The sequence below is a fragment of the Pelophylax lessonae genome (assembly GCF_965119305.1).
Source record: "Pelophylax lessonae genome assembly, contig: HAP1_SCAFFOLD_551, whole genome shotgun sequence".
Classification (NCBI taxonomy): domain Eukaryota; kingdom Metazoa; phylum Chordata; class Amphibia; order Anura; family Ranidae; genus Pelophylax; species Pelophylax lessonae.
The window spans coordinates 396-72,484 of NW_028119794.1; the positions used below are offsets into that span (position 1 = coordinate 396).

Consider the following 72,089-nt stretch of genomic DNA (forward strand, 5'->3'; position numbering starts at 1 on the left):
CGGTACAAACAAAAAATGGCGGAAATGTTACCACCATCACAGAGGGCGGTCAGAATGCAGCACTTCCAGGCCTTGCTGCGAGAAATGCTGCATTCTGCTTTTCCGTGCGCTGGCAGAGGAATTTCCAGTCACAGAGAGACAGTTGCGGGTAGCAATCCAACAGCGCCTGCAAGAAGAGGGCGGTTTGAAGATGTCTTGGTCACTTCAGATATGAGATCCTTCTTTCAGCCGACCCATCGACAGCTGTACTCCGGATCCAGCATCAGGGAACGCCTAGACCGACAGGTGTCCGACTACATCGGGTTAACGGCCGATGTGGACACTATGAGGAGTGATGAACCCCTGGACTACTGGATGGGCAGACTTGACCTCTGGCAAGAGCTTGCACAATTTGCAATGAAACTGTTGGCTTGCCCCCGTCCAGTGTCCTGTCTGAAAGGACGCTCAGCGCAGCAGGGGGGATCGTGACCGATAAGCGCACTCGCCTAGCTCATGACAGTGTAGACTACCTCACATTTATAAAAATGAATGAGGCATGGATCTCAGAGGAATTCAAACACATGTGACCAGTAGACCATGTTTCATTGAAATTCCTCATGACAGGCCACAAATATCCGCCAGACCAGACATTATGGAATGGATGCGGACCCATTTTACAGATGTGTGAATGGACCCTATACCGTATGTATTTGACATGTATTTACTGGCTGCTGTCAGTTCTGGCTGATTTATGAATTTATGAAAAAAAACAAAACATTTTTTTTGCTGTAAAAAAAAAATAACATTTAGGGCAACTTTTCCAATTGCAATACTGCTGTTATGACATTGTCCATGTGCAGCTAGTAAGTCTTTTGTGGCTGCAAATATGACCTAAAGGTTTTTAAAGTTCGCCTCCCATTAAAGTCAATGGGGCCTGCTGCGAACTTGCGGTTCACGGACATTTGAGAAAATTTGCGGCTGAGGTTCGCGAACCGCCCCGGCCAATGTTCGTCCATCCCTACCCTCTACCCACCTCTGAGCACCATTTCTTGGTTCCACCTCCTACCTACCTCCAAGCACCTATCACGTACCTGATCAGAGGCCGAGGTGCTGAGAGGGCTTCCCTTGTGGCTAAGTGCAAGGCACCCCTGGAAGTGGAGACAGGGAATGCTGTGCCCAAAGGAACAGGGGTCGCCAGCTGCGGCAAGCACCGGTGAAGGGGTGACTGCGGTGGTTGTAGACACGTAGTGCGTGCTGAAATGCAGGATGCCTTGAAGGTGACTGGAGAAGGTAGCCAGGCGTGCGACAAGAGCGAGGTCAAGATCAAGCCAAGGGGTCAAACACAGTTCATCAAGCAGTAGAGGAGTCCGTAGGAGCAAGCCGGGGGTCATACACGGGAACAGCAGACTGAAGCGGAGTGGGTAAAAAAGCCGATGGTCGGAGCCAGGAGGAGAGACAAGACAGGTGAGACAAGCCGGGTCGGTAACAGGTAATCCAAGTAAACAGGAACAGGAACTCAGGAAACAGGAAGCTGAAGATCATCCAGCAACTAATGGCTGGAGCAGGCTGGTTTAAATAGGCCACTGGGCGTCGCTGCATTAGTGTGGGCGGAAGATCCAGCTCTCTTGTGGGAAGTTCCCTGACAGCACCATTGCTTGGTTCCAACCTCTACCCACCTCTGAGCACTGATTCCTTGGTCCTCGGAGGAATGGGTGGCACAATCTGAAAAAGACCAGTAAGCAATCTCTCCCCCAGAATTCAAGCTCTTTCCTGCCTTTTTGGATGAGGACTCTCTTTCTCTCTTCAATACTTTCTGGACTCTGAGTCAGAACTGCAGGAGCAAACCTCTTTGGAATTAGACACTGACTTTAGAACTGCAGTTTTCTTTTATTCGGCAGACATTTACTCTAAAGCAGGAGGCTGGAATAAATGCAGATCATTGCTATCAAAGGAGGCTAGCCCTTAAAGGATACAGTTTAAACTCTTGCAATGCAGACAAGAATGTCCAACTTGTATAATTATTCTTTAGGATAGAATCAATATTCTTCATCCCAACTTCCATTGCATTGGAAGAGAGGCAAGGGTTAAGGCAGGTTGACAGGCTACAACTGCAGACAGATATACCCCTTAGGGACAAGTCCAACACAAAGTTACCACCAGAAGACCCTAAACCCCCCAAAGGACCAACCTAATCATCATTAATGAGTATACCCCTGAAGGACACAGCATCCCCCAATGGCAACTCCATGTATATGGCTAAGCTCATGAAGGCCACGTTAACCAAATAGGTGACTCATTATGCTGGAAAACCTATTCAAGTGCCTAATCTGACATCCTGCAGTACAGGTAGAAGTGTTCTGGTTTGGGTTTGAACTGAGCAACCCAGTGCTGCAAGGTGATGACCACTAAGACATTCTGGTGCACTGTCCTTCTGTTCAATTTGCACCACTCTTCTAGCATGAGCTTCTAGCTTAAACATCATAGGGAAAAAGACAACTCACTCCTTTTCAAGTGCTAAAAGTACTTGCATTGCAGGTTCCTCTGCAGGAAGGGAGGTACACAAATCTGCTTATAGACCATCCTCATCTTCCTTTTAGGAATTGTTTGAAGAGGATTAAATTGGTCAGTTGACTGGTCCTGCAAGGGAAAAGCTTGCCATGGTCAGAGTTGAGACTCCTTGCACAGGGAGAGATGTAACAGACTCCTTTACAGTGTCTTGACTACCTGTGGCAACCTGTTGGTAGGGGTCATCTTCCTCCCTGGATGTCTGAACAAAGCAGGAAATTTATACAGGGTTTTGCCTGTCAAGCACCAAAGGCCCAGTCTACGGTGTGCCTAATACATGCAGATCTGGAGAGGCTTAATAGAAAGTGTCCATTAGTCAGCTTCCCATACACCAGCTTTATGAGGCCTGCAGAAGGGCTGACAATCCAGGAACAGTATCAGTAAGGAAGACGCTGCCCCCCTCCAGCTATAACCTGTATAGAGCAGCCACAGCATAGAGGGATTAGGCTGCAGTGGCACAAGGACCTGTCACAGTAAGAAATAAATCCATGATAAACAGACACGGTGCAAAGGAGAACTCCATATTGTTAGGAAAAAAAATATTATACCATATATAATTGCTACTCAATTCAAACTACGGCTGCTAAAGTCTCCTAAGCGGTCATAAAAGACAGTGTAACAGTTGTTTGTTTGCTAGGTGAGAAAAACCCATAAGGGGTTAATTACTGCTAAAGGAATACTGACACTGCAGCTTCTCACATCAGAGCACCGTCCCAGCAGGTGAATAATCAAACAGACCCTGCCATACAGATGTAGTGTCCTCCTAGGTAGGTGCTAGAATGAGTGGATATAGTTTTTGGTTTCTCTGCCTAACAGGGACACAGCTCATGCTGTCTTGATTCACACTGATCCAATAGCCATGGAGTATATTGGACAGGTGGATGGAAGCCTGGCAGATGAGAGCATGGATGTCTGTACAGCCCTGGCCAATTAGAAGGGGATGTGCCCCAAGGCCTGCTGGGTACCTGCGTTTATATCTGAAGAGCACATGGGCTCGTAGTCCAGTCCAGTCTACCTCTAGGAAGAGAGGTCTAGGTGGGGAGGGGGCTGCTGCCTCTCCCTTGAAGAGGCTGCCATGCGGCCTTGGGTGGGCAACCTGAGGGCCTAAAACATTGAATTTGCAACCCCATTGGTCCTTACGAGAGCTGACTGAGGCAGGATGTCTGCGGATCCTGTCTGGTACTTCTGAGGAAGGCTGCTATGTGTGCTCCTAGAGCCTTGTGAGTATAGACCCCCCACAGGGGATCCTTGGGACTTGTGCTGTTGGATCCTCCTCTGGGTGCTAGAAGTCAGTTACTGGGTGCAAGCTAAAGGAGACACTGGCTAGTGTCTTGAAGAGGCAAGGTTCACTGAGTTCCTTCAGCTACAAAGGGACTTGTTCATCCCATACAGGTGCTTTATGGTCCTGGAGATGATCTGCGCTACAGTTCTATTGAGAGAGTTGTCCTCACCTGTGAACAGTTATTTGGAGTATCCTACTAAATCCCTTCTCTTATCCAAAAAAAATGCAAAACTACAGATGTTCACAAGGAACCATTGTCATATGTGTGGACCTTAAGGGCACAGCATGAGACAGATAACAACTACATGGATTTATCCTAAAATAACATTTATTGATTTATCTAAAACCACATCTCAATAAAATGAGGAAACTGGCCCCAAACTGAGCTCAGCTCGTACACAGGAGATCAATGTCTCCTACTAATTTCACTCATGTACATCATACATATATAAGGATAAGTTGGTATATATCATAAGGTTCGTGTAGGTATAGATATTTCCTCTGTTCATTGGTCAATGCGTTTCGTACAAGGCTTCTTCAGGACCATGAAGATGTACAGACAGTTTTCTCTTATAAACAGACTCGATATTAGTGTTTCATAAACATAGAACATAATCTGTATTTATGTACATCATAATGAATACAAACATGACTTACTAGCACACGGCCTTCCTTCCAACCCCCAACAAGTTAACCCGACCTGGGGCAGACACAGGGGGGAAAATCAGACCAAAATGTAAAATGTGTTGTATATATATATATATATATATATATATATATATATGTATCTGTCCTGATGATCCTAGGTACAAGATAGAATATATATGTGTAGTAGTGTGAGGAGTAATTACATTCTCTATTCTATATATATTGTGCCCGGAAGTCAGGTAAATCTATGGATGTTGTCACAGACAGGAGATACATGTCTGCTTGGTTTAGACCAGGGGTCTGCAACCTTTAAGACATAAAGAGCCACTTGGACCCGTTTCCGAAGGAAAAAAAAAACTGGGAGCCGCAAAACCTACAAAAACCTACTGGGGGGTCGAAAACAGGGACGTAATTAGAAATCACAGGGCCCCATAGCAAAATTTGCTATGCCCAATGATCATACCCCAATGCAGAGACCAGCATTCATGCCCCCTTTCAATGCAGTGACCAGCATACATGCCCCCTTTCAATGCAGTGACCAGCGTACATGCCCCTTTCAATGTAGTGACCAGCATACATGCCCCCTTACAATGCAGTGACCAGCATACATGCCCTCTTTCAATGCAGAGACCAGCGTGCGTGCCCCCTTCAAAGCAGTGTGTGGGTCCCCCCCCCCCGAGGCATCACTTCACTTGCCTCACACTGGTGCCTGGCGTGCTGCTGCTGACGTCTTCTTCGTCCTGCATGCGCGCCGCTGCCCTCCTCTCCGACAGCAGACGGGAAGGTGACGTCGGGACAGTGCGTGACTAACGCACGCACCGCCCCCCACGCGATGTCACAGCCAGGACAGCACCACAGTGGGGAGTGTTGGGGGAGTGTCGGGGCGCACAGTGCGCCTCCTCCCCTCGCTATCATCCGCCCCAGAGCCGCGGCAAAGGTTCAAAAGAGCCGCATGCGGCTCCGGAGCCGTGGGTTGCAGACCTATGGTTTAGACAATTCACCAATTACTATAGGGTGTCGGCTGCAAAGGCAGCAGGAAGGTGTAAAGAAGTTGAAAGCCATTCAGCTATTCAGAATGAGGAAATTAAGGCCTCTATAATTTGTCCAAAGGAAGTCTATTGATTGCTGCCTCCTGACGCTGTGTGAGCTGGGGAGAGGAGGACAGTCAGATGTGTGCCTCCCGACGCTGTGTGAGCATGGGAGAAGGAATGCCCCCTGAAGCTGTGTGAGCATGGGGAAGACCTCCTGGAGCGATGTGCGCTGAGGAGGGTAAAAAGTGTGAAGACTTCTCAAAGTGAGAAATTGAACTATTTCTATGTGAAGAGAAAAACCAATGTATGTATGAAAGTCCAATGAACATGTGCTGTGTGAAGAGAAAAGGGACATTCTCTATGTGAAGAGATAATAAATGGACTATTGATAGTCTGCTGTATGATCAGCCAAGTCTGCCTAACAGTAGGTTGGAGACAGACTCCGTAGGTAGGTTCCAGTGTGTGAAGGTAGCTGCCCACAGTGGCAAGGATTTATTTTGTCTTTTATTTTATTTTGGATGTTTTTGACGCTTGCACTTGTGTGAAGAAAAATTGCATGAATAAACCAAACTGTTGTTTGCAACCACTTCTCGGCTATCTCCCTGTGTAACTAACCCCCCAAAGGGGTCATCCACACCCGCCACCGAGTTAATCCCCTCACACTATTCATACAGAAAGGAGGAAGGATAATCACCTTATGAGGATAGCAGGTTGGTATACACCGGATGGAGTTTATACTCCCATAATATGTGGGTGTCTCTCTCTATAGTGGTCACCTAGGTATATGATCAAAGCCCATCTTGTTTATGACTCATAGTTAGTGTACTCTTATCTTTAATAATGTAGGTTTCAGCCTACCTGTAGGTTAGGTATTTCTCTTGGATATACTTACCGCCCCTTACCTATGTAAGAAATGTCAAATGGAGGAGGAGCCTGCAGTAGTTATCTTTTAATAAAGGATTTTTCAAAAATGGTGTGTGTGTTATTACTTTTTGACACTTTTTTGTTGAATAGGTACGGGTAATATGTCCCAGATACTCATTCACATGGGGGGGGGGGAGGGATCTGGGGGCCCCCTTGGTAAAAGGGGCTTTCAGATTACGACAAGTCCCCTGCCTGCAGACCCCCACAAGCACAGGCCGCGGTTGTGGGGAAGAGGCCCTTGTCTCCATCAACATGAGGACAAGGTGCTTTAGGGTGGGGAGGGCCGAGCTTCCCCAAAGCACCCACCCACCTATGATGGAGGACATGTGGCCTGGTATGGTTAAGGAGGGGGGGGCCCTCACTCGTCCCTCCCACTTTCCTGACCTGTCAGGCTGCATGCCGGGATAAAGGGTCTGGTATGGATTTTAGGGTAGAAGCCATGCTGGTTTTTATTTTTTTACATTTTGGCCACCGAAGGGCCTGGTATGGACTGGGGGGGGAGGGGGACCACGCCGTTTTCTTCTATTGCCGGGCAATGCCGGCATTCTTTTCTTTCCATTCATCTGTCAGTGTGGAAGCCCGCTGACAGCTGATGAGTCATGGTTGGTAAGGATGTGGACGGCCGGCTTCCTGGCTTGCTGCTTAACAACCAGCTATTTCTTCACCCAGAATTTGCATCGGTCGATCGTTTTTTTGACTGATCCGAATTCGAATCGTTCTGAAAAGTTGGAATTCGTTAGAAATTGAATAAACGAAACAAATTTTAACAGATTTCAACAAAATTTATTACAATTTGATTTGGAGATTTGGATACATCCGAATCTAGGAATAACCAAAAATTTGACGGAATTTGTATTCGCACTGAAACAAATTTTACGTGTCTAACACTTAATGGCCACCCGCTAACAGCTGGGCTCCCAGCCAATACAAATGGCCACCGATGGCAGGGCCCACTCTCCAGGCATGGATCCTCTACATATGTGTGCCATAACACCACCCCGCTGATAGCTGGGGACTCAATGACCACTCGGGACATCCTGGAAGACTTCTGAATACCAAAGGAAGCTCCTGACATCCCGCACAGCTGCCCAGCACCAGACCCGCCCACCAATACTTCCAATAGGTAGGAAAACTTCATACAAAAATGGTCCTATAAGTGGGTAAAAAAAAAGGAACGCAGCCATTGGCTTATCCCGAACATTTATTGGGGTGGGGTCTTATGGGGGAAGGAACGAGGGCGGGGCTACCCAAACGTATGCTGCCATGGACATCTGTCAGGAAAGCACATTATGGCCACTAGATGGAGCTGACCATTACAGGAAATCCCAATTCACCATGACTGGGGGAATGCGGGTCACATTTCATCAACACATTTATAACAACCAGACCTGTAAGTGTTTGTGAAATCTTCCCGCACAAAATGTACTCAGACAATGAAAAGTAAGGACTCCATTTTTATTTTTCTCCTGCTATCAATGGCCAACATGGGACAACACTTCATCCATGTCTTTGGTGATCTCTGATCTCCTTATGAAGTGTTTCTTACATGATGAAGATCAGCCATGGAGTATATCTGAGGTGTATATCAGGGTGTGCTTCTTCCCCACATGTCCACCAACATTCATATAGAAGATATTTCCCGCACTCAAGACACTAATACACCTCCAGGGTTGTGTGGGACCCCTGATGTACAGGAAGACAGGACTTCAGTGAGGAACAATTTCCTCACTCAGACCAGCAAAGTTCATTCTCCTCCGTGTCCAATCTCAGATGACTGTAAACAGAGGACTTCTGTGACTGACAATTCCCGTACTTCTCACCCGTGTGCAATCTCTGATGCGCGGAAAGAGTGGACTTCAGTGTAAAACATTTCCCGCACTCAGGACAGGAATACGGCTTCTCACCTGTGTGAAATTTCTGATGTGTGGAAAGAGTGGACTTGAATGAAAACCATTTCTCACACTCAGGACAGGGATATGGCTTCTCACCCGTGTGCAATCTCTGATGCGCAGAAAGAGTGGACTTCAGTGTAAAACATTTCCCGCACTCAGGACAGGAATACGGCTTCTCACCTGTGTGAAATTTCTGATGTGTGGAAAGAGCGGACTTGCATGAAAACCATTTCCCGCACTCAGGACAGGAATACGGCTTCTCCCCTGTGTGCAATCTCTGATGTGTGGAAAGATAGGACTTCTTTGAAAAAGATTTCCCGCACTCAGAACAGGAATGCAACTTCTCACCAGTGTGCGTTCTTTTATGCACATTAAGATTGCCTTTCAAACTGAAACTCTTCCCGCACTCAGAACAGGAGAACCTCTTATCTGTTGTAAGGACGGCACTGTCCCTCACAGTCTGAGGTTCCTCAGGATAAGAGGAATACGATGGTCCGGCACTGTCCCTCACAGTCTGAGGTTCCTCAGGATAAGAGGAATACGATGGTCCATCTATACTGTGTGGTGCCGGATGGACATTTGAGGTAGCCGGGTTTTCTCCTGGACTATTCTGTGTGATGTCCTCATCTTCTACTTTACAGTCTGGAGACAAAGTGAGACAATGCTCTGAGGTTTTCCTCATCTCCCGTCCATCTACTAAAATAGAAATACAAAGATTATTACTAGACATCAGCAGATTGGTTCCCCTAAACCAGGACCCACCCACATCAGGCAGCTTTGTCTCTGAGGATCTTACAATTCCCCCCTCAAGGTAACTAGTAAATGGGTCCTCTGATCTCCTACCAGTTCATTTCTTTATTCATGGACCTTAGTCAGAGAGTGAGGAAACAACGAGAACTGTCTTTTATAGGAGTGACAGTGATGAGGGGATTATAGGACGAGCGTCCCCTCCCCCTCCCCCTCTATCACTCATTGCCATCTTCCCAACACAAAAAGTACCGCACTTCCTTATTTAGTCCATGATTTAGTCATGAATAACAGTGGGGCTGAGCTCCACCAGAGGTCAGAGAGTGAGGATGGGGGGAGAACAACCAAGATGAAGACTGGACTGATCCTGAAGACAATATATATATATCTCTGGGGAAGTCCAATCAGGATGCAACGCATCAGATGGGAGTGGCTTGAGGACATCATCACGTTGGGCGGAGTCCCCTCATGTTACACTGAGACTGATGCTTGGGGAATCTGCAGTGATTGTGTGTATTCAATGCTGGATTGCTTTTTTAACCTTGTGAGTGCTTTTCTTATCCATGTAATAAATATAACAGTGAGCACTATGGAGTCTCTTTATCTCTAGTAGCAGGAGCTGGCTACCTAAAGAGGAGGCTCCGCCTACATGTACCTGAAGGTGTGTGATTTCATGCTGGGTGTGTCCTCTTGGTATGGAGCAATGGGGTCCATCTGAAGAGGTGAGAGTACACCTGGAATTGCAGAGTGGCGCACTGTCAGCTTATTCTCCGTGACACCAGAAGGGTGGATTTGTGGCTCATTCATGTTTACTGTGGATTGTAAAACTGTTTGCGACTGTTCACCAGTGTACGTGTCTTTTCATGTCTTTTCTTCAAGTTTTTGTGTGTTTGTGTGTAACAGTGTGTGCATTGTATAGATAGAATATACACGGCTCAATAAAATGAAAGGAACTCAGTGACTTGGGTGTGAGACTATACTGACATATCCCTCCACCCGGCACAGCCAGCAAATAACAGAGCAAGTAACCCCGGGAGAATTGTTCTGTCAGAGATCTTGCTAGACCCGGGCATGGGGCAGAAGACCCAAGGTACATACCCCAGGGGTCTAGGCTGAGCAATGTCTATGGTGAACATCAAAATTTTACTGCCAGCTGAACCCCAGAATCTCCATAAACCCAGTCTAGAGACATAAATTGTGTCTGCAGCACAGAGAAGGAAGATTATCCGAGAGAAATACAGGACGGGGACACAGCTCAGGAAAGTAACCAGGGGATTACAGGCTGATATCACCCAGTCCCCGCCCTACTCTGGGCCAATCAGTGAGCAGTATGGGTGCAGGAATGGATTTAGTGTTAAAAGGCCGACCTGTGCTGATCTCTGTAGGAGTGTCCTCCTCTATAAATGTCCCCGTTATTCCATCCTCCTCCATAGACTGCTGATCATCCCTCACAAACGTCTCTTCTTCTGCTTTAACCTCAAATTCTATATCGATTGGATCTCCACTCTAAACCAAGAAAATAAGAGAGAATATCATCTGGAAGATATAAGCTTACATAAAAAACACACACATCCCCTCCACAAGTCCATGTTCTAGATACTCCATCCCACCAACCTTGTAACAGTGAGGGATGGTGTGACCTTCCTGTGTGGAATCCCGGGAATACAGAGGACGGGGACATCTCTCTGGTGGGTTCCTGGTATTAGGTGTCTCCATCATATCCTTGTGTCCTTCTGAAACCTCCTCCATCACTCCATACTCCTCATCCTCCTTTTTATACTCTTCTTTTACGACAATATTATCCTTGGGGTTTTCATTCTGAAAAATATAATAAAATATTAATTGTAAAAAAACACGATTGCTTATAAATCATAACTACCAATAATTATCAGACATCTACCTGATGATGGTGAGGGATGGTGTGACCTTCCTGTGTGGAATCCCGGGAATACAGAGGACGGGGACATCTCTCTGGTGGGTTTCTGTAGCTGGATGACTCCACCATGGTGTCCTGGTACAGATCTTTGTGTGCTTCCTCTATGACCCCATCCTCATCATCCTCCTCTTTTATCTCTTCTTTAACCTCAACTTTAGAATTTCTCAGGTTTCCACTCTGAATATATAATAAAAATGACATCAATGGTAACAATGCAGATAATGTACAGATCCTAATGATACTATCAGTGATTGTTGCTGTTGTGGAATTTTTCCTCAGGTACAAAATACCTGTTACCTGTTAGTCAGTGATACCAAATCAGACAATATATAGCTATATATATAATGAGATCAGACAAGACTCAAGATGGCTGAATCATAGTGACCTGATTTATTACAACATTGCTGGAGTTTAAATATACTCAAATATGGGTTTGTCATTACAATCTGACGTACAAGAAATGGGTTGTTATTAACATCTTTTATCCAATCAAAGTTAACAACTAATTATAGTAAGCATTATGTCAATCTAGATCGTGATTCTCTGTCATAAAGGGAAATTTCTTGGTGACACACAATAAAAGTTCCAAAGGGGCTTTTTAGAAGATATTATTGGCTTTGTGGTCAGCTGTCCAGACAGAGTTGATATTCTGAGAGATAAGGAATTTCCACTGTTTTGGTCATCTGATATATTCTTAGCCTTTGCAAGCTCAGTGACACATGTAAAGAAATCAAAGTAAAATGAGATTAACTCAAAAGACATTTTGTTTAAGATAACCATTCCAGATGCCAGTCAATGCATCCTGTAAAGGCCAATAAGGTATCCAGAAAATGCGAGATAGGTATGCCACGACATTCCTCATCTACCTGATGATGGTGAGGGATGGTGTGACCTTCCTGTGTGGAATCCCGGGAATACAGAGGACGGGGACATCTCTCTGGTGGGTTCCCATTACTGGAACCATCTGTAGGAAACACACACACACTGTCGGGGACCATAAACCAGGTGAAGACAGAAAATACAGTTAAAAAAAAAATCACACCTTTAATGAAATAGAAAAAAATAACAGTTCAGGAATGTAGTCAAAAACAGAAGCCGGGATTTGGATTCCAGAGCAGGTAATCAGAGGAGCCGGGGTCAAGAAACCAGAAGTCTGCATAGTCTGAAGCAAAAATCAGGAACAGGAATAGGAAGAGAAGTCAGCCAGGGCAAGTAATACACAGGAACACACTGGAGATCATAGACCAAGCAAGGGCAAGGAGGAAATTAGCTCAGCTGCTTCAAAAGCAAAAAAGGGGCTGGCTGTAGGCTGGACTAATGGGGCAGGAAATGGTAAACAGGTGAGTCATTGTGGTAACAAGTGGCTGGTAGTTACCCGACAGCTAAGCAGCTTCTGAACACTGAAAGAATAGAGCAGCTCGCTAACTATCAGGAGCCAAGCCCTGACAGTACCCTCTTCCCCAACAATCCCTCCCCCTTGGGGGAGCACCAGACTTGAAGGAAAAACGTATATGGAAAGCCTGGAGCAGGGCAGGAGCATTTACGTCCGAGGATGAAACCCAAGAGCGTTCCCCTGGACCGTAACCCCTCTGTGAACTGGATATCCTATGTGTCCACTAAACCTGCGGGAGTCAATGATACATTGTATCTCATCACGTAGTTGGCAACCTTAATCAGGCGAAGGCGTGGTACTGAGGTGGTATAGCAATAACACGTAAGGAAACATGGAATACGTTGTAAATACGAACGTTGGAAGGAAGATCTAATGCGTAGGCCACCATGTTAACCTTATAGAGTATGCGGAAAAGCCCAATATACAGAGGTGCCAGTTTTAGTGAGGGAACACAGAATCAGAGGTAATGGGAAGACAGCCAGACCCTCTCCCCCACTTGGTAGGAGGGTGAAAGTAGGCATAGGCGGTCAGCATGGTTTGTACCTCTCTCTGGAGTGTTGCAAGGATTCTTGGACCTGCACCCAAGTGGAACAGAGTTCCTGAAGATGTTGCTCTAACGCAGAAATGCCTTGGGGAACAGATGTATCAGGCAACATGGATGGCTGGAACTCATAGTTCACCATAAACTGAGATAATCAGGAGGCGGCATTGATTGTGCTATTGTGAGCAAACTCCACCCAAGGTAATAGGTCCCACCAGATGTTATGGTGTTCAGAAATATAGCAACGTAAGAATTGCTCCCAGGCTTGGTCGGCCCATTCTGCGACCCCATTGGACTGTGGGTGATATGCAGAGGAGAAGGAAAGCGGAACTCCCAACTGTGTACAAAAGGCTCACCAAAACTTGCATGACACCATCTGGCTACCCCTGTCCGAGATGATAACTTTAGGTAACCCATGTAACTGAAAGAACTCTCCAGTGAAAATGGATGCCAGTTCCTTGGACACAGGCAACTTCTTTAGCGGAATGCAATGTGACATTTTGAAAAACGGTCAACTGCCATAAGAATAACTGTGTTGCTATGCGAGTTGCGTAAATCCATAATAAAATCAATAGACAAGTGGATCCAAGGCCTCTCTGCACTGCGTATGGGTTGAAGGAGGCCCACTGGAAGGTGTCGTGGTGTTTTATTCTGAGCACACACAGGACAAGCGGCTACAAAGCTGATTTCATGAGCACGGAGACTAGGCCACCAGCATTGTTGAGACATAGGCCTTAGGTCTCAACAATATGTCCATACGCCATTGATTTTTTCCTGGGTGCCCAGCTGTCTTAGGTGAATGGTAGGTCTGGAGGAAAATCGTGCGGAGATTCTCGGGGACAAAGCAGCAGTCATGAGGTTTTCCAGGAGGAAAATGGATCTGAGAGGGCATCATTCTCTCACCCAAAGGTGAAGTGAGACTAGAAAAAAAAAGACAAAATGCAGTCCGAAGGTATCACAGGAGTGGGAACAGACTCCATTTTGGAAGAGGAGGAAAACTGTGGCAATAAGGCATCTGCTCTTATATTCTTTGTATCAGGTAAGAATGAGACTATGTAATTGAAGCTTCACATAAAAAGGTCCCACTGAGCCCTTCCAGGAGATAAACGTCTAGCCTCAGACAAGAATGAAAGATTCTTATGGTCAGTCAAAACTGGGATCAGTCATCATATTGGGGGATTTCAATTATCCCGACATTGACTGGGAAGAGGGGACTACACACTCACAGAAGGCCCGTCTATTCATGGAAACCTTACAGGACAACTACATGTCACAGTTGGTGGATTCTCCGACTAGGGAAAACGCAGTCCTGGATCAATTGATTACTAATGATCCAGATCTAATCTCGGAGGTAGGAGTCCAGGACAACCTGGGCTCTAGCGATCACAGGATGATCACATTTAGTATAAATAACAATATAACAAGACAAGTGGGGAACATAAGAACCCTAAACTTCAGAAGGGCAGACTTTCCAAAATTGTACTCATTGATGGAAAGGGTAAACTGGGACCAAACCCTGGGATCCCTGACCACAGAGGAAAAATGGGAATGCTTTAGGAACATATTAAACAAATGCATCCTGCAGTGCATTCCTGTGGGAAATAAATTTAGAAGAGACAAAGCCATACTTGGTTGGCTAAACCGTAGCGTTAAAAAACTTATTAGGGGAAAAAAATGGCCTTCAAGAAATATAAATCAGAGGGCACAGTATCGGATTTCGAGCAATACAAGAGGGCAAATAAGAAAAGTAAATACGAAATCAAAATGGCTAAAATCAACTTTGAGAGACAAATAGCGGAGGATAGTAAAAAGAACCCAAAGAAATTCTTTAAATATATCAACAGCAAAAAAACTAAGGCAGAGCATATTGCACACATAATTAACGAAGATGGGAGGATGGTTACAGAGGACACTGAAAAAGCAACCGTGTTGAATGCTTTTTTCTCATCAGTTTTTACACATAAAAAGGAGGGGTACACTGACCATGACGGTATGGGGTACACTGACCATGACTGTATGGGGTACACTGACCATGACTGTATGGTTAGTAGTAATACACAGGACTTGCCGCTATGGCTAACAGAGGGTGAAATCAGGGAAAGGCTGGATAAACTGAACACAAACAAATCACCAGGCCCGGATGGTGTACATCCGAGAGTACTCAAGGAACTCAGTAAGGTTATATCTAGACCACTGTTCCTGATCTTTGCTGATAGTATTAGGACAGGAGATGTACCAGGGGATTGGAGGAAAGCTAACGTGATACCGATATTCAAAAAGGGCAGAGGCATGTCCCAGGTAATTATAGGCCTGTCAGTCTGACATCGATAGTATGTAAACTTCTGGAGGGGATGATAAGGGACTATATCGTAGAGTTTGCTAAAGACAACAACATCATCAGCAGTAATCAGCACGGGTTTACAAATGGGCGTTCTTGTCAAACCAATCTCTTAACATTCTACGAGGAGGTGAGCTGTGAGCTAGATAGGGGCAGACCAGTGGATGTGGTGTACTTGGATTTTGCTAAGGCGTTTGATACAGTTCCCCACAAGCGCCTAATTTATAAAATAAGGTCTGCAGGTATCGACCGCAGGGTTTGCTCTTGGATACGGAATTGGCTAAAAGGGCGTGTCCAAAGGGTGGTAATAAATAGCGCATCCTCAGACTGTACTTAGACTGGTCTGAGGTGGTAAGTGGGGTCTCCCAAGGCTCAGTCCTGGGACCAACCTTGTTCAATTTATTCATAAACAGCATTGAGGTCGGGATCAGTAGTTCTATATTAGTTTTTCCAGATGACACAAAATTGGGCAGGGCAATAACTGCACAGCATGAAGCAGATATCCTACAAAATGACCTGGACAAAATAACAGAGTGGGCAACGACATGGCAAATGAGGTTTAATGTGGAGAAGTGTAAGGTTTTGCACTTGGGGACTAAAAACATAAAAGCACAATACACGCTAGGGGGGGAACCCTTGGGGGAATCAAAAATGGAGAAAGATCTGGGAGTCTTGGTAGAGGATAGACTAGGCAATAGCATGCAATATCAAGCGGCAGCTGCCAAAGCCAGCAGAATATTAGCATGCATAAAGAAAGGTATGTATTCCAGAGATAAAACTATAATCCTTCCACTTTATAAAACTCTGGTCCGACCTCATCTGGAGTATTCTGTCCAGTTCTGGTCGCCAGTCCTCAGGAGGGATGTGTTGGAGCTGGAGAGGATCCAGAGAAGGGCAACTAAACTGATTAGGGGATTGGAGGACCTTAATTATGAAGAGCGTCTGCAATCGCTTGATTTATTCTCCCTGGAGAAGAGACGCCTGAAAGGGGGCCATGATAGCCATTTATAAATATCTCAATGGTGATCTCAGCATAGAAAAAAAGCTATTCAGTAGTAGAGTGTGCATGAGGACTCGAGGACATACATTGCAATTAGAGGAGAAGCGTTTTAACCTCAGGCAACGAGGGGGGTTCTTTACTGTTAGAGCTACAAGATTGTGGAATTCTCTACCACAAGAGGTGGTTTCTGCGGGAAGTATGGTGGCTTTCAAAAGACTCTTAGACGTACATCTCAAGGATCAGAACATTCAGGGGAATGTGAGATGATTACGGCCACACACACCTACACAGGTTGAACTGGATGGACTATTGTCTTTATTCAACCTCAACTACTATGTAACTATGTAAAATGAGGACCAGCACAGTAGTACCCTTGATGAGATGCCTCCCTTCTTTAAGAGTTAAAATTATGGCTAAGAATTCTCTATCCCCAGTTTCAGAATTTCATTCTGCTAGAGACAATTTTTTAAGAAAAGTAGCCACAAGGATGGATAGAACTCTCAGGGGTAGGAGGTTGAGACAGGAAAGCGCCTACTCCAGTCTCAGATTCATCAAATTCAAGAATGAAGGGTAACATGGGATTGGGATGTTCCAACACTGGAACTGCAGCAAAAGTGGCCTTGAGGGATTCAAAGGTTTTAATGGATTCCGGGGACCAATTCTGTGGGTTTCCCTCTTTTCTGGTCATACAGTATCAGTCTGGGGTTTGACCAGAAAAGAGAAGTTTCTCATAAATTTCTGATAATAATTGGCAAAGCCAAGAAAATGTTGTAGCGCACGTAGACCTATGGGCCGAAGCCACTTTAAGACTGCAGATGGCTTCTCTGGGTCCATCGAAAACCTGGCAGCACAAATGACATAACCCAAAAATTGAACCTGTTCATGGAACTCGCACTTTTCCAACTTACAATAGAGGTTGCTTTCTCTCAACCTCTGTAGCACACGGGAGAGACATCTGTGTGGAGGTTCTCTAGGGATTTAGAATATATGAGAATATCACCCAGGTAAACCACCACACATTATGGCAGCATATCTCAGGGGACATTGTTAATAAAGTCCTGGAAAACTGCAGGAGCGTTGCAGAGACCAAAAAGGCATTACGAGGTATTCGTAGTGTCCGGTCCTAGTATTAAATTTCCATTCGTGGCCCTCATTAATCCTCACAAGATTGTATGCCCCTCGCAAATCAAGCTTAGTGAAGACCATTGTTCCCTTGAGGCAGTCAAATAATTCCGTTATCAATGGGATCGGATAAGTATTTTTAACAGTAATGCGAATGAGACCTCTATAATCGATACAGAGACTCAGTTCACCACTCTTTTTTTTCCCACAAAGAAAAAGTCGGCACTGGAAGGAGAAGAGGATTTGAGGTGAACCCCTGGGATAGTTAAATCGCAGCATACTTCTCCATTGCCTTCTCCTCTGAGACAGACAGCAGGTAAACCCGGCCACGGGGAGGAATGGCACCGGGGTTGAAGGTCAACTGTGCACTCAAAAGGCCGATGTGCCAAAATAGCGGCCTGACCTTTGTCAAAGACATCACAGAATTCATGGTACTCTTCTGGCAATAAAGAGACTGAAGACGTGCACATGATCTTAATCACTTTCTAAAAAGATGTATTAGTGCATTGTGGGGACCATGACAAAACCTCAGCATTACAGCAATTAAAAGAGGGATTGGGCCTCTGTAACCAAGGATAACCAATAACAACTGGGTAATGAGGTAAGGAAATGACTAGGAATTTGAAATATTTCATGGTGAAGAGCCCCTAACAGCCATGGTCAAGGGAGTGGTTTCATGGGTCACATGGGCAGGCTGTAGAGGTCTCCCATCAAAAGCCTCAATGGTAAGTGGGGAGGCACGAGGCTGCAGTGGTATTGAGTGCTTCAACAGAAAGTGCAGTTAAAATCACACCTTTAAGTAAATAGCAAAAATAACAGTTCAGGAACGTAGTAAAAAACAGAAGCTGGGGTTTGAATGCCAGAACAGGTAATCAGAGGAGCAAGGATCAGGAAACCATAAGTCAGCGTAGTCAGGCGAAACAAATCAGGAACAGGTATCGGAAGAGAAGTCAGCCACGGCAAGTCATACACAGGAACACACTGGAGAGCATAGACCACGCAAGGGCAAGGAGGAAATGAGCTAAGCTACTTAAATAGCAAAATGGGGTTGGCTGTTGCCTGGACTAATGAGGCAGATAATGGTAACCAGGTGAGTCACTGTGGTAACGAGCGGCTGGTAATTAAATCGACAGCTAAGCAAGTTCTGAGCTCTGAAAGAAAAGAGCTGCAGGAGCCCAGCCCTGACACACACTGACTGAATACATTGTTTCTATGTGTTTATCAGATGATGGGGGATCTAGGTGGAGCCTCCGTACTGCTCTCTCCTTTACAATAAAGTCTCCTCTTACCCGGTGATGTGAGGGGCGGCTGATTCTCCATCATGACGTCCTTGTAGAGATCCTTGTGTCCTTCTAAATACTCCCACTCCTCCATGGAGAAATAGACAGTGACATCCTGACACCTTATAGGAACCTGACACACACAATGATACAGTCACCATCCAGACACATCCCTTGTCTGTTACTGGATAATGTCCCAGAATTCCCAGCACCGCTCACCTCTCCTGTCAGCAGCTCCATCATCTTCTTGGTGACTTCTAGAATCTTCTCCATGTTGTGTCTCTCAGGTTTTAGGGAGTCACATGGAGGCACTGTGATAGTCATATGATCACCTGACTTCAGAAGAGGAAATCTCTGTATTGGAGAACCAATAGGAATGTGATGTTAGAATCCCAGAATCCTCCTCACCTCTTCGGTCAGGTCTGTGTTTTATCAATAGAGATAAGAGTGATGTCATGTGACCTCCCAGAATCCTCCTCACCTCTCCGGTCAGCAGGTAGATGATCTCCAGGGTGAGGTTTAGTATCTTCTCAGTCATGTGACTCCGGACCTCCTTCATCCTCAATCGTTCTGTCACTCGATCTATACAGGTTTCTGTCTAGACAGGTAAGGATAAAAATATATATGTAAGAGGAGGAATTTTCTGACCCTGAAGGGGTTAATCTAGGTTTCCACACTATATATGTGTGTATCATCATCTGCTGGAGATAAAAGAGGTCACAGTGACTATGGAGGAAGAGGTTGGACATGACGGGGGGGGGGGGGGGTTACTGGATGTAAATAGAGAATAAGATCTTATTACCTCATCTTCTGCCTCTTCCGGCAACGTCTCCTCTCTATTTCCTCCTTACTCATCTTTCACCCGGAACTTCCTATTAATACCTGACATCACTTCCTGTCTGGGTAGAAGTGAGATCACCATCTTGTGGAGCTCAGAGGAACTGCAGTCCCGAGAAACGTCTCATAGTGTGAACACGGCCTTGTGCTGTGTGTGTATGTACTGTATATCTTTATAGATGGGGTCATCTCCACTCCCACCAGGGGGGGGGGGGAAGCGGTGGAGTATATTACTGCCTAATGCCATCACACGCTCATCCCCCCCTCAGATTAACAGTTTGGTTTTTATTTCCCGGTTGACCTCACACATGCTCCAATGACAACTCATATGGCTAAGCTCATGAAGACCACAACAAGCAAATAGGTGGCCCATTATCAGGGCTTGTTTTCTCAGAGAATAGGTACAGAAACTCACCTTTTCTCTCCCTCTACCCACCTCTGAGCACCATTCCTTGGTTCCACCCCCCTACCCACCTCCGAGCACCATTCCTTGGTTCCACCTCCAAGCACCATTCCTTGGTTCCACCCTCTACCCACCTCCGAGCACCATTCCTTGTTTCCACTCTTTACCCACCTCCCACCACCATTCCTTGGTTCCACCCTCTACCCACCTCCGAGAACCATTGCTTGGTTCCACTCTTCACCCACCTCCCAGTACCATTCCTTGGTTCCACCCTCTACTAGGGATGGCCCTGCGGTTCACCCGGCGGTCGGTTTGCGGCTAATTTTTCTTTTTCGCAGTCCGCCAATTTTGTGAACACATGGCGTTGTTCTCAGCGGCCATATTAGTTTACATTGGGGAGAACTTTGACCCATGACACAGCCGTCAGGTGGAATGGGACAGCCAATTGAAACATTTCAGCACATGGACATGCACCCTACTATATAAATAGATCAGAGCTGGTGGCCATTTCACATTCTGCTTTTTGTCAGCGTAGGGAGAGGTTGGCGAGTGCATCAGGGACAGATTGCCAGTGACACAAATAGCTCTGTTAAGATCCACAAAAGTCCTTTTCAGGGCTGGTATTTGGTATAGGTGTACAGTCTTTTTTCAGCGTAGCGAGAGGTTTGCTGTGTGCACCAGGGACAGATCGTCAGTAACACAAATCGCTCTGTTAAGGTCCACAAAAGTCATTTTAAGGGCTGTTATTTGGTATAGGTGTACAGTGCACTATATAGGGGTGTAATCCACGTATAATATACTTTGTAATATAGAAAGCATATTATAGTGGATTTGTATTGTGCACTGTGCAGCATTGTGACTGGTGTGGTGACTGAGCGTTGCTGCAGCAATACTACAAACAGTGACAAAAGCACTTTTAATGTATTATAACTGCTGTGATATTTTTATCATTATTATTTATTATTATTTTTGAGTTTCTTATGTATTTTTACTACAATTTATATGGGTGTGATCTTGTAGTATTTTTATATATGTGTGCTGTTTCTGTATATGTTAGATATGGGCTATTCCATGTATACATATATTGATTTATTTTTTTATATGTTATTCATGATTTCTGATGTCATGTGCTATGTGCTCAATTGCTGATATTGTATTATGTGGTATATGCGGTTGGTAACGCTCTGCAGACCTAATATCGGCATAGGGGAGACCCTTAAAATAATGCTTCAATTATGGTAATTGCTACTATTGAGCTGGATTTTTATATGAGCATCTGTGTGTCCGCTGTATGTCAGGCTGGGCATTTCCGGCGCTGTTCAATTCTTTTACAGTGTCACGGCCTCTGTCCTCATGCAGAGGATATACGTAATCTGGATGTGTTTGTTTACTTCCGCCTTTGGAAGTGTTGGTTGTCTTCCGGCCGGCTTACCGCTATTCCGATTGGTCGCGGTGCGTTCCAGCGGAGGTATTTAGATGGTGGATGGCGACGTCTGGTCGCGCCCCCAGTTGAAGTCGGAAATTACGAAACGTGTTGGGGCGTGACCAGACGACGCATCCGACATCACGTGGTACGGTAGAGGACCCACCCGGAAGTATCGGGGTTGGCGTGGAGTCAACCCAGGAGACTACACGAGTGAGGATCCTTGCCTGGCCGCTTTGTGTTACTACATAGAAGCCTGACTTTTTCCTACCAATGTGAGTGCAATTCTTTTTTAATAAAGCTGAGTTTTATAGTACTTCACTATTGGAGTCATTTTGCCTTACATGTGATCATTATGCTGAGTGGAGTCTGTGGAAAGGAGGTCTGATTTAGTGTGTACAGCGGGGATACATCAAGGTCGTTTGTTTACACCCATCATCAATATCTTTGATACCTGCTCATTGTGCTCTTGTGTGAGAACACCTGAGCCACTCTATCTGGTGAGTTGCCACTTCTACTGACCCCTTGGTGTGACACTTGGTGGTGGTTGAAAAGGTGATCCATTAGTAACATCACTCATTCCTGGACGGTCTATGGACTTTTAAAGGACTTTCTTACCCTCATTAGAGTGTTTTAGCAACACCCTTTATTTATGGTTGTATTGTTTTATGCATTTCTTAAGTCATATCTGAGTGACTTTTTGCGCTACTATTCTTTTTATTTATGGTGTGATAGACCAGTGGCCCCCCAATACCACATATTGAAGTGGGGTGTTATTGAACAGTATACTTTTCTAAGAGTGTATTGTAGTCCTGCAAAAATGTGGCCTCTTTTGCTGTGTTAACTGTGCTACACACAGTGACAACAGTTACTGGCCAATTATTTGTAGAACTGGTGTGATAAACCTGTGGCCCCCCAATACCACAGATTGAAGCAGGGTGTTATATACTTTTTTCCAGATATACTGCGATTCTCTAGAGACTTTTGTCACAGGGTAATTTAAAAAATGACAGGCAGAGGAAGAGGCAGGCCCTTACGCAGGGGTGTTAGGGGTAGGGCAGGAGCAGTAGGCCGGAGCCAAAGTGTGAAGTTTCAGAAGATGCGTTCAATTATGACAAAGGACGCACCAGACTTGGTTGAGTGGGTCACACAGCCTTCCTCTTCTGCACCCTCCTCATCCTCTCTATCTGCACCCTCTTCACTCTCTGCTGTGTGCACCCCCAAAGACACCACCACAAACACCACCACCACCACCATATACCCTCCGCTTGAGTCACTGGAATATTTTTCCGATCCATCACAAGACATTTGCGATGCGCAGCCATTGTTGGCATCGGATCAGGAAGAGGAGGTAGCAACAGCCGCCACTCAGCAGTCTGACGACAGTACCCAGATCAGACCAAGGAGGTTGGTCCCTGCTGTTGCTGCCTACACCAAGATCTCGAATGTTAGTGGTGGGGAAGGTGACGTGGATGATGATGTGTCTATGGACGTCACGTGGGTGGCCACAAGAGAGGAAGAGGAGGGGAGTTCAGAGGGAGAGACAGACCAGCGGATAGGGAGGAGAGGCAGGAGGAACTTGCATTGCACTAGAGGTACAAAGCAGACTGCAAATGTATCAGGAGCGAGCCATCAACCATGTACAGTCACATCGGGCGCTCCCAGGACGCCGACACATGGCTCTGCAGTGTGTGCTTTTTTTCATGGCTCCGTTGCTGACAACAGTGTTGCCATCTGCAGCCTTTTCAGTCAGCGCATAAGTCGCGGTAAGCCCAACACTCACCTAGGGATGACCGTCTTAAGAAGGCACCTGAACTCCCATCATCAAGCCCAGTGGGAGCAACACCGTCAGAACCCACAAAGCCAAACTCCAGGCTCTCACCATCCAGCCTCTTCTCCTTCTCCTCACAATTGTCCTCCACTCCACCTTCCATGATGTCGTCACGTTGTTCTGGAAAAAGGCAGGCTTCTGTGGACCAAATGTTGGAGCAGGAAAAAATGATGACGCTGGATAACCCTCATGCCCAACGTTTGACTGCTGGCTTGTTGGAACTGATAGCCCGCCAACTACTGCCATATCAACTGGTGGACCCGGAGGCCTTTCGTAAATTTGTGGCCATTGGAACACCACAATGGAAGGTCCCAGGCAATATTTCTCGCAGAAGGGCATTCCAGAGCTGTATGGCCGTGTTCAGCGGCAAGTGAATGTATCTCTGGCACACAGTGTTGATGCCAAGATACATCTGACCACAGACACATGGTCTAGCAAACACAGGCAGGGAAGGTATATCACTTTTACTGCCCAGTGGGTGAACCTTCTGACGGCCGTCAAGCATGTAACCTGTGGCACCCGTGTAGATTTAGTTGTACCGCCACGGATTGCATGCAGGCCTGCCTCTTCTCCTCCTCCATCCTCCCTCTCCTCCTCGGCTGACTCCTCCTTTTCCTCTTCTACCGTCTCTTCCGCTGCGCCGTCCAAGATCCCCAGAACCTATTCCACATGCCAGGCGAGACTTTGCCATGCTGTGCTGCGTCTGTTGTGCCTGGAAGCCAAGAGCCACACTGGTCCTGCAGTCCTTTCAGCTTTGCGTTCAGAGGCAGATCAGTGGCTGACACCGCTGAATTTGACAGTAGGTAAATTGGTGTGCGACAACGGCGCTAATCTGCTGAGCGCGCTGAAACAGGGCAAAATAACACACGTGCCATGCATGGCACACGTCCTGAACTTGGTAGTGCAGTGATTCGTTGCCAAATACCCTGGGGTCCAGGACATCTTGCGGCAGGCCAGGAAAATCTCAGACCATTTGAGAAGATATTACACAGCCATGGCTCGCCTTGCTGCCATTCAGCGGTGACACAACCTGCCCGTCAGGCATCTTATTTGTGACTACCAGACCCAATGGAACTCAACATTGCATATGCTCGATAGGCTGCTCCAGCAGAAACGTGCAGTTAACGACTACCTGTACGAACTCTGCGGCAAGACAGGTTCTGGGGTGCTTGGGTTTTTTTCACCTTGCCAGTGGCTGCTCATGCAGGACGCATGCAGACTTCTGCGGCCATTCGATGAGATCACCAAACTGGTCAGTCACGGCCAGGGCGCCATCAGTGACATCGTACCTTACGCCTTCTTTCTGGAGCGTGCATTGCGTGGTGTCATTGATCAAGCCGTCGAGGAGCAGGAAGATGAGGAAGTTGCAATGTTGGATGAATTCCCAGGGGGTGCTACTCCATCTGAGACAAGTCAACAACAGGAGTCTTAAGAAGAGTCAGAGGAGGATGGTGCCGGGGTTGATGAGGAGGAGCAAGAGTAGCATGCTTTAAACCTTTCTGGGATCCCTGGTGTTATCCGTGAATGGGGGAGGAGAACGAGAACGACATTATCCTGGATGATGAGCTGGAGCCAGGCCACTACACCGCTTCCAGTTTAGTGCGAATGGGGGCCTTCATGCTCCAGTGTTTTAAGGGGGACCCCCGTATAAAAAGCATAAAGGGCAAGGACCAGTACTGACTGGCAACATACTTAGACCCCCGGTACAAACAAAAAATGGCGAAAATGTTACCACCATCACAGAGGGCGGTCAGAATGCAGCACTTCCAGGCCTTGCTGCGAGAAATGCTGCATTCTGCTTTTCCGTGCGCTGGCAGAGGAATTTCCAGTCACAGAGAGACAGTTGCAGGTAGCAATCCAACAGCGCCTGCAAGAGGGCGGTGAAGATGAAGATGTCTTGGTCACTTCAGATATGAGATCCTTCTTTCAGCCGACCCATCGACAGCTGTACTCCGGATCCAGCATCAGGGAACGCCTATACCGACAGGTGTCCAACTACATTGGGTTAACGGCCGATGTGGACACTCTGAGGAGTGATGAACCCCTGGACTACTGGGTGGGCAGGCTTGACCTCTGGCCAGAGCTTGCACAATTTGCAATGTAACTGTTGTCTTGCCTGTCGTCCAGTGTCCTGTCCGAAAGGACGCTCAGCGCAGCAGGGGGGATCGTGACTGATAAGCGCACTCGCCTAGCTCATGACAGTGTAGACTACCTCACATTTATAAAAATTAATGAGGCATGGATCTCAGAGGAATTCAACACATGTGACCAGCAGACCATGTTTCATTGAAATTCCTCATGACAGGCCACAAATATCCGCCAGACCGCCATCCACCCACAACAATTCCTGGTCCTTGACTTCGCTACATACAGCGGCATAAAAGGCATTTCATGTCCATTGAATGCCTAATTTTTGGGGCCTTTCATGGCCGACAATTATTTTTTCTGTTAATGCCTAATGAACCTTCAGGTCACAGAATACAACATTCTTTGCTGTCAGGTAAACCCATGTGGGCTAATTTTTGGGGCCTATAGTGGCCGACACTTACTTCTTTATCCTGTGAATGCCTAATGAACCTCCAGCCACCAAATATTATGTTCTTTGCTGTCAGGTAAACCCATGTGGACTAATTTTTGGGGCCTATACTGGCCGACACTTACTTCTTTATCCTGTGAATGCCTAATTTTTCAGACTGGAATTGAAAATCAATGGGTCTGTAAACGTTCCGCTAAATTATGGAATGGATGCGGACCCATTTTACAGATGTGTGAATGGACCCTATACCGTATGTATTTGACATGTATTTACTGGCTGCTGTCAGTTCTGGCTGATTTATGAAAAAAAACAAAACATTTTTTTTGCTGTAAAAAAAAAAAAATTAGGGCAACTTTTCCAATTGCAATACTGCTGTTATGGCATTGTCCATGTGCCGCTAGTAAGTCTTTTGTGGCTGCAAATATGACCTAAAGGTTTTTAAAGTTCGCCTCCCGCCCCGGCCAATGCTCGTCCATCCCTACCCTCTACCCACCTCCGAGCACCATTTCTTGGTTCCACCTCCTACCTACCTCCACGCACCATTCCTTGCTTCCAACCTCTACCCACCTCTGAGCACTAATTCCTTGGTCCTCGGAGGAATGGGTGGCACAATCGGAAAAAGACCAGTAAGCAACCTCTCCCCCAGAATTCAAGCTCTTTCCTGCCTTTTTGGATGAGGACTCTCTTTCTCTCTTCAATGCTTTCTGGACTCCGAGTCAGAACTACAGGAGCAAACTTCTTTGGAATTAGACACTGACTCTAGAACTGCAGTTTTCTTTCATTCGGCAGACATTTACTCTAAAGCAGGAGGCTGGACTAAATGCAGCTCATTGCTATCAAAGGAGGCTAGCCCTTAAAGGATACAGTTTAAACTCTTGCAATGCAGACAAGAATGTCCAACTTGCAGAATTATTATTTAGGATAGAATCAATATTCTTCATCCCAACTTCCATTGCATTGGAAGAGAGGCAAGGGTTAAGGCAGGTTCACAGGCTACAACTGCAGACAGATATACCCCTTAGGGACAAGTCCAACACAAAGTTACCACCAGAAGACCCTAAACCCCCCAAAGGACCAACCTAATCATCATTAATGAGTATACCCCTGAAGGACACAGCATCCCCCAATGGCAACTCCATGTATATGGCTAAGCTCATGAAGGCCACGTTAACCAAATAGGTGACTCATTATGCTGGAAAACCTATTCAAGTGCCTAATCTGACATCCTGCAGTACAGGTAGAAGTGTTCTGGTTTGGGTTTGAACTGAGCAACCCAGTGCTGCAAGGTGATGACCACTAAGACATTCTGGTGCACTGTCCTTCTGTTCAATTTGCACCACTCTTCTAGCATGAGCTTCTAGCTTAAACATCATAGGGAAAAAGACAACTCACTCCTTTTCAAGTGCTAAAAGTACTTGCATTGCAGGTACCTCTGCAGGAAGGGAGGTACACAAATCTGCTTATAGACCATCCTCATCTTCCTTTTAGGAATTGTTTGAAGAGGATTAAATTGGTCAGTTGACTGGTCCTGCAAGGGAAAAGCTTGACATGGTCAGAGTTGAGACTCCTTGCACAGGGAGAGATGTAACAGACTCCTTTACAGTGTCTTGACTACCTGTGGCAACCTGTTGGTAGGGGTCACCCTCCTCCCTGGATGTCTGAACAAAGCAGGAAATTTATACAGGGTTTTGCCTGTCAAGCACCAAAGGCCCAGTCTACGGTGTGCATAATACATGCAGATCTGGAGAGGCTTAATAGAAAGTGTCCATTAGTCAGCTTCCCATACACCAGCTTTATGAGGCCTGCAGAAGGGCTGACAATCCAGGAACAGTATCAGTAAGGAAGACGCTGCCCCACTCCAGCTATGACCTGTATAGAGCAGCCACAGCATAGAGGGATTAGGCTGCAGCGGAACAAAGACCTGTCACACTAAGAAATAAATCCATGATAAACAGACACGGTGCAAAGGAGAACTCCATATTGTTAGGAAAAAAAATATTATATTATACCATATATAATTGCTACTCTAGTAATTTATTTAAAAAAAAAAAAAATCGCAATTCAAACTACGGCTGCTAAAGTCTCCTAAGCGGTCATAAAAGACAGTGTAACAGTTGTTTGTTTGCTAGGTGAGAAAAACCCATAAGGGGTTAATTACTGCTAAAGGAATACTGACACTGCAGCTTCTCACATCAGAGCACCATCCCAGCAGGTGAATAATCAAACAGACCCTGCCATACAGATGTAGAGCCCTCCTAGGTAGGTGCTAGAATGAGTGGATATAGTTTTTGGTTTCTCTGCCTAACAGGGACACCGCTCATGCTGTCTTCATAATTCACACTGATCCAATAGCCATGGAGTATATTGGACAGTGGATGGAAGCCTGGCAGATGAGAGCATGGATGTCTGTACAGCCCTGGCCAATTAGAAGGGGATGTGCCCCAAGGCCTGCTGGGTACCTGCGTTTATATCTGAAGAGCACATGGGCTCGTAGTCCAGTCCAGTCTACCTCTAGGAAGAGAGGTCTAGGTGGGGAGGGGGATGCTGCCTCTCCCTTGAAGAGGCTGCCATGCGGCCTTGGGTGGGCAACCTGAGGGCCTAAAACATTGAATTTGCAACCCCATTGGTCCTTACGAGAGCTGACTGAGGGAGGATGTCTGCGGATCCTGTCTGGTACTTCTGAGGAAGACTGGTGTGTGTGCTCCAAGAGCCTTGTGAGTATAGACCCCCCACAGGGGATCATTGGGACTTGTGCTGTTGGATCCTCCTCTGGGTGCTAGAAGTCAGTTACTGGGTGCAAGCTAAAGGAGACACTGGCTAGTGTCTTGAAGAGGCAAGGTTCACTGAGTTCCTTCAGCTACAAAGGGACTTGTTCATCCCATACAGGTGCTTTATGGTCCTGCAGATGATCTGCGATACAGTTCTATTGAGAGAGTTGTCCTTACCTGTGAACAGTTATTTGGAGTATCCTACTAAATCCCTTCTCTTATCCAAAAAAATGAGAAACTACAGATGATCACAAGGAACCACTGTCATATGTGTGGACTTTAAGGGCACAGCATGAGACAGATAACAACTACATGGATTTATCCTAAAATAACATTTATTGATTTATCTAAAACCAGATTTTAATAAAATGAGGAAACTGGCCCCAAACTGAGTTCAGCTCGTACACAGGAGATCAATGTCTCCTACTAATTTCACTCATGTACATCATACATATATAAGGATAAGTTGGTATATATCATAAGGTTCGTGTAGGTATAGATATTTCCTCTGTTCATTGGTCAATGCGTTTCGCACAAGGCTTCTTCAGGACCATGAAGATGTACAGACAGTTTTCTCTTATAAACAGACTCGATATTAGTGTTTCATACACATAGAACATAATCTGTATTGATGTACATCATAATAAATACAAACATGACTTACTAGCACACGGCCTTCCTTCCAACCCCCAACAAGTTAACCCGACCTGGGGCGGACACAGGGGGGAAAATTGGACCAAAATGTAAAATGTGTTGTATATATATGTATCTGTCCTGATGATCCTAGGTACAAGATAGAATATATATGTGTAGTAGTGTGAGGAGTAATTACATTCTCTATTCTATATCTATTGTGACAGGAAGTCAGGTAAATCTGTGGATGTTGTCACAGACAGGAGATACATGTCTGCTTGGTTTAGACCAGGGGTCTGCAACCTTTAAGACATAAAGAGCCACTTGGACCCGTTTCCGAAGGAAAAAAAAAACAGGGAGCCGCAAAACCTACAAAAACCTACTGGGGGGTCGAAAACAGGGACGTAATTAGAAATCACAGGGCCCCATAGCAAAATTTGCTATGCCCAATGATCATACCCCAATGCAGAGACCAGCATACATGCCCCCTTTCAATGCAGTGACCAGCATACATGCCCCCTTTCAATGCAGTGACCAGCGTACATGCCCCTTTCAATGTAGTGACCAGCATACATGCCCCCTTACAATGCAGTGACCAGCATACATGCCCTCTTTCAATGCAGAGACCAGCGTGCGTGCGTGCCCCCTTCAAAGCAGTGTATGGGTCCCCCCCCGAGGCATCACTTCACTTGCCTCACACTGGTGCCTGGCGTGCTGCTGCTGACGTCTTCTTCGTCCTGCATGCGCGCCGCTGCCCTCCTCTCCGACAGCAGACGGGAAGGTGACGTCGGGACAGTGCGTGACTAACGCACGCACCGCCCCCCACGCGATGTCACAGCCAGGACAGCACCACAGTGGGGAGTGTTGGGGGAGTGTCAGGACGCACAGTGCGCCTCCTCCTCCTCACGCTATCATCCGCCCCAGAGCCGCGGCAAAGGTTCAAAAGAGCCGCATGCGGCTCCGGAGCCGTGGGTTGCAGACCTATGGTTTAGACAATTCACAAATTACTATAGGGTGTCGGCTGCAAAGACAGCAGGAAGGTGTAAAGAAGTTGAAAGCCATTCAGCTATTCAGAATGAGGAAATTAAGGCCTCTATAATCTGTCCAAAGGAAGTCTATTGATTGCTGCCTCCTGACGCTGTGTGAGATGGGGAGAGGAGGATAGTCAGGTGTGTGCCTCCCGACGCTGTGTGAGCATGGGAGAAGGATTGCTGCCTCCTCACGCTGTGTGAGCTGGGGAGAGGAGGACAGTCAGATGTGTGCCTCCCGACGCTGTGTGAGCATGGGAGAAGGAATGCCCCCTGAAGCTGTGTGAGCATGGGGAAGACCTCCTGGAGCGATGTGCGCTGAGGAGGGTAAAAAGTGTGAAGACTTCTCAAGGTGAGAAATTGAACTATTTCTATGTGAAGAGTGTGAAGAGAAAAACCAATGGATGTTTTCTATGTGAAAGGAAAGTCCAATGAACATGTGCTGTGTGAAGAGAAAAGGGACATTCTCTATGTGAAGAGATAATAAATGGACTATTGATAGTCTGCTGTATGATCAGCCAAGTCTGCCTAACAGTAGGTTGAGGACAGACTCCGTAGGTAGGTTCCAGTGTGTGAAGGTAGCTGCCCACAGTGGCAAGGATTTATTTTGTCTTTTATTTTATTTTGGATGTTTTTGACGCTTGCACTTGTGTGAAGAAAAATTGCAAGAATAAACCAAACTGTTGTTTGCAACCACTTCTCGGCTATCTCCCTGTGTAACTAACCCCCCAAAGGGGTCATCCACACCCGCCACCGAGTTAATCCCCTCACACTATTCATACAGAAAGGAGGAAGGATAATCACCTTATGAGGATAGCAGGTTGGTATACACCGGATGGAGTTTATACTCCCATAATATGTGGGTGTCTCTCTCTATAGGGGTCACCTAGGTATATGATCAAAGCCCATCTTGTTTATGACTCATAGTTAGTGTACTCTTATCTTTAATAATGTAGGTTTCAGCCTACCTGTAGGTTAGGTTTATCTCTTGGATATACTTACCGCCCCTTACCTATGTAAGAAATGACAAATGGAGGAGGAGCCTGCAGTAGTTATCTTTTAATAAAGGATTTTTCAAAAATGGTGTGTGTGTTATTACTTTTTGACACTTTTTTGTTGAATAGGTACGGGTAATATGTCCCAGATACTCATTCACATGGGGGGGGGAGGGATCTGGGGGCCCCCTTGGTAAAAGGGGCTTTCAGATTACGACAAGTCCCCTGCCTGCAGACCCCCACAAGCACAGGCCGCGGTTGTGGGGAAGAGGCCCTTGTCTCCATCAACATGAGGACAAGGTGCTTTAGGGTGGGGAGGGCCGAGCTTCCCCAAAGCACCCACCCACCTATGATGGAGGACATGTGGCCTGGTATGGTTAAGGAGGGGGGGCCCTCACTCGTCCCTCCCACTTTCCTGACCTGTCAGGCTGCATGCCGGGATAAAGGGTCTGGTATGGATTTTAGGGTAGAAGCCATGCTGGTTTTTATTTTTTTACATTTTGGCCACCGAAGGGCCTGGTATGGACTGGGGGGGGAGGGGGACCACGCCGTTTTCTTCTATTGCCGGGCAATGCCGGCATTCTTTTCTTTCCATTCATCTGTCAGTGTGGAAGCCCGCTGACAGCTGATGAGTCATGGTTGGTAAGGATGTGGACGGCCGGCTTCCTGGCTTGCTGCTTAACAACCAGCTATTTCTTCACCCAGAATTTGCATCGGTCGATCGTTTTTTTGACTGATCCGAATTCGAATCGTTCTGAAAAGTTGGAATTCGTTAGAAATTGAATAAACGAAACAAATTTTAACAGATTTCAACAAAATTTATTACAATTTGATTTGGAGATTTGGATACATCCGAATCTAGGAATAACCAAAAATTTGACGGAATTTGTATTCGCACTGAAACAAATTTTACGTGTCTAACACTTAATGGCCACCCGCTAACAGCTGGGCTCCCAGCCAATACAAATGGCCACCGATGGCAGGGCCCACTCTCCAGGCATGGATCCTCTACATATGTGTGCCATAACACCACCCCGCTGATAGCTGGGGACTCAATGACCACTCGGGACATCCTGGAAGACTTCTGAATACCAAAGGAAGCTCCTGACATCCCGCACAGCTGCCCAGCACCAGACCCGCCCACCAATACTTCCAATAGGTAGGAAAACTTCATACAAAAATGGTCCTATAAGTGGGTAAAAAAAAGGAACGCAGCCATTGGCTTATCCCGAACATTTATTGGGGTGGGGTCTTATGGGGGAAGGAACGAGGGCGGGGCTACCCAAACGTATGCTGCCATGGACATCTGTCAGGAAAGCACATTATGGCCACTAGATGGAGCTGACCATTACAGGAAATCCCAATTCACCATGACTGGGGGAATGCGGGTCACATTTCATCAACACATTTATAACAACCAGACCTGTAAGTGTTTGTGAAATCTTCCCGCACAAAATGTACTCAGACAATGAAAGGTAAGGACTCCATTTTTATTTTTCTCCTGCTATCAATGGCCAACACGGGACAACACTTCATCCACGTCTTTGGTGATCTCTGATCTCCTTATGAAGTGTTTCTTACATGATGAAGATCAGCCATGGAGTATATCTGAGGTGTATATCAGGGTGTGCTTCTTCCCCACATGTCCACCAACATTCATATAGAAGATATTTCCCGCACTCAAGACACTAATACACCTCCAGGGTTGTGTGGGACCCCTGATGTACAGGAAGACAGGACTTCAGTGAGGAACAATTTCCTCACTCAGACCAGCAAAGTTCATTCTCCTCCGTGTCCAATCTCAGATGACTGTAAACAGAGGACTTCTGTGACTGACAATTCCCGTACTTCTCACCCGTGTGCAATCTCTGATGCGCGGAAAGAGTGGACTTCAGTGTAAAACATTTCCCGCACTCAGGACAGGAATACGGCTTCTCACCTGTGTGAAATTTCTGATGTGTGGAAAGAGTGGACTTGAATGAAAACCATTTCTCACACTCAGGACAGGGATATGGCTTCTCACCCGTGTGCAATCTCTGATGCGCAGAAAGAGTGGACTTCAGTGTAAAACATTTCCCGCACTCAGGACAGGAATACGGCTTCTCACCTGTGTGAAATTTCTGATGTGTGGAAAGAGCGGACTTGCATGAAAACCATTTCCCGCACTCAGGACAGGAATACGGCTTCTCCCCTGTGTGCAATCTCTGATGTGTGGAAAGATAGGACTTCTTTGAAAAAGATTTCCCGCACTCAGAACAGGAATGCAACTTCTCACCAGTGTGCGTTCTTTTATGCACATTAAGATTGCCTTTCAAACTGAAACTCTTCCCGCACTCAGAACAGGAGAACCTCTTATCTGTTGTAAGGACGGCACTGTCCCTCACAGTCTGAGGTTCCTCAGGATAAGAGGAATACGATGGTCCGGCACTGTCCCTCACAGTCTGAGGTTCCTCAGGATAAGAGGAATACGATGGTCCATCTACACTGTGTGGTGCCGGATGGACATTTGAGGTAGCCGGGTTTTCTCCTGGACTATACTGTGTGATGTCCTCATCTTCTACTTTACAGTCTGGAGACAAAGTGAGACAATCCTCTGAGGTTTTCCTCATCTCCCGTCCATCTACTAAAATAGAAATACAAAGATTATTACTAGACATCAGCAGATTGGTTCCCCTAAACCAGGACCCACCCACATCAGGCAGCTTTGTCTCTGAGGATCTTACAATTCCCCCCTCAAGGTAACTAGTAAATGGGTCCTCTGATCTCCTACCAGTTCATTTCTTTATTCATGGACCTTAGTCAGAGAGTGAGGAAACAACGAGAACTGTCTTTTATAGGAGTGACAGTGATGAGGGGATTATAGGACGAGCGTCCCCTCCCCCTCCCCCTCTATCACTCATTGCCATCTTCCCAACACAAAAAGTACCGCACTTCCTTATTTAGTCCATGATTTAGTCATGAATAACAGTGGGGCTGAGCTCCACCAGAGGTCAGAGAGTGAGGATGGGGGGAGAACAACCAAGATGAAGACTGGACTGATCCTGAAGACAATATATATATCTCTGGGGAAGTCCAATCAGGATGCAACGCATCAGATGGGAGTGGCTTGAGGACATCATCACGTTGGGCGGAGTCCCCTCATGTTACACTGAGACTGATGCTTGGGGAATCTGCAGTGATTGTGTGTATTCAATTCTGGATTGCTTTTTTAACCTTGTGAGTGCTTTTCTTATCCATGAAATAAATATAACAGTGAGCACTATGGAGTCTCTTTATCTCTAGTAGCAGGAGCTGGCTACCTAAAGAGGAGGCTCCGCCTACATGTACCTGAAGGTGTGTGATTTCATGCTGGGTGTGTCCTCTTGGTATGGAGCAATGGGGTCCATCTGAAGAGGTGAGAGTACACCTGGAATTGCAGAGTGGCGCACTGTCAGCTTATTCTCCGTGACACCAGAAGGGTGGATTTGTGGCTCATTCATGTTTACTGTGGATTGTAAAACTGTTTGCGACTGTTCACCAGTGTGCGTGTCTTTTCATGTCTTTTCTTCAAGTTTTTGTGTGTTTGTGTGTAACAGTGTGTGCATTGTATAGATAGAATATATACCGCTCAATAAAATGAAAGGAACTCTGTGACTTGGGTGTGAGACTATACAGACATATCCCTCCACCCAGCACAGCCAGCAAATAACAGAGCAAGTAACCCCGGGAGAATTGTTCTGTCAGAGATCTTGCTAGACCCGGGCATGGGGCAGAAGACCCAAGGTACATACCCCAGGTGTCTAGGCTGAGCAACGTCTATGGTGAACATCAAAATTTTACTGCCAGCTGAACCCCAGAATCTCCATAAACCCAGTCTAGAGACATAAATTGTGTCTGCAGCACAGAGAAGGAAGATTATCCGAGAGAAATACAGGACGGGGACACAGCTCAGGAAAGTAACCAGGGGATTACAGGCTGATATCACCCAGTCCCCGCCCTACTCTGGGCCAATCAGTGAGCAGTATGGGTGCAGGAATGGATTTAGTGTTAAAAGGCCGACCTGTGCTGATCTCTGTAGGAGTGTCCTCCTCTATAAATGTCCCCGTTATTCCATCCTCCTCCATAGACTGCTGATCATCCCTCACAAACGTCTCTTCTTCTGCTTTAACCTCAAATTCTATATCGATTGGATCTCCACTCTAAACCAAGAAAATAAGAGAGAATATCATCTGGAAGATATAAGCTTACATAAAAAACACACACATCCCCTCCACAAGTCCATGTTCTAGATACTCCATCCCACCAACCTTGTAACAGTGAGGGATGGTGTGACCTTCCTGTGTGGAATCCCGGGAATACAGAGGACGGGGACATCTCTCTGGTGGGTTCCTGGTATTAGGTGTCTCCATCATATCCTTGTGTCCTTCTGAAACCTCCTCCATCACTCCATACTCCTCATCCTCCTCTTTATACTCTTCTTTTACGACAATATTATCCTTGGGGTTTTCATTCTGAAAAATATAATAAAATATTAATTGTAAAAAAACACGATTGCTTATAAATCATAACTACCAATAATTATCAGACATCTACCTGATGATGGTGAGGGATGGTGTGACCTTCCTGTGTGGAATCCCGGGAATACAGAGGACGGGGACATCTCTCTGGTGGGTTTCTGTAGCTGGATGACTCCACCATGGTGTCCTGGTACAGATCTTTGTGTACTTCCTCTATGACCCCATCCTCATCATCCTCCTCTTTTATTTCGTCTTTAACCTCAACTTTAGAATCTCTCAGGTTTCCACTCTGAATATATAATAAAAATGACATCAATGGTAACAATGCAGATAATGTACAGATCCTAATGATACTATCAGTGATTGTTGCTGTTGTGGAATTTTTCCTCAGGTACAAAATACCTGTTACCTGTTAGTCAGTGATACCAAATCAGACAATATATAGCTATATATATAATGAGATCAGACAAGACTCAAGATGGCTGAATCATAGTGACCTGATTTATTACAACATTGCTGGAGTTTAAATATACTCAAATATGGGTTTGTCATTACAATCTGACGTACAAGAAATGGGTTGTTATTAACATCTTTTATCCAATCAAAGTTAACAACTAATTATAGTAAGCATTATGTCAATTTAGATCGTGATTCTCTGTCATAAAGGGAAATTTCTTGGTGACACACAATAAAAGTTCCAAAGGGGCTTTTTAGAAGATATTATTGGCTTTGTGGTCAGCTGTCCAGACAGAGTTGATATTCTGAGAGATAAGGAATTTCCACTGTTTTGGTCATCTGATATATTCTTAGCCTTTGCAAGCTCAGTGACACATGTAAAGAAATCAAAGTAAAATGAGATTAACTCAAAAGACATTTTGTTTAAGATAACCATTCCAGATGCCAGTCAATGCATCCTGTAAAGGCCAATAAGGTATCCAGAAAATGCGAGATAGGTATGCCACGACATTCCTCATCTACCTGATGATGGTGAGGGATGGTGTGACCTTCCTGTGTGGAATCCCGGGAATACAGAGGACGGGGACATCTCTCTGGTGGGTTCCCATTACTGGAACCATCTGTAGGAAACACACACACACTGTCGGGGACCATAAACCAGGTGAAGACAGAAAATACAGTTAAAAAAAAAATCACACCTTTAATGAAATAGAAAAAAATAACAGTTCAGGAATGTAGTCAAAAACAGAAGCCGGGATTTGGATTCCAGAGCAGGTAATCAGAGGAGCCGGGGTCAAGAAACCAGAAGTCTGCATAGTCTGAAGCAAAAATCAGGAACAGGAATAGGAAGAGAAGTCAGCCAGGGCAAGTAATACACAGGAACACACTGGAGATCATAGACCAAGCAAGGGCAAGGAGGAAATTAGCTCAGCTGCTTCAAAAGCAAAAAAGGGGCTGGCTGTAGGCTGGACTAATGGGGCAGGAAATGGTAAACAGGTGAGTCATTGTGGTAACAAGTGGCTGGTAGTTACCCGACAGCTAAGCAGCTTCTGAACACTGAAAGAATAGAGCAGCTCGCTAACTATCAGGAGCCAAGCCCTGACAGTACCCTCTTCCCCAACAATCCCTCCCCCTTGGGGGAGCACCAGACTTGAAGGAAAAACGTATATGGAAAGCCTGGAGCAGGGCAGGAGCATTTACGTCCGAGGATGAAACCCAAGAGCGTTCCCCTGGACCGTAACCCCTCTGTGAACTGGATATCCTATGTGTCCACTAAACCTGCGGGAGTCAATGATACATTGTATCTCATCACGTAGTTGGCAACCTTAATCAGGCGAAGGCGTGGTACTGAGGTGGTATAGCAATAACACGTAAGGAAACATGGAATACGTTGTAAATACGAACGTTGGAAGGAAGATCTAATGCGTAGGCCACCATGTTAACCTTATAGAGTATGCGGAAAAGCCCAATATACAGAGGTGCCAGTTTTAGTGAGGGAACACAGAATCAGAGGTAATGGGAAGACAGCCAGACCCTCTCCCCCACTTGGTAGGAGGGTGAAAGTAGGCATAGGCGGTCAGCATGGTTTGTACCTCTCTCTGGAGTGTTGCAAGGATTCTTGGACCTGCACCCAAGTGGAACAGAGTTCCTGAAGATGTTGCTCTAACGCAGAAATGCCTTGGGGAACAGATGTATCAGGCAACATGGATGGCTGGAACTCATAGTTCACCATAAACTGAGATAATCAGGAGGCGGCATTGATTGTGCTATTGTGAGCAAACTCCACCCAAGGTAATAGGTCCCACCAGATGTTATGGTGTTCAGAAATATAGCAACGTAAGAATTGCTCCCAGGCTTGGTCGGCCCATTCTGCGACCCCATTGGACTGTGGGTGATATGCAGAGGAGAAGGAAAGCGGAACTCCCAACTGTGTACAAAAGGCTCACCAAAACTTGCATGACACCATCTGGCTACCCCTGTCCGAGATGATAACTTTAGGTAACCCATGTAACTGAAAGAACTCTCCAGTGAAAATGGATGCCAGTTCCTTGGACACAGGCAACTTCTTTAGCGGAATGCAATGTGACATTTTGAAAAACGGTCAACTGCCATAAGAATAACTGTGTTGCTATGCGAGTTGCGTAAATCCATAATAAAATCAATAGACAAGTGGATCCAAGGCCTCTCTGCACTGCGTATGGGTTGAAGGAGGCCCACTGGAAGGTGTCGTGGTGTTTTATTCTGAGCACACACAGGACAAGCGGCTACAAAGCTGATTTCATGAGCACGGAGACTAGGCCACCAGCATTGTTGAGACATAGGCCTTAGGTCTCAACAATATGTCCATACGCCATTGATTTTTTCCTGGGTGCCCAGCTGTCTTAGGTGAATGGTAGGTCTGGAGGAAAATCGTGCGGAGATTCTCGGGGACAAAGCAGCAGTCATGAGGTTTTCCAGGAGGAAAATGGATCTGAGAGGGCATCATTCTCTCACCCAAAGGTGAAGTGAGACTAGAAAAAAAAAGACAAAATGCAGTCCGAAGGTATCACAGGAGTGGGAACAGACTCCATTTTGGAAGAGGAGGAAAACTGTGGCAATAAGGCATCTGCTCTTATATTCTTTGTATCAGGTAAGAATGAGACTATGTAATTGAAGCTTCACATAAAAAGGTCCCACTGAGCCCTTCCAGGAGATAAACGTCTAGCCTCAGACAAGAATGAAAGATTCTTATGGTCAGTCAAAACTGGGATCAGTCATCATATTGGGGGATTTCAATTATCCCGACATTGACTGGGAAGAGGGGACTACACACTCACAGAAGGCCCGTCTATTCATGGAAACCTTACAGGACAACTACATGTCACAGTTGGTGGATTCTCCGACTAGGGAAAACGCAGTCCTGGATCAATTGATTACTAATGATCCAGATCTAATCTCGGAGGTAGGAGTCCAGGACAACCTGGGCTCTAGCGATCACAGGATGATCACATTTAGTATAAATAACAATATAACAAGACAAGTGGGGAACATAAGAACCCTAAACTTCAGAAGGGCAGACTTTCCAAAATTGTACTCATTGATGGAAAGGGTAAACTGGGACCAAACCCTGGGATCCCTGACCACAGAGGAAAAATGGGAATGCTTTAGGAACATATTAAACAAATGCATCCTGCAGTGCATTCCTGTGGGAAATAAATTTAGAAGAGACAAAGCCATACTTGGTTGGCTAAACCGTAGCGTTAAAAAACTTATTAGGGGAAAAAAATGGCCTTCAAGAAATATAAATCAGAGGGCACAGTATCGGATTTCGAGCAATACAAGAGGGCAAATAAGAAAAGTAAATACGAAATCAAAATGGCTAAAATCAACTTTGAGAGACAAATAGCGGAGGATAGTAAAAAGAACCCAAAGAAATTCTTTAAATATATCAACAGCAAAAAAACTAAGGCAGAGCATATTGCACACATAATTAACGAAGATGGGAGGATGGTTACAGAGGACACTGAAAAAGCAACCGTGTTGAATGCTTTTTTCTCATCAGTTTTTACACATAAAAAGGAGGGGTACACTGACCATGACGGTATGGGGTACACTGACCATGACTGTATGGGGTACACTGACCATGACTGTATGGTTAGTAGTAATACACAGGACTTGCCGCTATGGCTAACAGAGGGTGAAATCAGGGAAAGGCTGGATAAACTGAACACAAACAAATCACCAGGCCCGGATGGTGTACATCCGAGAGTACTCAAGGAACTCAGTAAGGTTATATCTAGACCACTGTTCCTGATCTTTGCTGATAGTATTAGGACAGGAGATGTACCAGGGGATTGGAGGAAAGCTAACGTGATACCGATATTCAAAAAGGGCAGAGGCATGTCCCAGGTAATTATAGGCCTGTCAGTCTGACATCGATAGTATGTAAACTTCTGGAGGGGATGATAAGGGACTATATCGTAGAGTTTGCTAAAGACAACAACATCATCAGCAGTAATCAGCACGGGTTTACAAATGGGCGTTCTTGTCAAACCAATCTCTTAACATTCTACGAGGAGGTGAGCTGTGAGCTAGATAGGGGCAGACCAGTGGATGTGGTGTACTTGGATTTTGCTAAGGCGTTTGATACAGTTCCCCACAAGCGCCTAATTTATAAAATAAGGTCTGCAGGTATCGACCGCAGGGTTTGCTCTTGGATACGGAATTGGCTAAAAGGGCGTGTCCAAAGGGTGGTAATAAATAGCGCATCCTCAGACTGTACTTAGACTGGTCTGAGGTGGTAAGTGGGGTCTCCCAAGGCTCAGTCCTGGGACCAACCTTGTTCAATTTATTCATAAACAGCATTGAGGTCGGGATCAGTAGTTCTATATTAGTTTTTCCAGATGACACAAAATTGGGCAGGGCAATAACTGCACAGCATGAAGCAGATATCCTACAAAATGACCTGGACAAAATAACAGAGTGGGCAACGACATGGCAAATGAGGTTTAATGTGGAGAAGTGTAAGGTTTTGCACTTGGGGACTAAAAACATAAAAGCACAATACACGCTAGGGGGGGAACCCTTGGGGGAATCAAAAATGGAGAAAGATCTGGGAGTCTTGGTAGAGGATAGACTAGGCAATAGCATGCAATATCAAGCGGCAGCTGCCAAAGCCAGCAGAATATTAGCATGCATAAAGAAAGGTATGTATTCCAGAGATAAAACTATAATCCTTCCACTTTATAAAACTCTGGTCCGACCTCATCTGGAGTATTCTGTCCAGTTCTGGTCGCCAGTCCTCAGGAGGGATGTGTTGGAGCTGGAGAGGATCCAGAGAAGGGCAACTAAACTGATTAGGGGATTGGAGGACCTTAATTATGAAGAGCGTCTGCAATCGCTTGATTTATTCTCCCTGGAGAAGAGACGCCTGAAAGGGGGCCATGATAGCCATTTATAAATATCTCAATGGTGATCTCAGCATAGAAAAAAAGCTATTCAGTAGTAGAGTGTGCATGAGGACTCGAGGACATACATTGCAATTAGAGGAGAAGCGTTTTAACCTCAGGCAACGAGGGGGGTTCTTTACTGTTAGAGCTACAAGATTGTGGAATTCTCTACCACAAGAGGTGGTTTCTGCGGGAAGTATGGTGGCTTTCAAAAGACTCTTAGACGTACATCTCAAGGATCAGAACATTCAGGGGAATGTGAGATGATTACGGCCACACACACCTACACAGGTTGAACTGGATGGACTATTGTCTTTATTCAACCTCAACTACTATGTAACTATGTAAAATGAGGACCAGCACAGTAGTACCCTTGATGAGATGCCTCCCTTCTTTAAGAGTTAAAATTATGGCTAAGAATTCTCTATCCCCAGTTTCAGAATTTCATTCTGCTAGAGACAATTTTTTAAGAAAAGTAGCCACAAGGATGGATAGAACTCTCAGGGGTAGGAGGTTGAGACAGGAAAGCGCCTACTCCAGTCTCAGATTCATCAAATTCAAGAATGAAGGGTAACATGGGATTGGGATGTTCCAACACTGGAACTGCAGCAAAAGTGGCCTTGAGGGATTCAAAGGTTTTAATGGATTCCGGGGACCAATTCTGTGGGTTTCCCTCTTTTCTGGTCATACAGTATCAGTCTGGGGTTTGACCAGAAAAGAGAAGTTTCTCATAAATTTCTGATAATAATTGGCAAAGCCAAGAAAATGTTGTAGCGCACGTAGACCTATGGGCCGAAGCCACTTTAAGACTGCAGATGGCTTCTCTGGGTCCATCGAAAACCTGGCAGCACAAATGACATAACCCAAAAATTGAACCTGTTCATGGAACTCGCACTTTTCCAACTTACAATAGAGGTTGCTTTCTCTCAACCTCTGTAGCACACGGGAGAGACATCTGTGTGGAGGTTCTCTAGGGATTTAGAATATATGAGAATATCACCCAGGTAAACCACCACACATTATGGCAGCATATCTCAGGGGACATTGTTAATAAAGTCCTGGAAAACTGCAGGAGCGTTGCAGAGACCAAAAAGGCATTACGAGGTATTCGTAGTGTCCGGTCCTAGTATTAAATTTCCATTCGTGGCCCTCATTAATCCTCACAAGATTGTATGCCCCTCGCAAATCAAGCTTAGTGAAGACCATTGTTCCCTTGAGGCAGTCAAATAATTCCGTTATCAATGGGATCGGATAAGTATTTTTAACAGTAATGCGAATGAGACCTCTATAATCGATACAGAGACTCAGTTCACCACTCTTTTTTTTCCCACAAAGAAAAAGTCGGCACTGGAAGGAGAAGAGGATTTGAGGTGAACCCCTGGGATAGTTAAATCGCAGCATACTTCTCCATTGCCTTCTCCTCTGAGACAGACAGCAGGTAAACCCGGCCACAAGGAGGAATGGCACCGGGGTTGAAGGTCAACTGTGCACTCAAAAGGCCGATGTGCCAAAATAGCGGCCTGACCTTTGTCAAAGACATCACAGAATTCATGGTACTCTTCTGGCAATAAAGAGACTGAAGACGTGCACATGATCTTAATCACTTTCTAAAAAGATGTATTAGTGCATTGTGGGGACCATGACAAAACCTCAGCATTACAGCAATTAAAAGAGCGATTGGGCCTCTGTAACCAAGGATAACCAATGACAACTGGGTAATGAGGTAAGGAAATGACTAGGAATTTGAAATATTTCATGGTGAAGAGCCCCTAACAGCCATGGTCAAGGGAGTGGTTTCATGGGTCACATGGGCAGGCTGTAGAGGTCTCCCATCAAAAGCCTCAATGGTAAGTGGGGAGGCACGAGGCTGCAGTGGTATTGAGTGCTTCAACAGAAAGTGCAGTTAAAATCACACCTTTAAGTAAATAGCAAAAATAACAGTTCAGGAACGTAGTAAAAAACAGAAGCCGGGGTTTGAATGCCAGAACAGGTAATCAGAGGAGCAAGGATCAGGAAACCATAAGTCAGCGTAGTCAGGCGAAACAAATCAGGAACAGGTATCGGAAGAGAAGTCAGCCACGGCAAGTCATACACAGGAACACACTGGAGAGCATAGACCACGCAAGGGCAAGGAGGAAATGAGCTAAGCTACTTAAATAGCAAAATGGGGTTGGCTGTTGCCTGGACTAATGAGGCAGATAATGGTAACCAGGTGAGTCACTGTGGTAACGAGCGGCTGGTAATTAAATCGACAGCTAAGCAAGTTCTGAGCTCTGAAAGAAAAGAGCTGCAGGAGCCCAACCCTGACACACACTGCCTGAATACATTGTTTCTATGTGTTTATCAGATGATGGGGGATCTAGGTGGAGCCTCCGTACTGCTCTCTCCTTTACAATAAAGTCTCCTCTTACCCGGTGATGTGAGGGGCGGCTGATTCTCCATCATGACGTCCTTGTAGAGATCCTTGTGTCCTTCTAAATACTCCCACTCCTCCATGGAGAAATAGACAGTGACATCCTGACACCTTATAGGAACCTGACACACACAATGATACAGTCACCATCCAGACACATCCCTTGTCTGTTACTGGATAATGTCCCAGAATTCCCAGCACCGCTCACCTCTCCTGTCAGCAGCTCCATCATCTTCTTGGTGACTTCTAGAATCTTCTCCATGTTGTGTCTCTCAGGTTTTAGGGAGTCACATGGAGGCACTGTGATAGTCATATGATCACCTGACTTCAGAAGAGGAAATCTCTGTATTGGAGAACCAATAGGAATATCATGTTAGAATCCCAGAATCCTCCTCACCTCTTCGGTCAGGTCTGTGTTTTATCAATAGAGATAAGAGTGATGTCATGTGACCTCCCAGAATCCTCCTCACCTCTCCGGTCAGCAGGTAGATGATCTCCAGGGTGAGGTTTAGTATCTTCTCAGTCATGTGACTCCGGACCTCCTTCATCCTCAATCGTTCTGTCACTCGATCTATACAGGTTTCTGTCTAGACAGGTAAGGATAAAAATATATATGTAAGAGGAGGAATTTTCTGACCCTGAAGGGGTTAATCTAGGTTTCCACACTATATATGTGTGTATCATCATCTGCTGGAGATAAAAGAGGTCACAGTGACTATGGAGGAAGAGGATGGACATGACGGGGGGGGGGGGGTTACTGGATGTAAATAGAGAATAAGATCTTATTACCTCATCTTCTGCCTCTTCCGGCAACGTCTCCTCTCTATTTCCTCCTTACTCATCTTTCACCCGGAACTTCCTATTAATACCTGACATCACTTCCTGTCTGGGTAGAAGTGAGATCACCATCTTGTGGAGCTCAGAGGAACTGCAGTCCCGAGAAACGTCTCATAGTGTGAACACGGCCTTGTGCTGTGTGTGTATGTACTGTATATCTTTATAGATGGGGTCATCTCCACTCCCACCAGGGGGGGGGGGGGGAAGCGGTGGAGTATATTACTGCCTAATGCCATCACACGCTCATCCCCCCCTCAGATTAACAGTTTGGTTTTTATTTCCCGGTTGACCTCACACATGCTCCAATGACAACTCATATGGCTAAGCTCATGAAGACCACAACAAGCAAATAGGTGGCCCATTATCAGGGCTTGTTTTCTCAGAGAATAGGTACAGAAACTCACCTTTTCTCTCCCTCTACCCACCTCTGAGCACCATTCCTTGGTTCCACCCCCTACCTACCTCCGAGCGCCATTCCTTGGTTCAACCCCCCTACCCACCTCCGAGCACCATTCCTTGGTTCCACCTCCAAGCACCATTCCTTGGTTCCACCCTCTACCCACCTCCGAGCACCATTCCTTGTTTCCACTCTTTACCCACCTCCCACCACCTTTCCTTGGTTCCACCCTCTACCCACCTTTGAGCACCATTTCTTGGTTCCACCTCCGAGCACCATTCCTTGGTTCCACCCTCTACCCACCTCCGAGAACCATTGCTTGGTTCCACTCTTCACCCACCTCCCAGTACCATTCCTTGGTTCCACCCTCTACTAGGGATGGCCCTGCGGTTCACCCGGCGGTCGGTTTGCGGCTAATTTTTCTTTTTCGCAGTCCGCCAATTTTGTGAACACATGGCGTTGTTCTCAGCGGCCATATTAGTTTACATTGGGGAGAACTTTGACCCATGACACAGCCGTCAGGTGGAATGGGACAGCCAATTGAAACATTTCAGCACATGGACATGCACCCTACTATATAAATAGATCAGAGCTGGCGGCCATTTCACATTCTGCTTTTTGTCAGCGTAGGGAGAGGTTGGCGAGTGCATCAGGGACAGATTGCCAGTGACACAAATAGCTCTGTTAAGATCCACAAAAGTCCTTTTCAGGGCTGGTATTTGGTATAGGTGTACAGTCTTTTTTCAGCGTAGCGAGAGGTTTGCTGTGTGCACCAGGGACAGATCGTCAGTAACACAAATCGCTCTGTTAAGGTCCACAAAAGTCATTTTAAGGGCTGTTATTTGGTATAGGTGTACAGTGCACTATATAGGGGTGTAATCCACGTATAATATACTTTGTAATATAGAAAGCATATTATAGTGGATTTGTATTGTGCACTGTGCAGCATTGTGACTGGTGTGGTGACTGAGCGTTGCTGCAGCAATACTACAAACAGTGACAAAAGCACTTTTAATGTATTATAACTGCTGTGATATTTTTATCATTATTATTTATTATTATTTTTGAGTTTCTTATGTATTTTTACTACAATTTATATGGGTGTGATCTTGTAGTATTTTTATATATGTGTGCTGTTTCTGTATATGTTAGATATGGGCTATTCCATGTATACATATATTGATTTATTTTTTTATATGTTATTCATGATTTCTGATGTCATGTGCTATGTGCTCAATTGCTGATATTGTATTATGTGGTATATGCGGTTGGTAACGCTCTGCAGACCTAATATCGGCATAGGGGAGACCCTTAAAATAATGCTTCAATTATGGTAATTGCTACTATTGAGCTGGATTTTTATATGAGCATCTGTGTGTCCGCTGTATGTCAGGCTGGGCATTTCCGGCGCTGTTCAATTCTTTTACAGTGTCACGGCCTCTGTCCTCATGCAGAGGATATACGTAATCTGGATGTGTTTGTTTACTTCCGCCTTTGGAAGTGTTGGTTGTCTTCCGGCCGGCTTACCGCTATTCGGATTGGTCGCGGTGCGTTCCAGCGGAGGTATTTAGATGGTGGATGGCGACGTCTGGTCGCGCCCCCAGTTGAAGTCGGAAATTACGAAACGTGTCGGGGCGTGACCAGACGACGCATCCGACATCACGTGGTACGGTAGAGGACCCACCCGGAAGTATCGGGGTTGGCGTGGAGTCAACCCATGAGACTACACGAGTGAGGATCCTTGCCTGGCCGCTTTGTGTTACTACATAGAAGCCTGACTTTTTCCTACCAATGTGAGTGCAATTCTTTTTTAATAAAGCTGAGTTTTATAGTACTTCACTATTGGAGTCATTTTGCCTTACATGTGATCATTATGCTGAGTGGAGTCTGTGGAAAGGAGGTCTGATTTAGTGTGTACAGCGGGGATACATCAAGGTCGTTTGTTTACACCCATCATCAATATCTTTGATACCTGCTCATTGTGCTCTTGTGTGAGAACACCTGAGCCACTCTATCTGGTGAGTTGCCACTTCTACTGACCCCTTGGTGTGACACTTGGTGGTGGTTGAAAAGGTGATCCATTAGTAACATCACTCATTCCTGGACGGTCTATGGACTTTTAAAGGACTTTCTTACCCTCATTAGAGTGTTTTAGCAACACCCTTTATTTATGGTTGTATTGTTTTATGCATTTCTTAAGTCATATCTGAGTGACTTTTTGCGCTACTATTCTTTTTATTTATGGTGTGATAGACCAGTGGCCCCCCAATACCACATATTGAAGTGGGGTGTTATTGAACAGTATACTTTTCTAAGAGTGTATTGTAGTCCTGCAAAAATGTGGCCTCTTTTGCTGTGTTAACTGTGCTACACACAGTGACAACAGTTACTGGCCAATTATTTGTAGAACTGGTGTGATAAACCTGTGGCCCCCCAATACCACAGATTGAAGCGGGGTGTTATATACTTTTTTCCAGATATACTGCGAATCTCTAGAGACTTTTTTCACAGGGTAATTTAAAAAAATGACAGGCAGAGGAAGAGGCAGGCCCTTACGCAGGGGTGTTAGGGGTAGGGCAGGAGCAGTAGGCCGGAGCCAAAGTGTGAAGTTTCAGAAGATGTGTTCAATTATGACAAAGGACGCACCAGACTTGGTTGAGTGGGTCACTCAGCCTTCCTCTTCTGCACCCTCCTCATCCTCTCTATCTGCACCCTCTTCATTCTCTGCTGTGTGCATCCCCAAAGACACCACCACAAACACCACCACCATATACCCTCCGCTTGAGTCACTGGAATATTTTTCCGATCCATCACAAGACATTTGCGATGCGCAGCCATTGTTGGCATCGGATCAGGAAGAGGAGGTAGCAACAGCCGCCACTCAGCAGTCTGACGACAGTTCCCAGATCAGACCAAGGAGGTTGGTCCCCGCTGTTGCTGCCTACACCAAGATCTCGAATGTTAGTGGTGGGGAAGGTGACATGGATGATGATGTGTCTATGGACGTCACGTGGGTGGCCACAAGAGAGGAAGAGGAGGGGAGTTCAGAGGGAGAGACAGACCAGCGGATAGGGAGGAGAGGCAGGCGGGAACTTGCATTGCACTAGAGGTACAAAGCAGACTGCAAATGTATCAGGAGCGAGCCATCAACCATGTACAGTCACATCGGGCGCTCCCAGGACGCCGACACATGGCTCCGCAGTGTGTGCTTTTTTTCATGTGTTCGCTGCTGACAACAGTGTTGCCATCTGCAGCCTTTGCAGTCAGCACATAAGTCGCGGTAAGCCCAACACTCACCTAGGGATGACCGTCTTAAGAAGGCACCTGAACTCCCATCATCAAGCCCAGTGGGAGCAACACCGTCAGAACCCACAAAGCCAAACTCCAGGCTCTCACCATCCAGCCTCTTCTCCTTCTCCTCACAATTGTCCTCCACTCCACCTTCCATGATGTCGTCGTCACGTTGTTCTGGAAAAAGGCAGGCTTCTGTGGACCAAATGTTGGAGCAGGAAAAAATGATGACGCTGGATAACCCTCATGCCCAACGTTTGACTGCTGGCTTGTTGGAACTGATAGCCCGCCAACTACTGCCATATCAACTGGTGGACCCGGAGGCCTTTCGTAAATTTGTGGCCATTGGAACACCACAATGGAAGGTCCCAGGCAATATTTCTCGCAGAAGGGCATTCCAGAGCTGTATGGTCATGTTCAGCGGCAAGTGAATGCATCTCTGGCACACAGTGTTGATGCCAAGATACATCTGACCACAGACACATGGTCTAGCAAACACAGGCAGGGAAGTTATATCACTTTTACTGCCCAGTGGGTGAACCTTCTGACGGCCGTCAAGCATGTAACCTGTGGCACCCGTGTAGATTTAGTTGTACCGCCACAGATTGCATGCAGGCCTGCCTCTTCTCCTCCTCCTCCATCCTCCCTCTCCTCCTCGGCTGACTCCTCCTTTTCTTCTGCTACCGTCTCTTCCGCTGCGCCGTCCAAGATCCCCAGAACCTATTCCACATGCCAGGCGAGACTTTGCCATGCTGTGCTGCGTCTGTTGTGCCTGGAAGCCAAGAGCCACACTGGTCCTGCACTCCTTTCAGCTTTGCGTTCACAGGCAGATCAGTGGCTGACACCGCTGAATTTGACAGTAGGTAAATTGGTGTGCGACAACGGCGCTAATCTGCTGAGCGCGCTGAAACAGGGCAAAATAACACAGGTGCCATGCATGGCACACGTCCTGAACTTGGTAGTGCAGTGATTCGTTGCCAAATACCCTGGGGTCCAGGACATCTTGCGGCAGGCCAGGAAAATCTCAGACCATTTGAGAAGATCTTACACAGCCATGGCTTGCCTTGCTGCCATTCAGCGGTGACACAACCTGCCCGTCAGGCATCTTATTTGTGACTACCAGACTCAATGGAACTCAACATTGCATATGCTCGATAGGCTGCTCCAGCAGAAACGTGCAGTTAACGACTACCTGTACGAACTCTGCGGCAGGACAGGTTCTGGGGAGCTTGGGTTTTTTTCACCTTGCCAGTGGCTGCTCATGCAGGACGCATGCAGACTTCTGCGGCCATTCGATGAGATCACCAAACTGGTCAGTCACGGCCAGGGCGCCATCAGTGACATCGTACCTTACGCCTTCTTTCTGGAGCGTGCATTGCGTGGTGTCATTGATCAAGCCGTCGAGGAGCAGGAAGATGAGGAAGTTGCAATGTTGGATGAATTCCCAGGGGGTGCTACTCCATCTGAGACAAGTCAACAACAGGAGTCTTAAGAAGAGTCAGAGGAGGATGGTGCCGGGGTTGATGAGGAGGAGCAAGAAGAGCATGCTTTAAACCTTTCTGGGATCCCTGGTGTTATCCGTGAATGGAGGAGGAGAACGAGAACGACATTATCCTGGATGATGAGCTGGAGCCAGGCCACTACACCGCTTCCAGTTTAGTGCGAATGGGGGCCTTCATGCTCCAGTGTTTTAAGGGGGACCCCCGTATAAAAAGCATAAAGGGCAAGGACCAGTACTGACTGGCAACATACTTAGACCCCCGGTACAAACAAAAAATGGCGGAAATGTTACCACCATCACAGAGGGCGGTCAGAATGCAGCACTTCCAGGCCTTGCTGCGAGAAATGCTGCATTCTGCTTTTCCGTGCGCTGGCAGAGGAATTTCCAGTCACAGAGAGACAGTTGCAGGTAGCAATCCAACAGCGCCTGCAAGAAGAGGGCGGTTTGAAGATGTCTTGGTCACTTCAGATATGAGATCCTTCTTTCAGCCGACCCATCGACAGCTGTACTCCGGATCCAGCATCAGGGAACGCCTAGACCGACAGGTGTCCAACTACATTGGGTTAACGGCCGATGTGGACACTCTGAGGAGTGATGAACCCCTGGACTACTGGGTGGGCAGACTTGACCTCTGGCCAGAGCTTGCACAATTTGCAATGTAACTGTTGGCTTGCCTGTCGTCCAGTGTCCTGTCCGAAAGGACGCTCAGCGCAGCAGGGGGGATCGTGACTGATAAGCGCACTCGCCTAGCTCATGACAGTGTAGACTACCTCACATTTATAAAAATTAATGAGGCATGGATCTCAGAGGAATTCAACACATGTGACCAGCAGACCATGTTTCATTGAAATTCCTCATGACAGGCCACAAATATCCGTCAGACCGCCATCCACCCACAACAATTCCTGGTCCTTGGCTTCGCTACATACAGCGGCATAAAAGGCATTTCATGTCCATTGAATGCCTAATTTTTGGGGCCTTTCATGGCCGACAATTATTTTTTCTGTGAATGCCTAATGAACCTTCAGTCACAGAATACAACATTCTTTGCTGTCAGGTAAACCCATGTGGGCTAATTTTTGGGGCCTGTACTGGCCGACACTTACTTCTTTATCCTGTGAATGCCTAATGAACCTCCAGCCACCAAATATTATGTTCTTTGCTGTCAGGTAAACCCATGTGGACTAATTTTTGGGGCCTATATTGGCCGACACTTACTTCTTTATCCTGTGAATGCCTAATTTTTCAGACTGGAATTGAAAATCAATGGGTCTGTAAACGTTCCGCTAAATTATGGAATGGATGCGGACCCATTTTACACATGTGTGAATGGACCCTATACCGTATGTATTTGACATGTATTTACTGGCTGCTGTCAGTTCTGGCTGATTTATGAAAAAAAACAAAACATTTTTTTTGCTGTAAAAAAAAAAAATTTAGGGCAACTTTTCCAATTGCAATACTGCTGTTATGACATTGTCCATGTGCCGCTAGTAAGTCTTTTGTGGCTGCAAATATGACCTAAAGGTTTTTAAAGTTCGCCTCCCGCCCCGGCCAATGCTCATCCATTCCTAACCTCTACCCACCTCCGAGCACCATTTCTTGGTTCCACCTCCTACCTACCTCCACGCACCATTCATTGCTTCCAACCTCTACCCACCTCTGAGCACTAATTCCTTGGTCCTCGGAGGAATGGGTGGCACAATCGGAAAAAGACCAGTAAGAAACCTCTCCCCCAGAATTCAAGCTCTTTCCTGCCTTTTTGGATGAGGACTCTCTTTCTCTCTTCAATGCTTTCTGGACTCCGAGTCAGAACTGCAGGAGCAAACTTCTTTGGAATTAGACACTGACTCTAGAACTGCAGTTTTCTTTCATTCGGCAGAGGCCGGACTAAATGCAGCTCATTGCTATCAAAGGAGGCTAGCCCTTAAAGGATATAGTTTAAACTCTTGCAATGTAGAAAAGAATGTCCAACTTGTAGAATTATTCTTTAGGATAGAATCAATATGCTTCATACCAACTTCCATTGCATTGGAAGAGAGGCAAGGGTTAAGGCAGATTCACAGGCTACAACTGCAGACAGATATACCCCTTAGGGACAAGTCCAACACAAAGTTACCACCAGAAGACCCTAAACCCCCCAAAGGACCCACCTAATCATCATTAATGAGTATACCCCTGAAGGACACAGCATCCCCCAATGGCAACTCAATGTATATGGCTAAGCTCATGAAGGCCACGTCAACCAAATAGGTGACTCATTATGCTGGAAAACCTATTCAAGTGCCTAATCTGACATCCTGCAGTACAGGCAGAAGTGTTCTGGTTGGGGTTTGAACAGAGCAACCCAGTGCTGCAAGGTGATGACCACTAAGACATTCCGCTGCTCTGTCCTTCTGTTCAATTTGCACCTCTCTTCTAGCATGAGCTTCTAGATTAAACATCATAGGGAAAAATACAACTCGCTCCTTTTTAAGTGCTAAAAATACTTGCATTGCAGGTACCTCTGCAGGAAGGGAGGTACAAAAACCTGCTTATCCTCATCCTCCTTTTAGGAATTGTTTGAAGAGGATTAAACTGGTCAGTTGAGTGATCCTGCAAGGGAAAAGCTTGACATGGTCAGAGTTGAGACTCCTTGTCAGTGGCGGCCCATGCATAGGGGGCGCCAGGGCGCCGCCCCCCTACCCCTAGAAAAAAGAAAAAAAAAAAAAGAAAAAAAAAATGACAAAGCGAACAAATAAAGTTTTACAAAAAAAATTGGGTTTGCCGGCCTCTGTAATGGAAGTGGTGGCTGGGGGGGGGGGTGGGGTTTACGTCCCAGAAGAGGCGCCGATCGGCTGCCTTCTGGGGGCGTAACCCGAGCACAAGTCTTTGCGATTGGACACCCCCACTTTCTGATATCCTGGCTGTGATTGGTCCAGTCTCCAGCCTGGACCAATCATCATCCAGGACATCCGATCCCTGACGTCACAATGGGGGCGGTGCCGGTGCGTGAGTCAGTCACTCACCGTCACCGCCGCTCGGAGGACGAGGGAGAAGCCGATCACCTTCCTGCCGCTGCCGCAGCCGCCGCAGAGAGGACGGACTGGATCGAGGAGGGAAGAACCCACCGCCGCCGCCAGGTAAGTGCATTAAATTGAAGGGAGCACGCACGCTGGTCTCTGCATTGATTGGGGGACAATGCTGTGGGCACTCTGCATTTATTGGGGTACAATGCTGTGGGCACTCTGCATTTATTGGGATACAATGCTGTGGGCACTCTGCAATCATTGGGGTACAATGCTGTGGCCACTCTGCATTTATTTGGGTACAATGCTGTGGCACTCTGCAATCATTGGGGTACAATGCTGTGGGCACTCTGCAATCATTGGGGTACAATGCTGTGGGCACTCTGCAATCATTGGGGTACAATGCTGTGGCCAATCTGCATTTATTGGGGTACAATGCTGTGGGCACTCAGCATTTATTGGGGTACAATGCTGTGGGCACTCTGCATTTATTGGGGTACAATGCTGTGGCACAATGCTGTGGGCACTCTGCATTTATTGGGGTACAATGCTGTGGGCACTCTGCAATCATTGGGGTACAATTCTGTGGCACTCTGCAATCATTGGGGTACAATGCTGTGGCACTCTGCAATCATTGGGGTACAATTCTGTGGCACTCTGCAATCATTGGGGTACAATTCTGTGGCACTCTGCAATCATTGGAGTACAATGCTGTGGGCACTCTGCAATCATTGGGGTACAATTCTGTGGCACTCTGCAATCATTGGGGTACAATGCTGTGGGCACTCTGCAATCATTGGGGTACAATTCTGTGGCACTCTGCAATCATTGGGGTACAATGCTGTGGGCACTCTGCAATCATTGGGGTACAATGCTGTGGGCACTCTGCATTTATTGGGGTACAATGCTGTGTCACTCTGCAATCATTGGGGTACAATGCTGTGGCACTCTGCAATCATTGGGGTACAATGCTGTGGGCACTCTGCAATCATTGGGGTACAATTATGTGGCACTCTGCAATCATTGGGGTACAATTCTGTGGCACTCTGCAATCATTGGGGTACAATGCTGTGGGCATTCTGCAATCATTGGGGTACAATGCTGTGGCACTCTGCAATCATTGGGGTACAATGCTGTGGGCACTCTGCAATCATTGGGGTACAATGCTGTGGCGCTCTGCAATCATTGGGGTACAATTCTGTGGCACTCTGCAATCATTGGGGTACAATGCTGTGGGCACTCTGCAATCATTGGGGTACAATGCTGTGGCGCTCTGCAATCATTGGGGTACAATGCTGTGGCGCTCTGCAATCATTGGGGTACAATGCTGTGGCACTCTGCAATCATTGGGGTACAATGCTGTGGCACTCTGCAATCATTGGGGTACAATGCTGTGGGCACTCTGCAATCATTGGGGACAATGCTGTGAGCACTCTGCAATCATTGGGGACAATGCAGTGGCGCTCTGCAGTGATTGGGGACAATGCTGTGGCACTCTGCATTGAAGGGGGCATGCACGCTGAACTCTGCATTGTGGGGGCACAGCACAGTGTTCATTGCATTGAAGGGGGCACAGCACAGTGTTTATTGCATTGAAGGGGGCACAGCACAGTGTTTATTGCATTGAAGGGGGCACAGCACATTGTTTATTGCATTGAAGGGGGCACAGCACATTGTTTATTGCATTGAAGGGGGCACAGCACAGTGTTCATTGCATTGAAGGGGGCACAGCACAGTGTTTATTGCATTGAAGGGGGCACAGCACAGTGTTCATTGCATTGAAGGGGGCACAGCACAGTGTTTATTGCATTGAAGGGGGCACAGCACAGTGTTTATTGCATTGAAGGGGGCACAGCACAGTGTTTATTGCATTGAAGGGGGCACAGCACAGTGTTTATTGCATTGAAGGGGACACAGCACAGTGTTCATTGCATTGAAGGGGACACAGCACACTGTTCATTGCATTGAAGGGGGCACAGCACCGTGTTTATTGCATTGAAGGGGGCACAGCACAGTGTTCATTGCATTGAAGGGGGCACAGCTTCAAAGTCACGCAATTTTTTTACTGCGTTTTTTGGCGCGAAGCAATACCTATTACATTTTTCTTTTTGCGCCCCCCCAAAAATTTTGAGCACCAGCCGCCACTGCTCCTTGTACACGCAGATCTGGAGAGGTTTAATAGAAAGTGTCCATTAGTCAGCTTCCCGTACACCAGCTTTATGAGGCCTGCAGAAGGGCTGACAATCCAGGAACAGTATCAGTAAGGAAGACGCTGCCCCCTCCAGCTATGACCTGCATAGAGCAGCCACAGCATAGAGGGATTAGGCTGCAGCGGCACAAAGACCTGTCACAGTAAGAAATAAATCCATGATAAACAGACACGGTGCAAAGGGGAACTCCATATTGTTAGGAATAAAAATATTATAACATATATAATTGCTACTCAAGCTATGTACTAATTTTTTTTAAAAAAATCGCAATTCAAACTACGGCTGCTAAAGTCTCCTAAGCGGTCAGAAAAGACAGTGTAACAGTTGTTTGATTGCTGGTTGAGAAAAACCCATAAGGGGTTAATTACTGCTAAAGGAATACTGACACTGCAGCTTCTCACATCAGAGCACCGTCCCAGCAGGTGAATAATCAAACAGACCCTGCCATACAGATGTAGAGCCCTCCTAGGTAGGTGCTAGAATGAGTGGATATAGTTTTTGTTTTCTCTGCCTAACAGGGACACAGCTCATGCTGTCTTGATGATTCATACTGATCCAATAGCCATGGAGTATATTGGACAGTGGGTGGAAACCTGGCAGATGAGAGCATGGATGTCTGCACAGCCCTGGCCAATTAGAAGGGGATGTGCCCCAAGGCATGCTGGGTACCTGCATTCATATCTGAAGAGCACATGGGCTCGTAGTCCAGTCCAGTCTACCTCTAGGGAGAGAGGTCTAAGTGGGGAGGGGGCTGCTGCCTCTCCCTTGCAGAGGCTGCCATGCAGCCTTGGGTGGGCGACCTGAGGGCCTAAAACATTGAAGTTGCAACCCCATTGGTTCTTACGAGGGCTGACTGAGGGAGGATGTCTGTGGATCCTGTCTGGTACTACTGAGGAAGGCTGGTGTGTGTGCTCCAAGAGCCTTGTGAGTATAGACCCCCCCACAAGGGATCCTTGGGACTTGTGCTGTTAGATCCTCTACTGGGTGATAGAAGTCAGTTACTGGGTGCTAGCTAAAGGAGACACTGGCTGGTGTCTTGAAGAGGCAAGGTTCACTGAGTTCCTTCAGCTACAAAGGGACTTGTTCATCCCATACAGGCGCTTTATGGTCCTGCAGATGATCTGCGATACAGTTCTATTGAGAGAGTTGTCCTCACCTGTGAACAGTTATTTGGAGTATCCTACTAAATCCCTTCTCTTATCCAAAAAAATGTGAAACTACAGATGATCACAAGGAACCACTGTCATATGTGTGGACTTTAAGGGCACAGCATGAGACAGATAACAACTACATGGATTTATCCTAAAATAACATTTATTGATTTATCTAAAACCAGATCTCAATAAAATGAGGAAACTGGCCCCAAACTGAGCTCAGCTCGTACACAGGAGATCAATGTCTCCTACTAATTTCACTCATGTACATCATACATATATAAGGATAAGTTGGTATATATCATAAGGTTTGTGTAGGTATAGATATTCCCTATGTTTACTGGTCTACGCGTTTCGCACAAGGCTTCTTCAGGACTATGAAGATGTACAGACAGTTTTCTCTTATAAACAGACTCGATATTAGCGTTTCATAAACATAGAACATAATCTGTATTTATGTACATCATAATAAATACAAACATGGCTTACTAGCACATGGCCTTCCTTCCAACCCCCAACAAATTAACCTGACCTGAGGTGGACACAGGGGGGGAAACCGGACTAAAATGTGTTGTATATATAGGTATCTGTCCTGATGATCCTAGGTAGAAGATAAAATATATATATATATATTCTCTATTCTATATCTATTCATACAGAAAGGAGGAAGGATAATCACCTTATGAGGATAGCAGGTTGGTATACACCGGATGGAGTTTATACTCCCATAATATGTGGGTGTCTCTCTCTATAGGGGTCACCTAGGTATATGATCAAAGCCCATCTTGTTTATGACTCATAGTTAGTGTACTCTTATCTTTAATAATGTAGGTTTCAGCCTACCTGTAGGTTAGGTATATCTCTTGGATATACTTACCGCCCCTTACCTATGTAAGAAATGTCAATTGAAAGAGGAGCCTGCAGTAGTTATTTTTTATTAAAGGGTTTTTCAAAAATTGTGTGTTTTTATTAATTTTTGGTGAATAGGTATGGGTAATATGTTCCCGATGCTCATTTTTATGGGGGGGGGGGGCGGGATCTGAGGGCCCCTTGGTAAAAGGGGCTTTCAGATTACGAGAAGTTCCTTGCCTGCAGACCCCCACAAGCACCGGCCACTGTTGTGGGGAAGAGGCCCTTGTCCCCATCAACATGAGGACAAGGTGCTTTGGGGTGGGGTGGAGTCAGAGCTTCCCCAAAGCACCCACCTATGTTGATGGCATGTGGCCTGGTATGGTTAAGGAGGGGGGGCCCTCAAGTGTCCCTCCCACGTTCCTGACATGCTGGGATAATGGGTCTGGTATGGATTTTAGGGGAGAACCCATGCTGTTTTTTTTTTATTTACAGTTTGGCCCCGAAGGGCCTGGTATGGACTGGGGGGGGGAGGGGGACCACACCATTTTATTTCTATTGCCGGCATTCTTTTTTTCCATTCATCTGTCAGTGGGGAAGCCCGCTGACAGCTGATGAGTCATGGTTGGTAAGGATGCAGGTGGCAGGTTTCTCGGATTGCTGTTTAACAATCAGCTATTTCTTCACACAGTCGATCGTTTTTTTTTTTTACTGATCCGAATTCAAATCGTTCTGAAAAGTTGGAATTCGTTAGAAAATGAATAAACAAAACAAATTTTAACAGATTTCAACTAAATCCATTACTATTTCATTTGGAGATTTTGATACATCCGAATCTAGGAATCCCCAAAAAATTGTCGGAATTTGTATTCACACCGAAACGAATTTCACGAGTCCAACACTTAATGGCCACCCGCTAACAGCTGGGCTCCCAGCCAATGCAAATGCCCGCCAATGGCAGGGCCCACTCTCCAGGCATGGATCCTCTACATATGTGTGCCATAACACCACCCCGCTGATAGCTGGGGACTCAGTGACCACTCGGGACATCCTGGAAGACTTCTGGATACCAAAGGAAGCTCCTGACATCCCACACAGCTGCCCAGCACCAGACTCCCCCACCAATACTTTCAATAGGTAGGAAAACTTCATACAAAAATGGTCCTATAAGTGAGGAGGAGAAAAAAGGAACGCAGCCATTGGCTTATCCTGAACATTTTTGGGGGTGTTGTCTTATGGGGGAAGGAACGAGGGCGGAGCAACCCAAACGTATGCTGCCATGGACATCTGTCAGGAAAGCACATTATGGCCACTAGATGGAACTGACCATTATAGGAAATCCCAATTCACCATGACTGGGGGAATGCGGGTCACATTTCATCAACACATTTATATATTTATAACAACCAGATCTGTAAGTGTTTGTGAAATCTTCCCACACAAAATGTACTGCATCTCAATAAGGACCAAGGTTAATTTTATTGACAGTTTTTGAATAGGTTCATCAAATATATTGTTTTTTAATAATATTTATTGGACTTAAGACAATTCATTTAGCATTTAATATTCATTGCTTAACTGATACAATAGATATCTTAATTAATCAATTTATTGAATACATATTTTTATTTATTTTCCATTCGACTCGTTGAATTGGAATTTATTTATATATACACATCTTTGTGCAGTACTTATTTATTTCTGCAGCACTTTATTGGTCTGTTTAGACAGGCAGTTATAATTATATTGTACGCATATTTCATAGTTTTTATTTTATATAACATAGATGGTGCTGGGTCATTTTTAATAATGATGTGGCGCTTTATGAGTTAATTTGTACACCCACCCTTTTTCTGTTTATCGGTGTAGCCGATTGTTATTGTCATTTTCCGTAAACGATGATGGCATTGGCCCTATTTGGGGGCGGCTCAGACAGGGGTGGAGTCTAGATTTTCTATGTCAGAATGTTTGCTGGCAAATAGCGATGGGTACTGGCATCTTTCCCTAGTTAAAGATGGCGCTGGCCACTTCCGGGTTGACTCGGACGGGGGCAGGAGTTCCGCTCGTACGTCTGGGTACTTAAGTGGTGAGTCAGCACGCCGCCCGTGTCCCCAGGAAGACGTCATCTATGACGAAATGCGTTGGGAAGGCGTGCTGACGTCACCACGTGATACCCGGTAGTCGGGCGGCTTTGTTCTGTTGGATTCTGCCGATTATAGCGCTATTTTTCTTCTTTTACATGTGCGTGTTTTACCTTATTTTAAATAAACTATCCCCTACGTACTACACTATCTGTGGCCCCTTTCTTTCATATTCCATTGGGGAGTTTCGGACCCAGACTTTTTCAGTGCGGTGGCTGGTTTAAGATCACAGCTCCTTGTTGGACGTGGTAGAGAGAGGCATCACGCCACCTACAGGATCCTGTTGGAGCTTCCATTCTATATTTAATGCTTGCCCTTGCCTTCCCTCCGGTAAGCGTTTAGTGTGCCCTCAGCATGCAGCACTGATTGTGGAGGAAGTCACGATATTTGGTGAAGGATTCCTTTCTTGCACTTGGCACCCATTTATTTGGACTTTTCTAATTCTTACTTTATGGACATTACATTGTTTGATTGTCTCACTGCCATGATTTTTTATTGGACATTATGGTATAATTGAATAGCACATTCATTGTCATTATTATATTTTGTTTGATTTGAATATCATTGTATCAATTTGGCGCAGCTCTTCTTTTGCATTTATTCCTTGGTGTTTTTCCACTACAGCTGCAGCTTTTCACATTTATATTGATTTTGTCACCATTCATATTGGTTTATTCATTTTTTACGTTTGTGCTTAGCGCGGTTATTTTTATACACAAAATGTACTCAGCCAATGAAAGGTAAGGACTCCATCTCTGATCTCCTTATGAAGTGTTTCTTACATGATGAAGATCAGCCATGGAGTATATCTGAGGTGCATATCAGGGTGTGCTTCTTCCCCACATATCCACCAACATTCATATACAAGACATTTCCCGCACTCAAGGCACTAATACACCTCCAGGGTTGTGTGGGACCCCTGATGTACAGGAAGACTTCAGTCAGGAACATTTCTCTCACTCAGACCAGGAATACGGCTTCTCCCCCGTGTGCAATTTCTGATGTGTGGAAAGATTGGACTTCACTGAATAACATTTCCCACACTCAGGACAGGAATACGGTTTCTCACCTGTGTGCGATCTCTGATGTGTGTAAAGATTGGACTTCTGTGCAAAACATTTCCCGCAATCAGGACAGGAATACGGTTTCTCACCTGTGTGCGATCTCTGATGTGTGTAAAGATTGGACTTCTGTGCAAAACATTTCCCGCAATCAGGACAGGAATACGGCTTCTCACCAGTGTGTAATCTCTGATGTGTGGAAAGAGCGTACTTCTGTGTAAAACATTTGCCGCACTCAGGACAGGAAAACGGCTTCTCACCAGTGTGCAATCTCTGATGTGTGGTAAGATACGATTTCAGTGAAAAACATTTCCCGCACTCAGGACAGGAATACGGCTTTTGCTTCGTGTGCGATCTCTGATGCCTGGAAAGAGCAGACTTGCCTGAAAAACATTTCTCGCAGTGATGTGTGGAAAGACTGGACTTCTGTGAAAAACATTTCCCGCACTCAGGACAGGAATACGGCTTTTCCCTCGTGTGCGATCTCTGATGTGTGGAAAGACTGGACTTCTGTGAAAAACATTTCCCGCACTCAGGACAGGAATACGGCTTCTCACCAGTGTGCGATCTCTGATGTGTGGAAAGATCGGTCTTCTGTGCAAAACATTTCCCGCACTCAGGACAGGAATACAGATTCTCACCTGTGTGAAATTTCTGATGATTCGAAAGACCAGACTTGAATGAAAAACATTTCCCACACTCAGGACAGGAATACGGCTTCTCACCCGTGTGCTTTCTCTGATGTGCTGAAAGATAGGACTTATTTAAAAAACATTTACCGCACTCAGGACAGGAATGCGGCTTCTCACCAGTGTGCGATCTCCGATGTGCAGAAAGAGCGGACGCCTGTGCAAAACATTTCCCGCACTCAGAACAGGAATACGGCTTCTCACCAGTGTGCGATCTTTTATGCACATTAAGATTACATTTCACACTGAAACTCTTCCCGCATTCAGAACAGGAGAACCTCTTATCTGTTGTAAGGACAGCACCGTCCCTCACAGTCTGAGGTTCCTCAGGATAAGAGGAATACGATTGTCCGGCACTGTCCCTCACAGTCTTAGGTTCCTCAGGATAAGAGGAATACGATGGTCGGGCACTGTCCCTCACAGTCTGAGGTACCTCAGAATAAGAGGAATACGATGGTCCGGCACTGTCCCTCACAGTCTGAGATTCCTCAGGATAAGAGGAATACGATGGTCCGGCACTGTCCCTCACAGTCTGAGGTTCCTCAGGATAAGAGGAATACGATGGTCCATCTACACTGTGTGGTGCCGGAAGGACATTTGAGGTAGCCGGGTTTTCTACTGGACTATACTGTGTGATGTCCTCATCTTCTACTTTACAGTCTGGAGACAAAGTGAGACAATCCTCTGAGGTTTTCCTCATCTCCCGTCCATCTACTAAAATAGAAATACAAAGATTATTACTAGACATCAGCAGATTGGTTCCCCTAAACCAGGACTCCGCCCACATCAGACAGCTTTGTCTCTGAGGATCTTACAGTTCCCCCCTCAAGGTAACTAGCAAATGGGTCCTCTGATCTCCTACCAGTTCATTTCTTTATTCATGGACCTTAGTCAGAGAGTGAGGAAAAAATGAGAACTGTCTTTTATAGGAGTGACAGTGATGAGGGGATTAAAGGACAAGTGTCCCCTCCCCCTCTATCACTCATTGCCATCTTCCCAACACAAGAAGTCCTGCACTTCCTTATTTAGTCCATGACTTAGTCATGAATAACAGCGGGGCTGAGCCCCACCAGAGGTCAGAGAGTGAGGATGGGGGGAGAACAACCAAAATGAAGACTGGACTGATCCTGAAGACCATATATATCTCTGGGGAAGTCCAATCAGGATGCAACACATCAGATGGGAGTGGTTTGAGGACGTCATCACGTTAGGCGGAGTGCCCTCAAGTTACACTGAGACTGATGCTTGGGGAATCTGCAGTGATTGTGTGTATTCAATGCTGGATTGCTTTTTTAACCTTGTGAGTGCTTTTCTTATCCATGTAATAAATATAACAGTGAGCACTATGGAGTCTCTTTATCTCTAGTAGCAGGAGCTGGCTACCTAAAGAGGAGGCTCCGCCTACATGTACCTGAAGGTGTGTGATTTCATGCTGGGTGTGTCCTCTTGGTATGGAGCAATGGGGTCCATCTGAAGAGGTGAGAGTACACCTGGAATTGCAGAGTGGCGCACTCTCAGCTTATTCTCCGTGACACCAGAAGGGTGGATTTGTGGCTCATTCATGTTTACTGTGGATTGTAAAACTGTTTGCGACTGTTCACCAGTGTGCGTGTCTTTTCATGTCTTTTCTTCAAGTTTTTGTGTGTTTGTGTAACAGTGTGTGCATTGTATAGATAGAATATACACGGCTCAATAAAAATGAAAGGAACTCAGTGACTTGGGTGTGAGACTATACAGACATATCCCTCCACCCGGCACAGCCAGCAAATAACAGAGCAAGTAACCCCGGGAGAATTCTTCTGTCAGAGATCTTGCTAGACCCGGGCATGGGGCAGAAGACCCAAGGAACATACCCCAGGGGTCTAGGCTGAGCAAAATCTATGGTGAACATCAACATTTTACTGCCAGCTGAACCCCAGAATCTCCATAAATCCAGTCTAGAGACATAAATTGTGTCTGCAGCACAGAGAGGGAAGATTATCCAAGAGAAATACAGGAATACAGGACGGGGAACACAGCTCAGGAAAGTGACCAGGGTATTACAGGCTATTATCACCCAGTCCCCCCCCCCCCTACTCTGGACCAATCAGTGAGCAGTATGGGTGCAGGAATGCATTTAGTGTTAATGACCCACCTGTGCTGATCTCTGTAGGAGTGTCCTCCTCTATAAATGTCCTCATTATTCCATTCTCCTCCATAGACTGCTGATCATCCCTCACATACGTCTCTTCTTCTTCTGCTTTAACCTCAAATTCTATATCGATTGGATCTCCACTCTAAACCAAGAAAATGAGAGAGAATATCATCTGGAAGATATAAGCTTACATAAAACACACACACATCCCCTCCACAAGTCCATGTTCTAGATACTCCATCCCACCAACCTTGTAACATTGAGGGATGGTGTGACCTTCCTGTGTGGAATCCCGGGAATACAGAGGACGGGGACATCTCTCTGGTGGGTTTCTGTAGCTGGATGACTCCACCATGGTGTCCTGGTACAGATCTTTGTGTACTTCCTCTATGACCCCATCCTCATCTTTTATTTTGTCTTTAACCTCATCTTTAGAATCTCTCAGGTTTCCACTCTGAATATATAATAAAAATGACATCAATGGTAACAATGCAGATAATGTACAGATCCAAATGATACTATCAGTGATTGTTCCTCATCTACCTGATGATGGTGAGGGATGGTGTGACCTTCCTGTGTGGAATCCCGGGAATACAGAGGACAGGGACATCTCTCTGGTGGGTTCCCATTACTGGAACCATCTGTAGGAAACACACACACACTGTCGAGGACCATAAACCAGGCGAAGACAGAAAGTACAGTTTTTAAAAAAAATGACACTTTTAATGAAATAGAAAAAAAATAACAGTTCAGGAATGTAGTCAAAAACAGAAGCTGGGATTTGGATGCCAGAGCAGGTAATCGGAGGAGCCGGGGTCAAGAAACCAGAAGTCAGTATAGTCTGAAGCAAAAATCAGGAACAGGAATAGGAAGAGAAGTCAGCCAGGGCAAAAAATACACAGGAACACACTGGAGATCATAGACCAAGCAAGGGCAAGGAGGAAATGAGCTCAGCTGCTTCAAAAGCAAAAAAGGGTCTGGCTGTAGGCTGGACTAATGAGGCAGGAAATATCAATCAAGTGAGTCACTGTGGTAACAAGCGGCTGGTAGTTACCCGACAGCTAAGCAGATTCTAAACACTGAAAGAAAAGAGCAGCTCGCTAACTATCAGGAGCCCATCCCTGACAGTAGCCTCTTCCCCAACAATCCCTCTCCCTTTGGGGAGCACCAGACTTGAGGGAAAAACGTATATGGAAAGCCTGGAACAGGGCAGGAACTTTTATGTACGAGGATGAGACCCAAGAGCGTTCCCCTGGACCGTAACCCCTCTGTGAACTGGATATCTTATGTGTCCACTAAACCTACGGGAGTCAATGATAGATTGTATCTCATATTCCACATGGTTGTCAACCTTAATCGGGCGAAGGCGTGGTACTGAGGTGGTATAGCAATAACACGTAAGGAAACATGGAATAGGTTGTAAATACGAACGTTGGAAGGAAGATCTAAGGCATAGGCCACCATGTTAACCTGATAGAGTATGCGGAAAGGCCCAATATACCAAGGTGCCAGTTTTAGTGAGGGAACACAGAATCAGAGTTAATGGGAATACAGCCAGACCTTCTCCTCCACTTGGTAGGAGGGTGAATGTAGGCATCAGCGGCCAGCATAGTTTGTACCTCTCTCTGGAGTGTTGCAAGTATTCCTGGACCGGCACCCATTGGAACAGAGTTCCTGAAGATGTTGCTCTAACGCAGAAATTCCTTGCGGAACAGATGTAATAGGCAACATGAATGGCTGGAACTCATAGTTCACCATAAACTGAGATAATCAGGAGGCGGCATTGATATTGTGAGCAAACTCCACCCAAGGTAACAGGTTACATAGTTACATAGTTAGTGAGGTTGAAAAAAGACAACAGTCCATCCAGTTCAACCTATGATGTGTGTGTGTTTGCTTTTAACCGTACATTGTATACCCCCTGTATGTTGTACATTGTATACCCCCTGTATGTTGTACATTGTATACCCCCTGTATGTTGTACATTGTATACCCCTGTATGTTGTGGTCTTTAAGGTGCCCATCTAACAGTTTTTTGAAACTATCAATGCTCCCTGCTGATACGACTGCTTGTGGAAGAGAATTCCACATCCTTACCGCTCTTACAGTGAAGAACCCCCTACGCATTTTAAGGTTAAACCGCCTTTCCTCTAGTTTTAGTGAGTGGCCACGTGTCTGATTGTATTCCCTTACTCTGAATAGTTTGTTCCTTATGCTAGGGTCGCCAGTACAGTATTTGTACATTGATATCATATCCCCCCTCAATCGTCTCTTCTCCAGAGAGAATAAGTTCAGTGCTTGTAGTCTTTCCTCATAGCTGATGTCCTCCATTCCCCTAATTATTTTTGTTGCCCTTCTCTGGACTCTTTCCAGTTCCAGCACATCCTTCCTGAGGACCGGTGCCCAGAACTGGACAGCATACTCCAGATGTGGCCGGACCAGAGTCTTGTAGAGTGGAAGAATAATCTCTTTATTTCTGGAGTGAATCCCCTTTTTTATACATCCCAGTATTCTGTTGGTTTTGCTTGCAGCGGCTTGGCATTGCATGCCACTGCCAAGCCTGTTGTCTACCAGTACCCCCAAGTCCTTTTCCATCCTAGACTCACCCAGAGGTTCCCCCCCTAGTGAGTAGCTTGCTTTCTGGTTATTGGCCCCCAAGTGCATTACTTTACATTTATCAACATTAAACCTCATCTGCCATGTAGTTGCCCACCCCGTTATTTTGTTCAGGTCTGTTTGTAAGGTTTCCACATCCTGCATAGAAGATAATGGCATGCCTAGTTTAGTGTCATCTGCAAATACTGAGATTGTACTAGATATCCCCTCCTCTAGATCATTTATGAATAAATTAAACAGGATTGGTCCCAGGACCGAACCCTGGGGGACCCCACTTTCCACACCCGCCCAATCCGAGTACTCCCTATTAATCATCACCCTCTGGACTCTCCCCTGGAGCCAGTTCTCTATCCAGGTACTCACCTTATGGTCCATACCTACCTTCCTTAGTTTGTACAGTAAGCATTTGTGGGGAACGGTGTCAAAAGCCTTTGCGAAGTCCAGATACACCACATCCACAGGCTTTCCCTTATCTAGGTGGCAGCTCACTTCATCGTAGAAGGTTAATAGATTGGTTTGGCAAGAACGATTTTTCATAAATCCATGCTGATTACTACTTATTATACTGTTTTCATTACTAAAGTCTTGTATGTGGTCCCTTAACATCCCCTCCAAAATCTTGCAGACTACAGATGTTAGGCTGACCGGCCTATAGTTCCCCGGGATATATCTCGGGCCCTTTTTAAATATTGGTACCACGTTGGCTTTTTTCCAATCAGTTGGCACCATACCCGTCTGTAAACTATCCTTAAAGAGCAAGAATAATGGTCTGGCAATCACCTGGCTGAGCTCTTTAAGAACCCTCGGGTGCAAGCCATCCGGTCCCGGTGATTTATTTATGTTAAGTTTCTCTAGTTTAGTTCTAAGTCTATCTTCTGTTAGCCATGGCGGCACTTCCTGAGGTGTGTTGTTTAGTTCGGCCTTACAAGCTAGGTTCGTGTAGCCCCCCAATTCTTTTGTGAAGACTGAAGAGAAGAAATGATTTAACACTTCCGCCTTTTCTCTGTCCTCAGTGGCCATATTTCCTTTGTCATCTTTTATGGGGCCAATGTGATCTGGCCTCGCTTTCTTACTGTTTATATACTTAAAGAATTTCTTGGGGTTCTTTTTACTCTCCTCCGCTATATGTCTCTCGTGTTCTATTTTAGCCGCCCTGATTTTGTCTTTACATTTCTTATTACACTCTTTGTAATGCTTGAATGCTGCCAATGACCCCTCAGTCTTGTATTTTTTGAAGGCCTTTTCTTTAGCACTAATATGCATTTTTATGTTGGAGTTTAGCCACCCAGGGTTTAATTTTGCTCTTTTAAATTTATTTCCCTTTGGAATGCACTGGTCAATCCCCTTGTTTAGTATGCTCTTGAAGCACTCCCATTTTTCCTCCGTGTTCTTTGTTCCCAGGGTTCCTTCCCAATTGATAATTTCTAGCAGCGAGCGCAGTTTTGGGAAATTGGCTGTCCCACCAGTGTTATGGTGGTCAGAAATATAGCAACATAAGAACAGCTCCCAGGCTTGGTCGGCCCATTCTGCAGCCCTATTGGACTGTGGGTGATATGCAGAGGAGAAGGAAAGCGGAACTCCCAACTGTGCACAAAAGGCTCCCCAAAACTTGGACACCAACTGGCTACCCCTGTCCGAGATGATAACTTTAGGTAACCCATGTAACTGAAAGAACTCTCCAGTGAAAATGGATGCCAGTTCCTTGGACACAGGCAACTTCTTTAGCGGAATGCAATGTGACATTTTGAAAAACAGTCAACTGCCATAAGAATAACTGTGTTGCTATGGGACTTGCGTAAATCCATAATAAAATCAATAGACAAGTGGATCCAAGGCCTCTCTTCACTGCAAATTTCATTCTGCTAGAGACAAATTTTTAGAAAAGTATCCACAGGGATGGATAGAACTCTCAGGGGTAGGAGGTTGAGACAGGAAAGCACCTACTCCAGTCTCAGACGCATCAACTTCATGAATGAAGGGTAACATGGGATCAGGATGTTCCAGCACTGGAACTGCAGCAAAAGTGGCCTTGAGGGATTCAAAGGCTTTAATGGATTCCAGGGACCAATTCTGTGGGTTTCCCTCTTTTCTGGTCATACAGTATCAATGAAGGGGTTTGACCAGAAAAGAGAAGTTACTCATAAATTCCTGATAATAATTGGCAAAGCCAAGAAAATGTTGTAGCGCACGTAGACCTATAGGCCAAAGCCACTTTAGAACTGCAGATGGCTTCTCTGGGTCCATCAAAAACCTGGCAGCACAAATGACATAACCCAAAAATTGAACCTGTACATGTAACTCGCATTTTTCCAACTTGCAATAGAGGTTGCTTTCTCTCAACCTCTGTAGCAAACGGGAGAGACATCTGTGTGGAGGTTCTCTAGGGATTTACAATATATGAGAATATCATCCAGGTAAATTACCACACATTACGGCAGCATATCTCAGAGGACATCATTAATAAAGTCTTGGAAAACTGCAGGACTGTTGCAGAGACCAAAGGGCATTACAAGGTATTCGTAGTGTCTGGTCCTAGTATTAAATTTCCATTCGTGGCCCTCTTTAATCCTCACAAGATTGTATACCCCTCGCAAATCGAGCTTAGTGAAGACCGTTGTTCCCTTGAGGCAGTCAAATAATTCCATTATCAATGGGATTGGATAAGTATTTTTAACTGTAATGTGAATGAGACCCCTATAATCGATACAGAGACTCAGTTCACCACTCTTTTTTTTTCCCCACAAAGAAAAAGTCGGCACTGGAAGGAGAAGAGGATTTGCGGGTGAACCCCTGGGATAGTTAAATCACAGCATACTTCTCCATTGCCTTCTCCTCTGAGACAGACAGCAAGTAAACCCGGCCATGAGGAGGAATGGCACCGGGGTTGAAGGTCAACTGTGCACTCAAAAGGCCGATGTGCCAAAATACCGGCCTGACCTTTGTCAAAGACATCACAGAATTCATGGTATTCTTCTGGCAATAAAGAGACTGAAGACATGCACATGATCTTAATCACTTTCTAAAGAGATGTATTAGTGCATTGTGGGGACCATGACAAAACCTCAGCATTACAGCAATTAAAAGAGGGATTGGGCCTCTGTAACCAAGGATAACCAATGACAACTGGGTAATGAGGTAAGGAAATGACTAGGAATTTGAATTATCTCATGGTGAAGAGCCCTTACAGCCATGGTCAATGGAGTGGTTTCATGGGTCACATGGGCAGGCTGTAGAGGTCTTCCATCAAAAGCCTCAATGGTAAGAGGGGAGGCACGAGGCTGCAGTGGTATTGAATGCTTCAACAGAAAGTGCAGTTATTAAAATCACACCTTTAAGTAAATAGCAAAAACAACAGTTCAGGAACGTAGTCAGCATAAGTCAGCGTAGTCAGGCAAAACAAATCAGGAATAGTGTTGAGCGAACACGGACTGTATTATTCGAGTTCGTATCGCATAATTGGATTTTTTTTACCCGAACACGGACCCAAAAAATTTACTTTATGTTCGGGTTTAAAATTCGGTAACTTTATTTCCTGTTTTGTATGTAATGGCGCGCTTTTAATGGCAGGCTTTCAACAGCCAATCAACAAGCGTTTAACTAAGCCATGCCTACTAATGTATTAGTAGCTGTGATTGGCCATCTGAAGCATGTGACCCATGTCTTTATAAGTTCGAGAGTCACAGCGCGCCGCGTCATTCTGCTGTAGTATAGGGAGAGAGCACACATCATACGTGCTGGCTGCTGATTAGGGACAGACAGTGATTCTGTGAAAAATTGTGTCCGAAAAGAATGCAGGGTCAGGTCGGAGTGCAGGCAGGGAAAGTTATTAGAGCATTTTAGGGCGAGGCTGGAGATTAGGCAGGGTCAGTCTTCTACATCGATTTTGCTGTGTGGGGGGTGGTGCAGTGAACAATCTTTTTGCCCTCACTTGAGCCCACTGAGGAGGAGGGAGAAAAAAAAATCTATTTTTATCAGTCAGTTGTGTGCAGCGTTCATCACCATCAGGTATATTTTACTACAAGTTAAAAGGGATTTTTTTTCCCCCTTCATAGCCTGTTTGCTGCAGTGCTGACTCTGAGCTGACTGTGACATAAGACACTGCTGTGTTCACATGTGCTATTGAGTGATTTTCAATTTTATACACTTTTTTCTATTCCACTATTCAATATACACCCTTTTGGGTTAAAAAAATTAAATTGTGGCATAGTCTGTACTAATCTATTTAAAAATTACAAACTTAAAAGGGGGATTTTCTTTTTTTTTCCCTTCATAGCCTGCAGCAGAGCTGACTGTGACATAAGACACTGCTGTGTTCACATGTGCTATTGAAAAATCACCAATTTTATATCATATTTTCTATTCCGCTATTCAATCTACACCCTTTGGGGTAAAAAGAATTAAATTGCGGCATAGTCTGTATCGGTACGTGTGAGATACACCTTTCCAATTTTTGGGGCGCATCTTACACCGCCGAGGATTTCAGGGTGCTTCAGTTTGCCTCCTGCCTGTTCCGAACTCCTCCTACTCCTCATCCTGCCTTTAGGGTACAAAAAATAGTAATCGGGGCCTAGTCTGGGTCTGTACGTGTGAGATAGATACACCTTTTGATATCATATTTTCTATTCCGCTATTCAATCTACACCCTTGGGGTAAAAAGAATTAAATTGCGGCATAGTCTGTATCGGTACATGTGAGATACACCTTTCCAATTTTTGGGGCGCATCTTCCACCGCCGAGGATTGCAGGGTGCTTCAGTTTGCCTCCTGCCTGTTCCGAAATCCTCCTACTCCTCATCCTCATCCTGCCTTTAGAGTACAAAAAATTGTAATCGGGGCCTAGTCTGGGTCTGTACGTGTGTGAGATAAATACACCTTTTGATATCATATTTTCTATTCCGCTATTCAATCTACACCCTTTGGGGTAAAAAGAATTAAATTGTGGCATAGTCTGTATCGGTACGTGTGAGATACACCTTTCCAAATTTTTGGGCGCATCTTACACCGCAGAGGATTGCAGGGTGCTTCAGCCTCCTGTTCCGAACTCCTCCTACTCCTCATCCTCATCCTGCCTTTAGGGTACAAAAAATTGTAATCGGGGCCTAGTCTGTGTTTGTACGTATGAGATACACCATTTTATATCCTTTTTTCTATTCCGCTATTCAATACACACCCTTTTGGGGTAAAAAAAATTAAATTGCGGCATAGTTTGCATATTTGACTGTGAGATACACCCGTCGGATACTGTTGTTGTTTTGTTCCGCTATTCAATAAACACCTTTCTAGGGCAAGATCATAAATTACAGAAATATGAGGAGACCGTCAAATAGGGGCCGTGGCCTGGGTCGTGGTGCTGCTGGTAGAGCTCCTGTTGCATGGAGAGTACGTGGTCGATCTGTGCCAGCTACACGCACAGGTGAAACTTCCTCAAGTGTGAGTAGGCGACGGAACCTGCAGCAGTATTTGGTAGGGCATCATGCGCCTCTAGAAGTGATGAGGCCAGAACAAGTAGAGGCGATAGTAGATTGGTTTGCTGCTGACAGTGCCTCCAGTTCCTTCACATTGTCTCCCACCCAGTCTACTGCAGAAAGGTCAGAGTTGGCACCTGCAGCCGATGTCCAACCGTCTTTCACCTCACCCCCTTGCTAATCAGGCAAGCAGTCTGAGCCCCAAGTCATGCAGCAGTCTCTTCTTCTTTTTGAGGACTCTGTCAGCAGGGTTTCCCAGGGCCATCCACCTAGCCCTGCCCCAGAAGTGGAAGAGATTGAGTGCAGCGATGCCCAACAACTTATTTCTCAATATGAGTACATGGAAGGACCATCGCAGCACGTCTCCGATGATGACGAAACGCAGGTGCCAACAGCTGCGGCACTCAGAATTGTGGAGACCGACAAGGAGGGCAGGGGTGAAGACTGGGTGGAAGATGATGTGGAGGACGATGAGGTCCTCGACCCCACATGGAATGAAGGTCATGCAGGTGACCTGAGTAGTTTGGAGGAAGAGGCGGTGGTCGCACAGAGCCACCAGCACAGCAGAAGAGGGAGCAAGGTGCAGAAGCGGAGCGGCCGTGCCCTAGACACTACGCCTGCTACTGCCAAACACAGCAAGGGACCGAGCGCACCAAAGCCAGCTCAAAGGAGTCCTCTAGCGTTGAAGTTCTTCAGAAAATGTGCTGATGACAGGACACGAGTGGTTTGCACCCTGTGCAATCAGAGCCTGAAGTGAGGCATAAACCTTCTCAACCTGAGCACAACCTGCATGATCAGGCATCTAAGTGCAAAGCACGAGCTGCAGTGGAGTAGACACCTTCAAAACCAAGAAAAGTCTCTGGCTCCTCCTGCTTCCTCTTCTGCTGCAGTCTCGGCCTCTCCATCCACCTCTGTAGTGATACCGGCACCTGCCACCCCGCAAACAGACGATCTGTCAGCAACACCACCACCTGAATCACCAACCATCTCCACAATGTCCTGTGGAAGCGTTCAGCTTTCCATCTCCCAAACACTTCAGAGGAAGAGGAAGTACCCCCCTAACCACCCGCGATCCCTGTCCCTGAATGCCAGCATTTCAAAATTCTTGGCCTTTGAAATGCTGTCTTTCTTTCTGGTGGAGACGCACAGTTTTAAAAGCCTTATGTCGGTGGCTGTCCCACAGTAAGTCGTGCCCAGCCGCCACTACTTTTCCAGGCAAGCCATCCCTTCCCTGCACAACCAAGTGGGGGAAAAAATCAGGTGTGCACTGCGCAACGCTATCTGTGGCAAGGTCCACCCAACTACCGATACG

General features: G+C 45.9%; 2 protein-coding genes across 2 annotated transcripts in view; both read right to left on the minus strand.

Annotated features, from left to right (window-relative positions):
- Positions 1-8,832: 8,832 nt before the first annotated feature.
- On the minus strand, positions 8,833-44,008 carry LOC309543962 (uncharacterized protein; the record flags this gene model as incomplete). Its single annotated transcript, XM_082276368.1, has 10 exons — positions 43,896-44,008; positions 43,634-43,768; positions 43,424-43,547; positions 36,607-36,704; positions 35,705-35,917; positions 35,419-35,622; positions 10,969-11,181; positions 10,683-10,886; positions 10,436-10,574; positions 8,833-9,017 (listed from the first exon to the last, which is right to left on the minus strand). Coding segments are annotated over exons 1-10 (1,593 nt in total), but the record flags the coding sequence as incomplete, so codon positions are not given.
- Positions 44,009-59,769: 15,761 nt separating this feature from the next.
- Positions 59,770-72,089, minus strand: part of LOC309543963 (uncharacterized protein) — a gene marked incomplete at both ends in the record, with an annotated part of 16,201 nt that continues 3,881 nt past the window's right edge. Inside the window, 5 exons of the mRNA XM_082276369.1 lie at positions 59,770-60,240; positions 60,298-60,720; positions 61,138-61,277; positions 62,698-62,839; positions 63,241-63,338. Of these exons, the coding sequence (XP_082132495.1) occupies positions 59,770-60,240; positions 60,298-60,720; positions 61,138-61,277; positions 62,698-62,839; positions 63,241-63,338 (1,274 nt within the window). The remainder of the gene's footprint in view (positions 60,241-60,297; positions 60,721-61,137; positions 61,278-62,697; positions 62,840-63,240; positions 63,339-72,089) is intronic.